This window comes from Talpa europaea (assembly GCF_964194135.1).
Source record: "Talpa europaea genome assembly, chromosome: X".
Taxonomy (NCBI): domain Eukaryota; kingdom Metazoa; phylum Chordata; class Mammalia; order Eulipotyphla; family Talpidae; genus Talpa; species Talpa europaea.
The window spans coordinates 80,679,767-80,751,855 of NC_140081.1; the positions used below are offsets into that span (position 1 = coordinate 80,679,767).

A 72,089-nucleotide genomic window follows, 5' to 3' on the forward strand; every position below is an offset into this window, starting at 1 on the left:
CGCTGGGTTGCGAAGCTGCCCGCAGCCTCTGCAGCGCCAGTTCGATCCCCGGCTGCTCCCCGGCCACCGGAGGAGGGTCCCACATGGCGCACAGACCCCTCCTGCCGCCCGCTGCTCCCCTCAGCAGTGTACTTCGGTCCTTCTGCCTGCTCTGCTCCCCGCTCTGGCTCTGGTGAATTCTCTCACCCTCCCGCGCTTCTGACTGTCCCCAGTGCTTGTATAAATTAATAAATAAATATTAAAAAAAAAACAGGTTGCCAGGCCTCACCTCCAGAGTTTCTGATTCAGTAAATCAGTGCGCACGGATCTGCATCTCTAATAAGTTCCCAACTTGTTAACTAATGTTGATGGTCTGATGGTCTGGCAGGAATGACTGGAATAATGGTTAAGAAGCCACAGGGTTTATAATCAGCAAGACCTGAGTTTGAATCCCAACTCAGGCACTTACTAGCCGTCAACCCCAAGTACCAAACTTAACTACTTTGAGCTTCAGGTTTTGTTTTTTTTTTTTTATCTGTAACACTTGATACAACAATATTCAACAAATATATTTTGAGTTCTGTGTATCTAGATACAAAGAAAATAGTGAACAAGATAGACATAGACCCCGTGGGGGTGACAACCATGAAACAGAATGATAAAAGACTATATAATTACTATTGTGATTGGTACTGCAAAGAAGGAGTTCAGAGTGTTCTAGAAAACAGAGAAATTTAGTCCAGACTAAATGGCCAGGGAAGACATTACTGGAGCAGTAGTAGGGAAGAAGGCTTTTATTCATTAATAATGGTATAGGTAAGACTGGATTATTTGTAGCTACTGGATGGGCAGGGGATGATGTGGCTGATGATGTGAGTGTGGATAATAGGGAGTAGCAGGGGAAGGGGGCAAACAGAGGTGTGGGAATAGAAGGGGTGGATGAGGCCTGTAGTACTGGGTGGGACTACACGGTGTAGCTAATAAGAGAGCATGTGGTGGTAAACAGGACAGTGGGGAATTATGGTGGATGATGAAGATACTTAAGGCCTAGTGGAAGTAGTATATGGGCGGGGATTGACCTGCTGCTCACGGCACGCAAGATCAGGGGGTGTGACTTTTAAGTGATGATAGTGAGTGTGACTGTTACAAAGAATAAGAGACTTTTGACAAATACAGTAGAGACAGTAGTGACATGTACGTTCAGACTGGAAGGATGAGAGAAGTGATGGACACTCCAAGCAAAAGGAATTCATGTGCAACACGTTTAAGAGAGCAGTTGTGTGTCCTATAGAAGCCAGTGCAAAGAGTGAAAGGAAAAATGGTAAAAGGTAAAAGGTGAGGCTAAAGAGGTAGGCCAGAGCCAAACCCTGCAGAGTATTGTAGAGATTGTTAGAGTTCAGCCTTTATCCTAAGAGCAATTAGAAATAAGATCAGCTTAACATGTTCAAAAGCTCACTCTGTAGGTGAAAAACAGTATCATCTGATTGTGTTGATTATAGTTTTAAACTAAAACATAGGCATTGTTTTTTAATATATTAGCTATTTCTTTCTCAGTGAAATACATGTACCATTTTTTTGCCAATTTTAAAAGTAAGTTATTTGTGTATTTTCATATGATGTAGTAGTAGTTCTTGGGTTAACAAATGATATCGGCACAGTGGGAGCTCTGTCTGGAAGTAAATAATGGTAGATCCTAAATTTGCACCAAAAATAACTGAAGAGGGCCTCCCTGGTGGCACAAGCAGTTGAGCACCTCACTGTGAAACTGTCCGCAGCCTCTGCAGTGAGGGTTCAATCCTGGCAGCCGGCGAGAATCCCACATGGCGCGGCGGGCCTCTCCTGTCTCACCCGCTGCTCCCCTCAGCAGTGTATTTTGTCAGTCTGCTTGTTCTGTTCCCCGCTCTGTCTCTGGTGAATCCTCTCACCCTCCTGTGCATCTGGCCTGTACCCCAGTTCTTGTATAAATAAATAAATCTTAAAAAAAAAAGCTCACTCTGGCAATATTGTGGGTAACAGAGTGTAGAAAGCCACCAGTCAGGAGTTTGTAGAAGACAGAAATAACCCAGCCACTACTGACAGAATACAGTTCCCTCCACAATCAGAGCCCTTCTGTCTTTCTGCCCCCCTGCAATTCATTGCCTTGTTTACCAGTAATGAGACTAGATTTCCTACACAGAAGTCTGTTTCCTAATTTGAATCTGGATCTGAATTCCTAATACCAACTACTGAAGTCACTTGATAATTGACCAGCAGCGAATGTGGACTCTGTCAATTGTCAATTACTGGATGATCACTGTTCAGCTGCATCAAGTTCTGCTTGACCAGCAGCCTGGTTCTAGGTTTAGTTTGTCTTTGTCATACTTATACCCACCTCTTACCTGCTCTTTGCTCTCAGGGATCTAGATTTAATTCTGAACTTACCCTAATTGGTGTCCAACCATGACGGACTCAAGCCTATAATAACCAAACCAGTAAACCCTCAAATTGCATCCTTGTCACCAGCCCCAGCCTCACCCTGACCCTTCTGAATCCCCAAGAATCATTTATTCAACCGCCTACCAAGTCCTTGTCCTTTTAGCAATTATTGAAGTTCTATAACATTTAATAATAAATATAGCCTGAGATTCAGATCACAACAAGACTTGCTGTCTGAAAATTTAATGTAGGCTATTTTATATCCTGGAGCTCTTATGATAATACAACTCGGGTCTGGTAAACAAGTCAGAGGTGCTCCTTTACAAACTTGAACTCCCTCGTCCAGTTCCTGGGAACTCAGCACTCACATTTCAATGAATTTGCCTGAGGCCTTCTGGAAGTGACTCTGTTCTATATACTAGACTACAGATGTCACCTGTGCTGTATTCACTCTGAGGCAATAGCCCTGAGAAACAAGAAATCTTTTCTTCCCAGGTTGCTGAAGACTATTTGTTGTGTAGATCAGATATGCATCTCTAAATGTGTAGGTTAAAGATCAACTGATTGGGTTCATGCTCCTCTTATTCAAGTAATCAAACTGCAAGTGAAGATTACAGAAGTTGGGGGGGTGAGGCTACAAATGAGTTCAAAGTTCCTCAGTTTTCTGGGAGTTTTTTTATTTTTTTTTACAGTGCTCTGAGAGCAAGATCAGAGGTAAGGAAGGCTGGCGTTTGAGTGTAATGGTTGCAGACTGAGAGGGTGTGATGATGGATTTAAGATCTTTCATCTATACATCTGTTATTTCTTATTATAAAGACCAGAATACCGGGGGGGGGAGGGGGCAGTGCAGTGGGAAGAAGAATTCTCTCAGAAAGAATCATCACATAAAGAATCTGGAAGTTCTCCTGGTCACTCTAATGGTTGGTGCCAGGGTTCTTGGGGGCAAAAGTTTAAAGGTTAGGGCAAAGAATTCCTGGGAGGGGAAAACCCAAGTTACTGAAAAAATAGAAAAGTGTCTGGCAGGTATCCCAGAGAGCTGAAGTCAGAGGAGAGTCCAGCAGTCCACGGCAGGAGATGAGATCACCAGTGAGAAACCAAACGCATCAGGGGCAGACGACCTAGGAGGAGTTGGTCCCAAAGTCAGATGTGTAGAACTACACAAGCACAAGAAATTTTCTTTCTTTCATCTCACCAAGAGCCCAGTAGAATAGGCTTGAATCTGAATTAGTCACAAAGATGATGTTCATACTCACGATGTTGAGTTTTTCACTGGTTGACCCCAGGAAAAAAATATAATAAATGAAATTTAGTTTTAGGCTCTCTTCTCTTTTGACACACTGCCATCCCAGGCATTGCTTGCTGCATCCAGTCACACAGACCCCAACTATGAAGTCTATCCGTGGGGTGACATGCCCCAAGGGCCCTGGGCCCCTTCCATGATCTATCAAACAGATAGATCAAAGCATAAGAGTATAGATGTTGCCTAACTTTTCCTTTGCATTTGAGTGTAAGTTTTAACTATTTTGTCTTTCAATGATATCACCTAAAGTAATAATTCCAATACTGGGATTTTCTGACTCACTGGTATGTTTGGGAGAATTTTGAGGACTGGTCTGGAAATAACACCAATTTATTTTCTGATGGTGCTGGAGGTCAGAAATATGAAAAGTGTCTCAATGGGCTAAAGTCACAGTGTAGGCAGGGCTGGCTCCTTCTAGAAGCCCTAAGGGAAAAATCCATTCATTTGTCTCGATCAGCCTCTAGTAGCTGCCTCTGTTCCTTTGCCCATCTCCAAAGTGCATTACTCCAATCTCTGCTTTTATCATCACATCACCTTTCCCTCTGCTTCTGTCTCCTCCTGAGTCCCTCATGAAGACCCTTGTAACTACACTGTGCCCACTCAGAGAATCCAGGAGAATCCTCCTATACCAAGGTCCTCAACTTCGTTATTGTGCATATAAGGTAACACATTCAGTTTTCAGAGATTAGGATGAGGACCTATAGGAACACCATTATTCACCCTACACAGGGATCATGTCATATTGCATCATCATTCAGACATTTTATGTCCCTGCATATAGCTTATGGATTAGAGATTTTAAGTAAATGTGAAATAACAGTGTTATCTTTGTTCAATGACCATCCTCTTCCAAACGCTGTATGTGGATATTAGAAGTAATGGGGGAGCGGGGAGAGAAGGGTGTTGAAACACATTGTAGGGTAAAGAAAATGTCAGGCTTTTCTGCCCTCCCGCCATCAGGATAGATGATGGATCCTTGCGGTCCTGAATGCATGCCTGATGGCGGGCACCTGGCGTAGGGTGTGGGCATAGGTAGATGGGATTCACCTGGGCTGAGACTGGGCTTTTAGGGGCGGCGTCATGGGGACGCCAGCAGAAGCCGAAAGAAAAGCCGAGAAAGGAGTAGCAGAAGCCAAGAGAGAAGCAGAGAGAAGGCCGAAGAGCCCAGATAGAGTGAAGACTTGCTGGGGGCTGGGAGGCCTGCCAGCCTCCTGGCTCCCCAGTACTCCTTCCTGCTGTGTACCTAGTAAACCCCAATAAAAGCCTGAAAACCCCCTGAGGGCTCCAGGACTCCTCCTTTACGCGGTCTGCTGGATCAGTAAACCTGCTCCGTGTCCTGTCCTGCCCCTTACACACATGTTATAAAAATTCTGCATTTTTTGAATATTTGGAAATGGTCTCTTCCCTGGATAACTCCACTGCCAATTGTGTTTTCATTTGAAGCCTCATTTCATGACAATTCATTTCAGAGCTTCTGCTACTTTTTCGATATAATTTGCTCTTGAGCCCAAATGGTGCTCTCTGCGTGGTTGGAGATTGAAGGCCAGATTTCTTCAACTCTGGCCTTGATCGAGGAAATAGGAAGTGGACATTTGGAAAATTTATTTGGGAAGGAAGGGAAATTAAAACTGAAGGGAATCCAATTGTTCTTCAGAAATGTCTAAAGAAATTAGAGCAACAGTGACTCAGAATGACATCCTACTTAACTTACGAGCCCCCACTTGCTCGGTGCTCCCGTGGGACAGGAGATAGCCTGAGTAGTTGTGCCCAGAGAATTTGTGTAAGCCTCAGAATCAAGGGCAAAGATGTAGTGGTGAACAAGACAAGACACTCTCCAGGGTCACTGATTCCTACAGTTTGTATCTGTAAGGGCAGGACCTGGCCACAGTGCAGGTTTTCTGATCCCATGCAGACCGGGTAAAGGAGGAGTCAGAGTCCTCAGTAGTTTTGCAGGTTTTTTATTTGGGGTTCACCAGGCATATGGCAGGCAGGGGTGCTGGCTGGGGGGCTGGGAGGTTGGCAGGCCTCCCAGCCCCCAGCAAGTCTTCACTCTATCTGGACTCTCTGGCGTTCGTTCTGCTGCTTCTCGGCTTCTGCTTCGGCTTCTGCTTCGGCTTCTACTGCTGCTACTGCGACTGCTGCTACTGCGACTGCTGCTACTGCGGCTGCTGCTACTGCGGCTGCTGCTACTGCGGCTGCTGCTGCTCGCTGGGGCTGCTGGCATCACCCCGTGACGCCGCCCTTAAAAGCACAGTCTTAGCTCAGCTGAATCCCATCTTCCTATGCCCACACCCTATTCCAGGTGCCCGCCATCAGGCATGCATTCAGGACAAGGATCCATCATCTATCCTGATGGCGGAAGGGCAGAAAAGCCTGATATTTTCTTTACCCTACAGTATCCTAGGAAGGAATGTATGTAATAGTCACCTGTGACTGTATGCTTACTAGACGCTCAGCAGTATATTAAGCACACTACATGTATCTTGTCATTTAACTTTAATAACAGTCATGTAAGATACTTAACATTACCCCATTTTACAGGTATAGAACACAAAGCACAAAGAGGTTAAGTGACTTCCCAGATCCTACAAGGCAAAAGTAAAATTTGAGCCCAGGTTTGTCCAGCCCCAAAGTCCTTGCTGTTATCCACTGCGTTATCCTACTCAACATACAACCCCAGTTGGAAAATTCTGTGTTATAGATGTGGAGGTTTATGGGGCTCAGTGGGTCATCAAACTGGCTCACTAAAATTATTGTCCTCAAAGGTTTAATTTCCACACTAGGAGAAGCCCACCAAAAATGATTTCACCAGATTTTCATGAATTGTAATATATAAGTAATGGGTGAAATCCAGGTGTGAGTATTTTTGAAAAACAAGAATGTGGTCATATGATGCCATGGCACCTGGATTATCCTACAGGAGCAAAGGCCTTCTGGAGAAGTACTGTGCCTGATGGCAGTGTTAATTCCAATAAACATCTAACTTGCAACTGTTTTCTGCCTTCTCTTCATCACATTAAACAAAATGCTATATCCAGTCATTCCCTACACACCTTATGAATAGAACAAGCCCTAGGCCTCATATCCTCCAATCAAATTTTCCAAAACCAGACTGGTTTAGATTATGAAGGACTCCAAGGGCCTTGAATCTGAGATTATAAAAGGAAAAAAAAAAGTACATTGGTACCTTACTCAGAAAAGGTTATAATTTGGAAGCTTGATCACAGGAGTCAGCTGAGGTTGTTTAGGGCCCCAGATTAATGATAAAAAAGCAAGACATCATCAAGACTTGCTCATTGGGAACTACACTTGTGTCTGAAGCTACCACCCACATCGTCCATCACATATTGTCTCCACTCTTGCAAGTTTGAGTCATTCATTCAACAGACATTTATTAAGCACCAACTATGTGCCAACACTATGCTAAACACTGTAGGAGATACAAAGATATACAAGATACAGGACACACTCCTGCTCAAGATATCACATCTGACTTGCCTTTCAGATGCTCCAAGAACAGGAGCCATACAATAGTACAGAAATAAAGATGACAATTGTTTCAGCGATCAAGCTCACTTAACTCTAGGTCATTTTCCTTTTTGTCCCATTATATCCCTGTTCCCTTCACCCTACGACTCCTCTGCCCTTCATCTCATTCTTTGAACCTCAAATTACTCTTCTCCCTTCCTCAGGTTATGACCCATTTTTTGTTCTTCAGTATCTTACTGTTGCTTCTTGAAGGTATATCCCCAACTCCGTCTGATACGTTCACCTATCCACGCGCATCACACTACCCCAGTCTTCACACATATACTACCACCACCAACAACAATAATAAAAAAAAGCAGCCTGTACTTTGAATTATGAGACCATGTGAATCAAAGAACTGGCAACCACTTGGTGGCAGCATACCCAAATTCAAATAGCAGGAACTATTTCTAAGTGAGAAGCAACATCCTGAATTTACAAAACTAAAGTTAGAAAATGCCAGATTTGCGAAGCTAAAGTTAGGAAATTATAACCGTTTCACAGTTATAAAATAATATCAGTAGTACTCAGGAATACTGAAATGAGAGTGTGCTGCAGTCTGCGCATGAGAGACAAGACAGACAGAGACAAAGAGAGAGTTTGAGTTAAGTTGTGTCTTCCTACTCCCTCAGAGTAATCTGAAATTAGACTAATTTAATAATCCAGACTATTGGAGACAATGATAAGCCAAATGGAAATGCATTTCTAGACATTTTTCTTTCTGGTACAATGATCATTAATAATACCTATACCTATTAATTCATACAGGATGCCTATGTGAATACAAGCTGCAAGTGGATGGCTTTGCAGAATGCATTCATGGGGAGTCAAATCCTCCTCTGGGACTTGTACCAAATGTCAAAGGATCTCCCACTGTTGCTGAAGGCAGTGGGCTGGCATAAGATTACCTCCTGAGGCTCTTGAATTCTGCAAAAACACTTAAGAACTGTATTCTAGTTCTTAAGTAGTGAAAACATGATAATTATTAGCAGCCCAGTACAACAACTGTCCCAGATATCTTTGCACATGTGGGGCTCATAAAAACTTTGCAATTGCCTCTAAATCACATGCCCTCCAATTAAGAAATACCTATTTACTTGCATCCTAGATGCTTGAAAAACAAACAGCTTCTCCCTTTGTCATTAGTTTTTCTTTTCCTAGGGAGTAAGTCTATAGTTTCATTCAAAATAAGACACCCAAACCAAAAAAATTCAGTGGCAAAAAATATGGCGTAGTTCGGCTCAGCTGGCCTGCCGATGGCCAAAGTCAATGAAAACCACACACCCCTGTAGCCTCTACTATGTACCCAACCCTGCGCCAGCTGTAAGGCAGACAGAAGAATTATTGTCAGGGTGCCTAGTCTGAAGTGCTTACAATCCAGTTGGGAGATGGGATTAACACAAAGCAATGAGCTAAAAGACAGAATGTGGTTTTGTTTTGGATAGTGCACGGCTAGGGGCTGTAGCATTAAGAGGAAACTAAATGTGAAGTGGTGTTGTTGTCAAGAAATGTAACTCTCTGAGATTTTACTCTATTTACAAACTAGCAAGCTGGTCTGCCACAGTTTCATGGATACTGTAGAAAATAGAAGTCTCCTGGATTACAGATGAAGGACAGTGTATTACTCATAACAATAGCAGGAGCCTGAGTCTCGGAAATTTCGCATTGGCTCCTGTACGGTAAGGAAAAATGTCAGGCTTTTCTGCCCTCCCGCCATCAGGATAGATGATGGATCCTTGTGCTCCTGAATGCATGCCTGATGGCGGGCATCTGGAGTAGGGTGTGGGCATAGATTGGGCTGAGATTGGGCTTTTAAGGTTGGCGTCACAGGGACGCCAGCAGAAGCCAAGAAGCAGCAGAATGAACGGAAGAGCAGAGAAGCAGAGAGATCGCCAGAGAGCCCAGAGAGAGTGCAGATTTGCTGGGGGCTGGGAGGACTGCCAGCCTCCCGGCCCCCCAGCACCCCTGCCTGCCATATGCCTGGTAATCCCAATAAAAAGACCTGCAAAAAGCCACTGAGAACTCTGACTCGTCCTTTACCTGGTCTGCATGGGATCAGAAAACCTGCATGGGATCAGAAAACCTGCTCCGTGTCCATTCCTGCCTCTACAGCTCCAGAGTCCCAGTTCCCACAGGGCAATTGAAGAAGGCCAGATAACAATCGCACCGGAAGTAGGTTGCATTACAGAAGAGGGACCTTGAGCTTAGGGAACTCAAGCTCATAGTGTCTTTTCTAATGGACAATAAAGGTACCTGCCCTTTGCTCCAGAGGGAGACAGTCTGTATTGCAGGGTTTTCCCCTTTACAAATATCCTTGAAAAAAAGGAGTCCACAACTATTGGACTGAGTCATCAGTCCTGCCTCACTTGTAAGACATTCAGATACACAAGAGACTCTAGTCATGGCTTTGGTGGGGGGTGCAGATCACAGCACAAATGCCTCATGTGAATCCCTGTCCATTACTAAGCACATGTCCCAAAGATGAGGGGTTTCCTAAATGGCTAATAAAATCCTGAAAATTGCAGAGCTATAAGGGTCCTTATCCAGCTCAGTTTGAAGACAAGGAGACTGGGTCCCATTGAAGTCAAGTGCTCCTTTTCTCATTGTGATGTGCAACTAGCACACCTCTTATGTCGGATTAGACAGGTGTGGTACATGCCTACTGAACAACATCTTACTTTGCATAGCAGGACGCTGGTCAAGCCCCTCATTAGAAATAAAATTACTACCCTGCATTAGGTTTACACTAATGTATTGACATCCACAGTGCTCGTTAAATGAACCGTAAATCCAATACACTGAAGTCATTTTCCACCAAATCAAGTCAGGCTTCAGTCAAAAGAATTAGCATCGTGATATACCTAATGCCTGACATTTGCAGGGAGTCCCTGACTAGATCATTTCAGACAAAGAGGAAAAATTGTGGAGTCATGAAATTGAATAGTACTAGCTAAATAAGTCTCACTGTAAGCATCCTAGCATAGAGCTGGGTCTCTGGCTCTTGGGCTAATTAGGTTAAGAACAACTCACCTCTGAGCAGAAGAGTTGGTATCGTGCCAATAAAACACTTTGAGGTTTTTTTTTTTCTTAAAAACTTCATATCATAAGGCTATAGCACATTGGTGGAAAATGTACACCTAAAATCATCTAAGCCAATTCATCCAGACCTGAGGATGAACCAAGAATGCCTACGAAGGTTGCAGAAGAAACACTTGTGGACTACTTGAGATGCTTTCCAATTGATGGAGGTCAGCCTGACCGCTAATTCCAAACACTCTTGAGTTCCTTTAAAAATAAAAATTTCAGTCCTTTTTGTGGCAGGCTGACAATGTCAATCGTTTTACTCTTTGATTCTTCTGGCGTATTCTATCAACTCACTGGGGAACCCATCTGAGTTGTAGCCCAAATCACAATATCAACTCTGTATGCTCTACACGCAAGAACCCCTGACAACTGTAGTATGGATAATGCTCCCTGCAGCTTCTGTTCAGGTGTAGATCTCAGGTGACTATCTTCCACATCCTTCATCCAGCTCTCTGGCCCATGCAGTAGGCTGCAAGCTGCCCATCCACTACAAAGTGTCCCCTTGCAGACAGCGCAGCTCAAAACTCAGTGTTTACACCGCAGAGAATCAAGGAAGATCTCTCTGTCTTACTACATTTTCCAGCCACTTAAGTATGCTGAAGCATGCTGTATTTTGGCTCAGGGCCCATTATACAGGAAAGAAGAGAAATTTAGGTGTATGACTCTCCTACCTCTTAGTTTTTCTCACAGTGCAGACCAAGAAGGGAAGAACTTTTCCCCTTACACTTTCTGTTTAAGCCTAGCTATGATATGCAAAAGAGATTTAGGGAATTTAGAAAAATCCTCTCAACAATGTCTAGCTTTCAAGCTGTATTCCTGGTTTAGAATTCTATTTTGAATGTCAAAAGCTGAAGGTTAATGTTTTCTCTCATTTTTTATTCTCAATATTATTTCCTTAGCAGGTGAATGTCGTCTATATTTAATGCCACCCCACCCACTTTGAGTGGTACCCAATGCCCTCTACTTCCATGTTTTAACCCAGTCAAAACCCACTCTGACAGAGGACTTGACAAACTCCTTCGCACTCAGCTGTGTGACACTGAGTGACTGAGGTTTAGGTATTCTTCCCAGGGAATATTATAATTTATCAAGTAACTACTTGAGGAAGTAGAATGACTTCATAATGAACAGGATGAACTTAAGAATCAGACAGACCTAAATTTTGGTCTTGCCACCAACATTTGCCAGTGTGATCTTAAAAAAGTTATCACTATGGGCTTCAGGCTAACTCATCACAAAATGGGAATAATAATACATACCAAACAGCAAATATTGTAAGTATTAACTAAGTTAGTTCTGTTAAAATTCCCAGCTCACAACCGATCACACAGTTGATACTAAATATTAATTTTGTTCTCCTCTTGCGAAGGACTAATTCCTTTTGTTATTAAGCCATAGGTGAGGAAGGTCTGGGGAATGTCAGTTCCTTTGTGTTCCTCTGACATCATATCATAGAAATGCCCAGTACTATTTATCCTTAGCATCTTAAATTTTTCACATAGCTTAGTTCTTTGTGATCATTTTAACAACCCATAAAGGATTTAGGGGGCCCTTGTTAAGACCTGTTTCACTAATTAGAAAATGCAAGTTGAGTCATTGTGTCAGGACCAAGGTGTTTGTGGGCTTTCTTTCTTTTTTTTATATTGGTTGTTGTTTGTTTTTGCCTTCTGATCCAGAACTATCTTTTGGAGGATAAAATCCTATCCCTTGGTAGTCACAGTGACGGATAGAGCAGTTTCTTGAATTTTTCTCCCCCATTCCTTTTCCCCATACCAAGTTTTTCAGTCTCGAAATGCTAGCCATGGGTTTGTTGGAGGTGCAGGAAAACTTTTCTTTACATATAAAACTCACTTCAGTGAAACAAACAAAAGGACAGCTCTTTAAATGGTTGGTAATTTAACTATTTGTTATTTTAAGTGATATATTTCCAAAAGTTAATTTAGCTTAAATGTCACCCCACGTGAAATTCATTCTTTCCCAAAACCTTTGCTTTAGGTGCTTGTCAGCAGGGAAGCAGTACCCTGGTGTTAGTCTCTGCGGCACTGCTGAGCGCTCCCACCTCAGGGCCCACCTGAGGATCAGGCCTTGCTGACTGGTCGCTGCACCCTCAGCACCCAGCCTAGGGTCCAACCCTTAGGATGAGGAGCTACACAACGTGTGTTAAATGAAGTTATTGTTATAAAGGAGATTATGTCTTATTGGGCCTCCCCGGTGGCGTAGCGGTTGAGCGCTGGGTTGCGAAGCTGCCCGCAGCCTCTGCAGCACCGGTTCGATCCCCGGCTGCTCCCCAGCCACCGGAGGAGGTTCCCACATGGCATGCAGACCTCTCCTGCCGCCCGCTGCTCCCCTCAGCAGTGTACTTCGGTCCTTCTGCCTGCTCTGCTCCCTGCTCTGGCTCTGGTGAATTCTCCCACCTTCCCGCACTTCTGACTGTACCCAGTGCTTGTATAAATAAATAAATAATAAAAAAATTTAAAAAAAAAAGGAGATTATGTCTTATTGATTCAATGGCAGTTAGATATGGTCCCGGCCCTCCTGGGGCTCAGTGTCAACTTGGGAGTGTTTTCTATTCCCCTTTATAGGGATCCTTGAGACGAGAGGCTGATTTTAGTTATTTCTGCTTCCCCATCACCTGGCATAAGTCTTGCCATGCTCAGTACTTCTCAGACTTGCTCATCTAACTACCCCTAATGGTAAGAATAGATTCCGACCCCTGAAGGAATATGGGGGCCTAGTCTGAAGCACCTTTCACAAACAGAAGTCTCATATTCTACTTTTGAAGTCTCGTATTCTACTTTAAATGTTCATATAAATGCTATATTCTACAACACAACTTTTATACTGTAAAAAATGTTTTGAATTAACACTGAGTAATTAACACTGAGTAAAAATATGCTCCAGAAAGATACCCATGCAATGCTAGCTCAAATACCCACTTAAGAAGGTAGATTCAGCTTACCAGGCCCAGTGGAGGGCTTGAGATGAGTTTTCATGAAGGACCTGGTCTTTCCTAAGGCTAATTGGCACTGGCACAATTAGGAGTGACAATGAACTATGCTTGCATTTTTTTCTAAAGTGGCTTCCATAAACTAGGCTATATCTCAGCAGCAGGGGAACCTGGCCTTCCTCAGAGATTAAAAGGCAGGAATAGCAATGACAAAGGAAGGGCTGGCCTTCCTAGAGGCATTTCACTTTGCATCAGACTTAGAAGAACTGTTGGCTCAGTCACTGGCCAATCCTAAAGTAGGCCTGAGTGTCACATGACCATACTTGGACCAAGGGCAAGGGGTCTTAGCAGATGAGAAATGAACAAAAGCTGATCTAAAAAGAAAGGGGCATGAGACAGTATTACTTGAAATCATTCTTTTATAGAGAAAACGAACAGTTGGGATGAATTGAAAAAACAGTTTTCTGGAAGCCAGTAGCTCTGATTCCAAGGTCAGCTTTGCTGCTGTTGTTCGACTTTATGGTCCTAGACTGAGCCCTGATCCCAGTCCTTCCTGAGTTCCCAACCAAGGCTATAGTCAAAGCCCTAACCCAAAAGTTACATCACAAAGTGAATGGGCGACCACAAGAGGGATGGCTAAAATTATGTAAAAGATGCAGAATAGATCAGTACTTCTCAGGCCTCCCCTGGTGGCGCAGCGGTTGAGTGCTGGGTTGCGAAGCTGCCTGCAGCCTCTGTAGTGCCGGTTGGATCCCCGGCTGCCGGCAAGGGTCCCACATGGTGCGCAGACCTCTCCTGTCATGCCCACTGGTCCCCTCAGCAGTGTATTTCATCAGTCTGCCTGTTCTGCTCCCCGCTCTGCCTCTGGTGAATCCTCTCACCCTCCCGCGCTTCTGACTGTAACCCAGTGCCTGTATAAATAAATAAATAAATCTTAAAAAAAAAAAGAATAGACCAGTACTTCTCAACTTTAATATGCATTTGAGTCACCCTGTTACAATGAAGATTCTGACTCAATAGGTCTGGGGTGGGGCCCAAGACTCTGCATTTCTAATAAACACCCTGGCAGTACCTCAACCTACTGATCCAAAGATTACATATGAGTAGCACAGGTCTAGATCCAGACCTCTTCTTCCCAATGCTCACCTCCTGGTTTCACTCAATTTTGATTGCTCCTATGTGAGCCCTTGAGATTTCAAAGGAAAGGTGCAATTTGAATTTAAGGCAATCAATTTTTACTCCATGCTATCATTATACTTAAGTGCTTTTTATTGAGCACTACACACTACAAACAATCCTTTCTCCCTAGGCCTAAGAGAAATACATCGGGAGCAAAGAAATCAAGCTATAGGCAATAAAAACAATAACAATTTGGGCATAATATTACCTCCCATGTTACTAATGTTCTCTGGCCCAAGACACTAATACCCATATAACACAAGCCTGGAGAAGAAAAAAAGGAGTAAAATTTACACTATCTGCTATTGGAGATATCTGCAAGTGCTCCATTATGAACATTGACAAAGTTAGCTTAGTTAATACAACCACTAAGGGAGGTAAGTGAAAAGGCTCAAAGCATCCTTCCCAGCACACAGTAACTGTTCAATAAATACTAACTTCTCAATAAATCTTAAAACTGCCAGAGACAGTTTTCAGAAAGGCAAGACTGGTTTTGACAGAAACACAGATATCTAATGGGAGCCAGAAAACCTTAGAAATACAAGAGAAGACTATCTGTCAGGGTCCTCCAGAGAAACAGAACCAATAGTAGTATATACATACTACTTTAAAAAAAATTTATTTTAAGGAATTGGGTCTCGTGATCATGAGAGTTGACAAGTTCAAAATCTGTAGGGCAAGCTGGAAGACTTAAAGTGAACTGATTGTACATGTTAACAAATCTACCACATACAGCAACACTTAGATTACTGTTTGATTAAATAACTAGATAAAATAAAACAAACTGACACATCAAATTAACCATCAGACCATTCTAGCTCATTGTGTCTGTCTTGGAAGACATGTGAATCACCTGAGGTGTTTTTGTTTTTGTTTTTTACTTTTTAAATACTTTTTTTTTCAAATACTCCCAGGAGCCCCTTTTGCAGTCATTGCTGAAGCTCCAGCTGCCAAAATGAAGTTCAATCCCTTTGTGACTTCTGATTGGCACAAAAACCCTAAAAGGCACTCAATGCACCTTCCCACATTTGTAGGCACGTCATGTCCTCACCTCTTTCCATACAACTGAGACGGAAATGCAGTGCCCGATCTATGCCCATCCAGAAGGATGAAGAAGTTTGGATTGTTTGAGGACACTATAAAGGGCAGCAAATTGGCAATGTATCCAGGTTTACAGGAAGAAATACATCATTTACATTGAACAATCACAGCAGGAGAAGGTGAATGGCACACCCTTTCATGTAGGCATTCACCCCAGCAAGGTGGTTATCACTAGTCTAAAACTGGACAAAGACCACACTTAAACAAATAACCTGTCTCTAAAATAATAAATATGCAAACAATACAAAAAGTAATCTCAATATCTCTATAAATGTTAGTAAGAAATGGAAAATTGCCTATTAAATAGAAGTACTGAAAAGTCAAATGCATAAAATAAGTTTGAACTTACCAAGTTGCAAAGCACTACAAAACAAGGCACCCAATATTAAGCATGAAAAGATTTTCCTGCTGTTGTTGGGTGGATTAATCTACCGATGTCACTTAGGCTAAATTGGTTGATAGTATTGTTCAGTCCTCTATAACCTTGTTGATTTTCTGCCTACTTGTTCTATCCATATATTGACATTTCCAAAAACTACTGTTGAATTTATCTATTTTTCACTTTAATTCTGTCATTTTTTGCTGGGTGTATTTTAGAGTTCTGTCGTTAGGTCTACATATGTTTATATGCGTTTTATCTTCCTGATGGATTAACCTTTCTATCATAAAAACTTGACCCTCTGTCTCTAGTAATATTCTTTGTTTTAAATTCTATCTGTGATGTTGGTAAAGTCATTTCAACCATCTTATAATTCCAACTCTTTTGTGATTGATGTTTGAATGGTATTACTCTATCCATTCATTTACTTTCAATTTATTTGAATCTTTGAATCTAAAGGGTATTTTTTTATAGTCAGCATATAGTTGGATCTTGTTTATTTAATCTAGTTTAACAACTGAATTTTGGTTTAAAAGTTTAATTCATTTACATTTATTGTAATTACTACCATATCACTACCAAATAAGTAATTACAATAAATATAAATGAACTAAACAATTCATCCAAAATTATGTCTACCATTTTGCTATTTGTTTTCTGTTATGTATCTTTTTTTACTTTTTTTATTAATATTTTATTTTATATAATTCTTACATCATTTTTCATTTTTGCACAATGTATGCATTATCATTTTGGTTATATTCCCTATACAATTGCACCCCCCCTTATTTTGACCCTAGTCCTTCCTCTCCCCTTCCCTCCCCCCCCGTAGTGTTACGTATCTTTTTTATTGCTGTTACTCCCTTTTACTGCCCTCTTCTGTCTTAAGTGAATATTTTCTAATATACCACTGTGACTCCTATAATGATTTGTAACTATATTTTCAAGATATTAGTGGTTATTTTAGGGTTCGCAATATACATCTTAGTATAACAGAATCTACATAACTGATCTACACTAACTTAATTCCAGTAAAATTTAGAATCTTGTCCCCTCCTTCCTCTCTCATTTGTGCCGTTATTTTTGTATATATTATACCTATATGTAACAAACACGAGCATGTAGTTAATTATTTATTTAAATAATCTTTCTTTTTATTTAAGAAAATAAACAATATCTAAAAGAATAATAAAGGAGAAAAATATACTTGTAGTCTTTTTTTCTAAGATTTTTATTTATTTATTTGTACAAGCACTGGGTACAGTCAGAAGCGTGGGAGGGTGAGAGAATTCACCAGAGCCAGAGTGGAGAGCAGAATAGGCAGAAGGACCTCAGTACACTGCTGAGGGGAGCAGCGTGCAGCAGGTGAGGTCTGCGCGCCTATACTTATAGTCTTTATATTAACCTTCATATATACCATTTCCATCATTCTCTTCATTTTTCCTGTGGATTTGAGTTATTGTCGGGTATCATTCCTTTGCTTCAATATAGATCTATTCCATCTCCTCTCCTTTGTGCTATTATTGTCATCTGCATCTTGATATGTTTCCAACAATACAATTTTTATAATTAGTATTTTATGCAATTATCTTTTAAATAAGATCTATATCTATATATGTATATATATACTTAGTTTGTGTTTTTGTTTGCATTTGAGTTAATTTTGGAATCATTTCCTTTCAGTCTTAAGGACTGTAAGGCAGGTTTCCTTGCAACAAAGTTTTAATTTGTTTTTATGGGAATGTCTTTATTGTACCTTCATTTTGAAGGAAAATTTGCTGGATATAGAGTTCTTCATTGATGACTTACTTTTCTTTGAGTACTCTGAAGATGTCAACTCCCTGCCTCACACTATTTCCTGGTAAGAAGTTAGCTATTAATCTTATTTTGATGTCCTTATTCATGTTAAGTCATTTTTCTGTTGCTTTTTTAAAGATTTTCCTCTTTGTCGTTGGCATTCATCAACTTGAATATGTGTTTGGGTGTAACTTTTCCTGAATTCATCCTGGTGGAGTTCATTGATAATTTTATTTCTTCAACTATTTATCTGCATTCCTTTGGTCAATTTCCAGGGTATTGTCATGGTTGTTTAGGAAACGTTGACCAGATTTTCATTCAAGGAGCAAGAATCATACAGATAGATTAATCCAATATATTCTTCAGAGACCATGGGATACAGACATATTCCATAGTGTCCCATGACATTTGAATGTCTAAAACTGTTTCCCAAAGAGTGATCCCTGGGCCTATAGCATCACATACACCTGTCATGGCTTGATAAAAATGCAGACTCCTTGGTTTCACCTTCAAATATTCTGATCCCATAGTCTGCATACTACAGTTTGAGAACCAAAGACCTAAGGCGTTAAGACTTCAGAAGTTATAGTCTAAAGAGGAAATTTCTAAGACTGAAAATATATTACATCAAAATTAGTCACTACCACTTGATCATGAAAGGGTCTGTCACACTGATCAGGACTGTATATCTGATAGCCTACCTGGTCTGAACCAAAGCTCTGCTGTACCAAAAAGCAACCTCACATGGAATTTTTGAAGAGGTTTTTAAAGAGACAGATTTCATGCCATATTGCAGCTATTGCTTACCTCTCTCAGACCGCCACGGGACAAAGGACAGGCTCGCTCTCATGAGGAAAGGCACACTGCTAAAGAGGGCAGACGGGCACAAAGCATTGCCGGGGGGCGAGTGGGGGGGATGGCGAGGAATATGAGGCTGTTGGATATACAGTATGCACTTGATAATAATTACGGAAAGGAAAAGGCAAGACCTGAAGGAATATATAGAGTCACTACTTACAAATTATATCAACAAATGAATATAATAATTCCTTATGTCTGTAGCCTTTCCCGGTTTTCAAAAATGCTTCCATCTCTTTTTTGTTGTTTGTTTCTTCTTCTCAAGCTTCCTATGAGTTGGGCAGGGCATGATTTGTTAGCAACAATAAAGACATTGGTAAGTAAAGTATAGTACATCTGCTTGTTAGCATATTCTGTACCATTAAAAGTTACAATATTAAAGGTATTACTGTCCATGGGAAATACCCTGTAACCAGATAGTGAGTGGTTTGTATAGTACAATTATAATTATGCTAGAAACAGATATTCCTGTTTTTGAAAAAATGGCTAGTGATTGAGATGACATGAAGGTTTACTTCTTTTACACTATTTTCCTCACTATCTATTTTTAAAAAGACAGGTTTAAGCAGTGCTAATTCCTGTCTACATAACAAGCTTAGCGTGAGGATTAAAGGGGACCGGCGTAGAGGGAAGTGCTCGGTGAACACTCACAGAACGAGCTCATGTAAGGTGTTGTTATTCCACAGTGAGTTCTGTACAGTCCGTGCGGACCCCCACACACCAGAATAGCCCTCCCATGCAGCGCTTCCCACACTTCATATCAGAAAACACACAGAAAGTGAAAATGTTTGTTAGTACACTGCGGAAAATGGACCAGGCTGCTTGCAGGGTCCTGGCCACTCTGGGCATTGCCCTACCTGAGGGTAAGAGGACAAATACCTCTGCAAAGGATTTATAAGAAGCCAAGAAATCTGGAGTCCAGAGAGCCAACACTGTGTGACCTTGGACATTGCACTTCACCTCTTCTTTACAAATGGAGATAGCAATTTTCCTTTCCTGCCTGGCATCACAGTGTAAAGTAAGGATGCAATGGGATGATAGATGAGGGTGCTTTGCCGGAAATAAAGAAGATAAGGACACGTGCTAGCTGCTATGATTCTTTTCACATTTAAGCCCCAGGGAGGAGCTTCGATACTAGGTATGTCTGTTTTCAAAGGACACACATATGCCGCTCATTTAGTCTGCAAATGCTGACTGAGTGCTCCCTGCTTACAAAGCACTGCAGTAACACATCCCATTCTCCTAAATGAAGTCTGATTCATTCTTCGGCCATAGCAACAAGTCCCAGTCCCAGAACCAGCTTTTTTTTTTAATCTTATTTTATATATTTTTTTTACATCATTTTTCATTTTGCACAATGTATGCATTTTCATCTTGGTTATAGTCCCCATACAATTCCCACCCTCCTTGTTTTGATCCTACTCCCTTCTCCCCCCAACCTTGTAGTGTATCTCTGGTTTATAGTTGCTTGTTGATTTTGATTTTTACTTTATCATAATTAGGGATGGTCTCACTCATAGCAGGAATTTAGAAAACATAAATAAGGGACCAGGAAAAAGACTAATTATAATAAAGTAAAAACCAGAACCAGTTTTAAACCCATTTCTTTGGTCAATGGCAGTTTGTATTAGTAATCATGCTCTTGAAAACCAGCCAATCAGTGGTAGCCCCAGGCCTCGAAGGTCAATCAGTAAACAGCAGACACACGCCAGTAACCAAGTTGCCATAGCTAAAGATGTAAAGTCCCTAAGGCTTCTGCTTTTGAAGTTCCCCAATCCCTGAATTCCACATTTTCCAAAACCCTACACAGGACAAACTACACTGTATAAGAGAATCCCTCCCTTGTATAAGCCACAAAATAAATTCACCTTCTTTACTCAGTCACTGAATAGTAGCCTTTAACAGTTCGGAAAGATGTTATATAAATGAACCAACATGGTCTCTCTATTTTAGTCCTGTGTTGTTTTAGTCATTTAGAGCCTACCTGCTTTGCAGACCCTGAAAAACTGCCTCTAACCCCTGCCAGCCATAGAAAAGATAAACCTTGTCGTTATAAAAGATCACAAACCACAGCTGCCCTCCAGAGCTCTCAGTACCCAGAGGCTCCCATTCGTGCTGCCGAGCAATGTCACGCAGACATGTAAGCTTCTTTTCCACTTCCCTTTTCCCCTGGAAGTTCCCTGCCCTCCTGCCTTTCTGGGAGGTGGCCCTTGTATTACAGTCTTTCGAAGGTCTTGAAGGTAAGGAACATCTCCCCCGCCTCCCCCATGCAAACCTGTCAAATTAGCACCCAATTAAATTTTAAATTGTGTGTTACTGCCACCTTGTGGTCATATAAATTTTTTTCCTTAAGGAACCCCAATATGCTCTCAAACTAAACATACAAAAAGAATTAGCATGGCTTGACTTTCTGCTGGCCAGAAGTTCTCGGGTTGATGGGGGAGTTATGACAAATCCATTCTGATTAGTGTCCAGTGCATGGATATAAGTTATTAGGTATCAGATTTGGGAGGAAGGAGGAGGTGACTGTGGGCGGGGTGCGCCAGGAACAGCTTCTAGGAAAAGGTGAAATTGAACTGGGTGGTAAAGATGTTGGGGGTGGGGGGTGGGGGGGAGATATAGAAGTCACTCTTGAATGGAATGATTTTTTTAAAAAATTTTAAGCCTTTCTCAAAAACCTAGTAGAATTAGTTTCCCTGGCACAGGCCAAATAGTGAAAACTCGTTTCTACCCAGTCAATCTGGATCTAAGTAGAATCTCAAAGTTTGGGGGGTTTTTCCAGAGTAAGAACACTGCACGTGAAAATGATTGCAAGCTAGTAATGTCCGCATTATGATACAGAATAGCTTGATGACCCACCTGTCCTTGGGTCTAAATAACCCAGAGAGAACTGACCTTTATAAACACAGAGGAAAGATTACATCCCGCCGTGACTTTTCAAACACAAAAGAAATGCTCATAAATATTCTGAGTTCACTAGCAACAGCGGTGCTCACAGGAAAATAAAACCATCTTTTTTCGCTGTCCCCAGTCTTGCAAAGGCATCCCACTGCCCTGATCAGGTTATCCTTCTTGAAACAAAGTAACTTTTAATAAAATGGGTCTCTGGCAGGGAGAACCTGATATGATCACACACCTGTTATAATAGGATTTAATTCTGCTTCAGATGTGCTAGTTTTAATAAAAAAGGATTGAGCAAATCGAAAATAAATTACATCGAAAGGTCAGGCTTATTGTTTGTACAGTGATGTTAACTCCCCCACCGACACTTTTAGAGACTGTATTTATGAGACCTTTTGATTTGGGAAAGAGAGGTATAAAATACATCTACAATTTCCCCATTATTTGCAGCAGTATTTCATTTTCAAGTGTCAATTCCAAGCACTTAAGTATGGCATTCTTTAACAGGAGTAAATCTAAAAAGTACGAGTTGTTTACACAATGCTGTTATTCAATATATTAATAAAACAAGCTTTTCTATGCAGTGGAAAGTTAGCAAAACCCTTCCACCGTTTACGCAGCATGATAATGCACTTTAGTGCATGTGGATCCTTTATTAGGAAGGTAGCCTCCCGATTTGAATGGATATTTTCCTGTGACACACAAAATCTCCTCTGCCAGAAGGGGAGCCTGCTTAATTGACTAACTTGGTATGAATGGATCAATGACCCACACAAGATCATTTTCCAGATCTTTCTAGTGGGACATATAGTGAACTTGTTTCTTTGCTCAGCTTCAATGTAATTAGAAATGTTATCTGGTCATAGGTTGGTTTCATAATCCATCCACTAAACACAACAGAATATAGGAGACTTTTCCTATTTCCCTAAAATTGGTGACTATGTTCCCAAACTGAAGACAAGCAGTGATGATGACGATGATGATGAGGATGATGATAAACAATGAATACACATACATTTATTATGTACTAGGTGTACTAGTAAGCACTTTATAAATCTTAATCCAGTTAGTCCTCACACTAACCGTATCATGTAGATACTATTAGTAATGCCATTTTTGAGAGGAGGTGACTGAAGGACAGAAAATGTATGTGAGCTCCCCAGTGACACACAGTTTGTAAGTGAAGGGGTCGGGATTTGAACTCAGACACTCTAGATCCATGCTTGAAGTAGTTTGTAGCCTAAAGTCTCCCATATTCTAGAGAGCCACCAACGAACAGGGCAAGATACTCTCCCCAGGACTTACTGGACATACTGTAGTCTACTATCCTCCACTGCTGCCCCCTCCCATCCATGTCCCAGAGGCCTGGAAGAAGGAAGAAGAGCAAGTTATTGGAGTTTTCAGCTGGTAGAAAGGAGGAAAAGGTTTTTCTCTCCTCTCCCCCTGCCACCAAAGCTAAGTGCAGTGTGGGGTGGGTCCCAAGAGAATCGCTTATAGATATTTGGAGAGCCTATAAGAAGAGGTGACTGGCATCTTGCTCCCCAGCACAATGCTTGTACATCTGTAACCCTCTGCACTTACCCTTATATCTTTGAACAAAACAAGGTGAGTATCCTTAAGAGAATGTGATACAGGTTCTCTAAAGGTGGAGGGCGTGTGTGGATATTGAAGCAGGGACCTGCTCTTCATCTGGAGAATTTCTGAAGGTAGTCGATTCATTGGAGCAGCCCATTCCAATAGGACATAAAAGGATTATAGTGTAACATAACTTGCAGGAGGATGAGGTGAGATTCTGAGTCCATACCCTCCCTGCCTTTGAAAGTCACTGAAAAGACTAAGCAGTCTGTGACTGCACGTGATGGAGAATGGAGCAGAAGACCAGCACAAGCCTTAGTGCTAACCAGGCAGCTTCAGAGCCAATGACCATGACAACCCACCTATTCGAGAGGTTGGGCACATGGACTTCTGGACTGCAAGATACCAGGCCCCACTCTGGGAGAAGAACACAGGATGCTGCAATGATGCTAGCTACCACTCCGATGGAAGCCACAAGTGCTGCCTGTGTACGCAGATGGTAGTCCAGCAACAGAAGCTACCAGAAAGAGCTAGCAGCAAGAAGGGAAGAGCAAGGGGAAAGACCCCACCCCTAATAGTCAGCTAGAGAACAGTAATAGGCGAGCAAAACAACAAGCAGGAGAGGAGAAGAAGAATGGCAGAGAACACCATGCCTACTCCTAGTCTCCTCGCTACCCATCTAGACGGTAACAGAATAAGAAGTCTGTGAATCACATATGAGATTGGAATTTTTTTTAACAGATTGATTTTATTTACTGAAAGGGACCAAAAGATTATGAATAAAAAAGAGGAACTCAGGGCCTCCCTGGTGGTGCAAGTGGTTGAGATGCAACCTATGGGGCTACCCGCAGCCACTGCAGCACGAGTTTGATCCCCGGCCGGCCAGGGAGCTACCCACATGGTGCAGCAGACCTCTCCAGTCTCACCCGCTGTTCCCCTCAGCAGTATTTCAGTAGATCTGCCTGTTCTGCTCCCCACTCTGTCTCTGGTGAATCCTCTAACCCCCTGCATTTCTGGCCTGTACCCCAGTTCTTGTATGCATAAATAAATAAATCTTTAAAAAAATAAAAAGAGGAACTCAACAAAGCAAGGTTGGAATCAAGGTGAGACCATTACAAGTTTCCACCCCTACAAACTTCACATTCCTCAGGGAACCAGTTGCATCAGAATTGCATTGGGAAGGGTAGCACGGTGCCTCTTTAGCAAGCTTTAGTAGTATGGAAATTTCTCTTCATGCCCTTCACTTCAAAAACGACAAGCCTACATCCTGACCTTCCATGCTCCCCTTACCTTGTCATCCCTGGACTTCCAAGAAACAGGTGCTGCCCAGACCCCCAGCCTAGGGCAGCACAGAATCACACACAAAGAAACAGGAACAAAATAGTCCTTCTCTGGCTCAGTTCCTACTTGCAGAATTGGAGGAATTCTAGGCCCATCCAAATTCTTCCTTCTGGCTCAAGTTAGCTATGGTGAAGGAGAGAGGAGAAAGAACACTTGGGGTGTTTTGCAGCTCTATCTTAGGTCTTTCCACAGGGTTCTTGGCAATCAGGTCCCAATCACTGCCTCCAAAGTCTATGACAGGGCCCAGAGAATCTCGTACTGTTTGCTGTCACAGCTCTGCACCTCGGTGACACGGCAGCAGGCCTCTGTGCATTGGCATTCTCAGTCTCATACAGACAGATTACAATGTGCTGGTACATTCCAGACACTACACAGGACCCCCGGTCGGTCCCACAGACTATGACATTTGTCCCAAAGGAATATGCCAGCAACTTACATAAGTGTCTATCTACCACAATGATAATCTCCCTTGATATTATCAAGGGTCTATCAAGGATCTATCTACCCTTGATAATCTCCACATCTTAGCACTGTCCTATACCAAGTTGGTGAACGCCAACTCTATTGCCAAGGTGAGCTCCTAATAGTGTTAGTATGTATTGTGTAAGTGCTCCGTGGTCAAGCACTGTGATAGTTGTATTATCACACAGGACCTTCAAAACCACTCAATTAGGCAATTCTTATTAGTATTGCCTGGAAAAATAAAATGATAAGAAACTGATAGTGACTTAAATACATGGGGCTCAGTTTCCTGTCATGTTCATGTCAGAGACCTAGACAGCTATTTTGTGCGTTGCTTCCTTTCTCACTGTCATTTCATGGTTCCGCTTGACTGCTGGGGTCTTGACCATGACGATCCCATTTCTCCCAGCAGAAGAAGAACAAGAATGAGAAGGGCATTTCCTCCTTCCTTTAAGGACACTTCCTAGAAGTTACACATATGTCTTCTGCATATAATTCATTGACCAGAACTTAGTCACACGGTCATACTAACTGCAAGAGTGGCTGAGAAATGTAGTCCTTATTCTTGATTATCATATGGTTGGCTAAAGAACCAGGCTTCTGTTGCTGATGAAGAAAGGAGAATATATTTGTGGAACAATCAGCAATCTCTACCACAACATCTGATTGCAAAGTTTGGAGATGTAGAAAAGTTGAGAGAAAGAGAGATGAAACTTAGCCAGTGCCCACTACCTAAATCAGTGTGCTCAAGGCTCAGTGAGCCCAAGGTAAGGGTACCATTTTGTATTAGGTCAAAAAGGATGGAATATCAACACCTATGACTACAGCACTATGGTGAATGGGAAGGGGTCAGCACCTCTTATTCCCCAATGGCTAGATGCTAAATGTTTACCAACTTGTTCTCAGGGAGAAACCCTTCTTTATAGTATTTGCTAATTTCCATGGTACAAATATTCACCCCTCGACCAATCTCAAACCTCCAACTTGACCTTACTGAACAGAGTTGGGAAAATACATGCAGTAGAACATCCACATATAAATAGAAGAAAATTGGGGGCCTTCCCCGTGGCGCAGCGGTAGAGCGCTGGGTTGCGAAGCTGCCCGTGGCCTCTGCGGCGCCGGTTCAATCCCCGGCTGCTCCCCGGCCACCTGAGGAGGGTCCCACATGGCGCGCAGACCTCTCCTGCCGCCCGCTGCTCCCCTCAGCAGTGTACTTCGGTCCTTCTGCCTGCTCTGCTCCCCGCTCTGGCTCTGGTGAATTCTCTCACCCTCCCGCGCTTCTGACTGTACCCAATGCATGTGTAAACAAAACAAACAAACAAGCAAACAAATAAAGAGGGCCTCCCCGGTGGCGCAGCAGTTGAGCGCTGGGTTGCGAAGCTGCCCGCGGCCTCTGCGGCGCCGGTTCGATCCCCGGCTGCTCCCCGGCCACCGGAGGAGGATCCCACATGGTGCGCAGACCTCTCCTGCCACCCGCTGCTCCCCTCAGCAGTGTACTTCGGTCCTTCCGCCTGCTCTGCTCCCCGCTCTGGCTCTGGTGAATTCTCTCACCCTCCCGCGCTTCTGACTGTACCCAGTGCATGTATAAACAAAACAAACAAACAAATATAATAAATAAATAAATAAAAACATGCCTCTATAAAAAAAAATAAATAAAATAATTTAAAAAAAAAACAAATAAAGAAAAACATGCCTCTATTAAAAAAATAAATAAATAGAAGAAAATTATCTCAAGAGCATATATAAGTTAAATATAGTAAAATAATTAGGAAGTAATGAGTTTAATGGCTATGTGTAAAAATTAGCTTGCAATATTTCCTGAAAGTTAATAACTGATTGATGTGAGCCAGTTATTTGATTTTCCCAACAAACTCCTTGTTTCTTTCTGTAAACCAATACCTAGCCTCCACCTATCCAACCTTCGAGATGTGTGAGTTAACTGGATATTTATAGCTTGTCCTCCACCCTAGGATCTTTGTCCATATATCAGCACTTTTGTAAAACTTCTATTTATCTTTTCAGCCTACACTGCCCATTGGGGTAATGAAATCCTTATGTACTCCCCACTGGGTGACATCCATATTTCCTTATTTACTCTAACATGGTCTCATTAATCTTCCTACTTTAGAAAAGGCCCCCTCCACAGCCTGTCTAGGAGTCAACAGAGACAACCCTTTTCCCCATCCCCCTTCACCTTCTTGATAACAGAAATCTCTATCCTGTTGGCCATACTTTCTCCACTTAGAGGAAGCCTAATATTTTGTTCTTGTGTCGAAAGCCTGGAATTAATGTGATTTTCAGCCCTTCTTTAGTTGATATAACTTTGACCTATGATCAGCTTCACACAGATGATTTTAAGAGGTTTCCAGAAGACTTGGTTTCAAATGTTTTCTCTGCCATACAGCCCAGGCATTAATTTAATGGGTTCAGAAAATTGTGTATGTGTGTGTGTGTGTGAGTGTGTTGTCTAATCTCAACTTTTGGGCTGAAATTTATCCCATAATCTTTTTGGCCAATTCACCATGGGATATAGATTCAACATTTCAAAGTCCATATGAGACACTTCATGGAGTCCATATAAGTCCCTTTCCAGAGACTTCAATTTTTGTCACCTCCACCTCATATTTGAAATTTCAGCAACACTGAAAAGCCTGGACTTGCTTCTACTTTCCCATGTGTTTCTTGCCTTGTGCTGTTGCTTTTCTCATTGCCTGAAATGCCCTCTCCTCCTCTCCCCAACCCACACAATCAAGTTCGTCTGCCAAATGCCTATTCATCTCTCTTCACCTCCCTCATGAAGCCTTCCCTGATATCTTGAGACAGAAATCATTCATTTCTCCACCACACAGTTTCTCTACTATGTACAAATTCCCACTTCGTGTGACACAGAGATACCAGATATAACAAATAAAAATACAGCATACCCAATGAAGTTTGAATTTCAAATAAATAGTGAATAATTTTAATGGAAGTATATCTCGTGTGATTTGGGGACAGATTTAGGCAACTATAAATCAGAGACATTCTGCAGGGGAGGGTGAAGGATCAAAACAGGAGAGGGAAGAGCACAAGGGACCATGGCGATGGTGCATGGGTGACTGGTGGTGGGAATTTGACAGGGACTACACTTGAGAGGAGAAAGCACACATTGTACATAAATAAAGAATGGTGTGAAATATGAATAAATAAAATAAATAAAAAAGAACAATGATGTAAAATAAACAGAAATAAATTATATAAAAAATTAGGGCCTCCTCGGTGGTGCAGCAGGTTGAGCACAGCGCTGTGGGGCTGTTCGCATCTTATGCAGCACGGGTTTGATTCCCAGCCAGCCAGGGAGATTCCCACATGGTGTGGCAGACCTCTCCTGTCGTACCCACTGCTCCCCTCAGTAGTGCCTTCTGCCTGGCTGTTCTGTTCCCCACTCTGTCTTTGGTGAATCTGCTCACCCTCCCACGCCTCTAGCCTGTACCCCAGCTATTGTATAAATAAAAAATAAATCTTTAAAAAATATATTTATTATTCATCTCAAACTCAAACTTAAGTAACTGTCCTCTATTTTCTTGAACAACTCTTAGGACACTCCACAGGAGCATGTCCTGCAGCTCCGTGATGGCTGGGGTTTGGACTAGTTCATTTACATAGTCTCAGCACCAGCAATCCCTACCACACGGTAAAAGCTCACTAAATGTTTTTTAAAGATTTATTAATTTATGCATACAAGAACTGGGGTACAGGCCAGAGGTGTGTGGGGTGGGGAGGGTGAGAGGATTCACCACAGACAGAGGGGGGAACAGAACAGACAGATTGACTGAAATACACTGCTGAGGGGAGTAGCGGGCGAGACAGGAGAGGTCTGCTGCACCATATGGGTAGCTCCCTGGCTGGGGATCAAACTCATGCTGCAGTGGCTGCGGACAGCTTCATAGGTTACGTCTTAACCCCTTGCACCACCAGGGAGACCCTCACTAAATGTTTTTGCTATTACATTTGAGTGCTTCCTGGTACTCATTGAACTATTTTATGTACACCATCTTATTGAATCTCACAAATATCCAGTGAGGTTAAAAATAAAACAAAAAACAATATCTTTATTGTGCTGATGATGCAACTGGGGGCCAGAGGAGAAGTGGCATACCCATGAGCATGCAGTGTGAACCCGGCAGAGCCAGAACTGAAACCAGATCCTCCTGAATCCCTGGGCCTCTCCACTAACCCACACTGCTGCTTTTCTGTATGTGACCACAGATTTTATGCAACTTTGCAATTTTCAGAACTACTTCTAAGCTTTAAATAAATGATCATACTTGCTTTGGTTTCAAATGATATTATGCCTCCATTGGTACAGCAGTGACTTTAATATAGCTTGAGGTGCTTGAAGTTGAGTCTAGTGAATTTTTAATTAGGTATCAATCACATTGAGAGACTGGTAATAAAGCATCATTTTCCAGTAAAGTCAGCAACATGGTAAATGATTTTATTGGTAAACCATGAGCTTTCTTTACATATTTATTATTATTATGTCAATACAGGTTTCCTCTATCTGCGTATGTATAGCAGTTGACAATATCAGCCACATTATTAGTTTGGTTTCCTCTGCTTGGCTAGCTTTTCAGTTGTGGTAAGTGAAGTCTGCATTCCCTGTCTCAGCACTTTTGAGGAAGTGGCAGTTACAGTAAAACTTATATTAACTTATACCCAAATAATGAGTCCTCTGTTAATTGAAAATTTTCTGCACTTAGCTCTTATGAAAAAAAAAAGAGGCAATTACGCAAAGAAGGACTGACAAATATTTTCCCCCCGGAAATGTCTGACACTGCTCTGTTTTGTCCAATTTCCTGTAATACCCAGACCGTAATGGGAGATCAGCACCTTGACCCTTACCAAGGCCCCAGCTCTCTACTCCATGCTGTGTAGTAGATGTTAGTCTTTTTTGACTAACATTTATTAATTGACTACTAAGAGCATCTCAGAAAAGATTCTCAAGTAACTGGTGACAGGGGCTGTCTCCTGAGGAAACTGAGTGACTGACTGAAGGATGGAGTGAGGAGGTGGATTATTCTGCACTACATTCCCTTGTGTACATTTGAAATTTTTTATCATGCATTTGGTATTGCATAGTCAAACAATTAATTAAACATTGATTTAAATGCCCACCATGTTCTTTGCATGATCTAGTATATTCTCACTATGACCCTTCTCACTATGACCCTTCGAGGTAAGAACTGCTATCTCTATTTTTACGGAGAGAGAACTGAGGTTCAGAGAATTTAGATCACTTGCCTCAGCTCATGCTAGTTAAGTGAGCAAACCAGAATCTGAACAATGGTTTGTCTTACTCCAAAGCTATCTAAATTATACTGCTCCCCAAAAGAAGATGAAAACCCCATATTTGTCCTCAATGGCAATCTTGTTGGAGTACTAAGATACAAAACTCATTAATTGCCTTATTTCACTGATTCTAAGAAGCACATTTTAAATTTTCTGAAATTAGGGTGTGTCTTCCAATGATATAATTGATGTTTTATTTGCCTCAGCGAGTCATAATGATGCAGTTTTTGTACCAGTGTATTCTTGAGAATCAATGAAATTTGGTGCCAGTATAAGGCAGACCATCAAAAAGTTCTAGCCCAGGCAGTAAATGAGTTCTGAGGACTGAGCATCCTATTCAGTAAGAGTTAATTGGGGGGCCTCCCTAGGTGACCCACATGGCACAGCAGACCTCTCCTGTCTCACCCGCTGCTCCCCTCAGCAGTGTTTTCAGGCTGTCTGCCTGTTCTGCTCCCCACTCTGTCTCTGGTGAGTCCTCTCACCCCCCCAACACCTCTGGCCTGTACCCCAGTTCTTGTATGCATAAATAAATAAATCTTTTTGTAAAAGTTTATTGGGAAGGCTTAGCACTGATTTATGCTAAGCTTCAGTGATTGGCTAATGTATCATTTATCTGTTGCCACAAAAATTCTGTGTAATAAACCACCCCAAAAATTCAATGACTCAAAACAACCACCATTTATCTCTTATTGCTCTGGAGTCTACAGTTCAGCTGGGACTTTCTGATCATCTTGGCTGGACTTCGTGAATGCCTCCAGTCAGCAAGTCTTTCATGTCTGGGTATCAGCTAGCTATTGGCTGATCTAGCAGAGCCTCAACTTGAGAGAGGGGTGATGTGGATCTGCTCTGTGTGTTTCTAACTCACCTCCAGCAGGCTGGGCTAATCATGTTCTTATGGATGTGGCAAGGGAGCAAGAGCAGAGATACAAGAAAGAGCAAAAGGAAATATGCAAGCATTCTCCAAGCCTTTGCCTGCAACATGCTTAGTTACACCCTTTTGGGAAAGACGTGACATGACTGAATACAGGGCCCATTCCAGATAGAGATGCAGCAGAACAGACTTCCTACAATAGGAGAAGTAAAGTATTTGATTCATCAGTGCAATCAACCTGTGACAGTTAGATTTCAGATATGCAGGTTTAGGAAAGAAGGGCCTTAGTTGCTGGCTAAGAGAGACTCTGCAGGGAGAGAAGAATCAGCCAAATGGACTGTGTGTGTGTGTGTGCATTGTTACATCAGCAAAGACAGAACCAGGCTAGACTATTAGCTTTTTTAAAAAGATTTATTTATTTATGCATACAAGAGCTGGGGTACAGGCCAGAGGTGTGGGGTGGGTGAGAAGATTCATCATAGACAGAACGGGAGCAGAACAGGCAGATTAACCAAAGTACACTGCTGAGGGGAGCAGCAGGAGAGTCAGGACAGGTCTGCTGTGCCATGTGGGTAGCTCCCTGGCTGGGAATCAAACTCCTGCTGCAGTGGCTGCGGACAGCTTCTTAGGTTGCCTCCCAACCCCTTGTGCCATCAGGGAGGCCCTAGACTATTAGTTTCTTTATGGACAATGTTTAAATGACAGCAAGGTCATTGTTTAAAGTAAGAATAGAGACAAACATGCCATAAACTCAGCCTCCCCTGCCTGTGTACCCAAAAACCTCTGAGGTTCATCCATGGAACCCTCAGTCTCTACCAAATACAGTTGGGAAATCGCCACATAGCATTGTCAGCAGGGCCAGGCTCTTCATCCAGTTTCCTAAGGGAAGTATAATAAGTTCATTTTGGAGTGAAGGCGCTCTAGTTCTGGAAAATTCACCCTCCAGCTCAGCCATCTTATGAAGCCAAAGAGTCTTCTTCACTGTCCATGGCACCATTCCACAGATTTAATTCCCTCCAAGGTCAGAAAGATACCCCAGCCTCAGCAGATGAACTTTAGAAATGACACGCAAACTACCTCTACTGGCCCTCCAATTTGCACCCTAATAATGTTTGCAGGGCTCTCTTCTCCATATTAGTGAATAATTAACCACCTTTGAGCTCTGAATCACACTAAGGATATCCACAGCACTGAGAATTTTTCTTTTGAAGACAAAGGAGAAATCAATTTCAGCCGATTCAGTTGTTGCCATTTTATGAAGTTAAGGTGCTCAATGTAAATTAATGTTTTGAATATATGCCTTTGATCAATAGGTGTAATTATTGATTGGAATCACACAAAGCCAAAAGCAAACCAATCACTCCTGACACTGTAGGCTTTATACCATGCAGATAAATCCCAAATACAACTGCGTTGAGCTCAAGGCTTATAGGACCACACCACCCCCCCATGTTAGAAGTCAACTTTTAAAAAGAATGTGCAAACATGTTCACTCTTCACCTCTCTTCCTGTAAAAACTGCCCTAAATTTTAACTAAAAGAATCCATAGACCAGAGTAGGGGTTGTTTTCCTGATTGGCCACTTATCCAGAAAGTGACTAATATAGTTCTTTATGCTGAACAGTCCTATAGATCCTAGGAAGTATAAATGAGCAGAATATTCTGATGCAGAGCCCTCAGGTATAGCTAGCCTGATTTTATTAGGGGAAGATCAATGCAGCCCCTCTCCCCAATCAAAAATGTGACTCCATGAATTTCTCACAGTGTCCAAAATTTTTACTATTTATCATTGTCGGGGTGCCCAAAGGCCTTTCTATGTTTAAGCCCCAGGTCAGTTTCCCATGCTCTCCCAGGACACTCACTGAATACTAACTTGTGTGCTAAGCATTCAGGTAAGCACTTCATATGCTTTATCTCACTAAACTTTTACAAAAATCTATGAATAAAAACAGACATATAGATCAATGGAACAGAATAACAAGACAAAAACAAACCCATGTATAAGTAATAAATTCATTTATTAAAAATGAAGCAAGAATACACAATAGAGAAAGGAAAGTCTCTTCAAAAAATGGTGCTGGCCTGCACCCGTATTTTACAGCAGCAAAATTTACAGTAACTAAGCTTTGGAAACAACCCAAATGCCCAAAAATAAATGACTGGATCAAGAAGATGTGGTACATATACACCATGGAATATTACTCAGCAATCAAAAAAAGAGAAACACATGCAATTTGCAGCAACATGGATGGCGCTGGAAGGGATCATGCTCAGCGAAATAAGCCAGAAAGAAAAAGAAAAATACCGGATGGTCTCACTCATTACAGGAATCTAGAAAACCTAAATATGGACCAGGAAAAAGAATGACTATAAGAAAGTAAAAATCAAAATCAACAAACAACTATGAACCAGAGACACTTTTTTTTGGGGGGGGAGGAGGGATTGGGGTCAAAATCGGGGTTGCAATTGTATGGGGAATATAAAAATAAAAAAATAATAATAAATGGTGCTGGGAAAACTGTACAATCACATGCAAAGGAATGAAAATGGACCACTATCTTATACTAACACAAAATTTAACTCAAAATGGATTAAATACTTGAATGTAAGACATGAAACTCTAAAACTCCTAAAAAATATAAATATAATTGATAAGTTACTTGACATTGGTCTTGGTGATGAGTCCTTAGATCTCTCACCAAAAGCAAAGGCAACAAAAGCAAAAAATAAACAAGTGGGATTATAGCAAACCAATCAGTTTATGTACAGCAAAGGAAACCATAAACAAAATGAACAGGGAAGCTGAAAAATGGTAGATGAATTTGCAAATCATGTATCTGATATATAAAATATATAAAGAACTCATACAACTCAAGAGCAAAAACTAAACAATCCAATTAAAAAATGGGCAGAGGATCTGAATAGACATTTTTTCCAAAGTAGACAGATGGCCAAGAAGTACATGAAATGGGGTTCAACATCACTTACCAGGGAAAAGCAAATCAAAACCACAATGAGGTAACATCTCACATCTGTTAGAATGGTTATTATCAAATGACAAGGAGTAGCAAGTACTTGTGAGGATGTAGAAAGGAGGGAATGCTTGTGCACTGTTGTTGGGAAGGTAAATTGGTGTTGCCACTGTGGAAAACAGTATAAGAATAAGGAAATCTCGTCATTTGTGACAACATGGAGGGACCTTGCGGTCATTATGCAAAGTGAAATAAAAGACAGAGAAAGAAATAATGCATCATCTTATTTACACATTAAAATATAAAAAACTGAACTCCTAGATAAGGAGAAGAGATTGGTGATTGCCAGGGATGGGGGGTTGGGAGATGGGGGTAAAATGTACAAACTTACAGTTTAAAATACATAAGTTATGGGAATGTAATATGCAGCCTCGTGACTATAGTTGATAATATTGTATTATATGTTTGAATTGTTAAGACAACAACTCTTAAAAGTTCTCATCACAAGAAAAAAACATTCGATACTAAGTATGGTGATTGGTGTTAATTAGACTTATTGTGGTGATCATTTCACAATATATACAATAATCAAATAATTATGTTGAATACCTGAAACTAATAGAATGTTATATCATTTATATCTCAAATTAAAAAAATTATGAAATAGGGAATATCAATAGTACCCTGGTGCTGAATCTAAGATGCCATAGACTTTTTCACTATCCATTTTAAAAATCCTATATATTTCAGACATACTAAATAAAACATACATATCAACCACAGAAGGCTATTAAAGTGTTACAATCAGGAAATAGGTAATATCCCCATTTATGTAGGAGGAAACTGAAGCCCAGAGAAATTAAATACCAGTGGAACATCACAAAGCTAGTAAGCGGTGAGTGGGCTTCAAAGCCAGATCACTGACTCCAGCGCCTAATCTGAGCTATAGAAAGACCATCTCTTTACTTCCTTTTCCACTGGCCTCAGATGCCTCTCTGCTGCCCTCCCCAGATGCCACCTTGCATTCTGTTTCATGGAGTTCTTTTTTTTTTAAAGATTTATTTATTTATGCATGCAAGAACTGGGGTATAGGCCAGAGGTGTGGGGAATAAGAGGATTCACCAGAGACAGAGTGGGGAGCAGGACAGGCAGACTGACTGAAATACACTGCTGAGGGGAGCAGCAGGCGAGTCAGGAGAGGTCTGCTGTGCCAAGTGGGTAGCTCCCTGGCTGGGGAAGGAACTCATGCTCCAGCCTCTGTGCTACACCATGTGGGTCACCCCCCTGGCGGGGATTGAACTCGTGCTGCAGTGGCTGCGGATAGCTTCATAGGTTGCCTCTTAACTCCGTAAGCCACTGTTTCATGGAGTTCTGCTCAGTCCTAGAGCCCAGGTGTAGGGGGACACAAACTACCCTACTTCTTCCTACCAGAAGACATGGAACAATCACAAATTAATGGTCATGCCAGGAAGTAGAGCCAGTATAGCCTGATAGACAAAGGTGCAGGGGCACTGATTTCAAGACATAAGATATTTAAGACAGGCTGCAGTCTCTCTATCCATCACCGAAACCATTGAAGTACAGAGGGAGCATGCAGAGGAAATATGAAGTAGGTGTGATAGTACTGAAGAGAAATTTCAAGCCCTGCACATAAGCAGTGAAACTCTGCTCTTAGAGTTGAGAGCAGAACAAAAGATGCTTCAAGCCCTCAGATGGAGGAAACAGGAAGAGCTGAAGGATAACAAGATCAAACAAGGTAATGGCCTTGCATGCTTCCCTCCCCCCTCACCCCCTCCACAGGCCTTTGTGGTAGCAACAACAGCAACAGAAGCCTCTCCCTCTGGTGGGAGAGGTGAGCATGAGAGATTGAATCAGAGACAGCAATCCTTTAAGTTTGAGATTGTCAAACAAAATACAGTTAAATTTGAATTTCAGATTAGCAATGAACCCTTTTTACAATAACTGTGTCCCATATATTGCACGGAACATGCCAAAAAATGATCTGTTGCTTGTCCAAATTGAAATTGAAAAGAAATTAAAATTTAAAAATTCTAACATTTTAAGATTTTGACAAGGAATATATAGGACATACTTACATGGAAAAAGTTCATTGCTAGTCCAAAATTCAAATTAAACTGAGAATTCTTTTATTTACCAAATCTGACAAATGTATTCAGGAGTCTAGCAGTCCCCAAAGGAAATAAAGAACACTACATACAGAAGAATAGACACCCACATACTCCAGCAAGTACTATGTTTTACTCTCCTTTAAAATAATCACAGAACCTCTTTCCGCCATCTTCCTGTGCCGCCATAAAGGTGCGCATGAATGTCCTGGCTGATGCTCTCAAGAGCATCAGCAATGCCGAAAAGAGAGGCCAACACCAGGTTCGTATTAGACCGTGCTCCAAAGTTATCGTCCGGTTTCTAACTGTGATGATGAAGCATGGTTACATTGGTGAATTTGAAATCATTGATGATCACAGAGCTGGGAAAATTGTTGTGAACCTCACAGGCAGGTTAAACAAGTGTGGAGTGATCAGCCCCAGATTTGATGTGCAACTCAAAGATCTAGAAAAATGGCAGAATAATCTGCTTCCATCCCGTCAGTTTGGTTTCATTGTACTGACAACCTCAGCTGGCATCATGGACCATGAAGAAGCAAGACGAAAACACACAGGAGGGAAAATCCTGGGATTCTTTTTCTAGGGGTGTAAAACACATGTGGAAATAAAATGCCTCAATGGAAAAAATAAAATAGTCACAGTAAACAGTAGCAACTTCCATTTTGTCCCTCAAGCACATTATACAGAGGCAAGAAGTATCAAATATTTAAGGAAAATTCACACCATGGAAGGGAAACAACAAACTCAATAAATTAAAGAATATAATTTAGACAAAACTAAATTACTAGAAAACTCATAACAAGACTTGCATGGATTTTGGTTTACACACTCAGGGAGAAATGGAACCCTATCACATTCATAAAACAAGAATAAATATTCTGAATAAGAACTGAAGATTATTCTTTTTAAAAAAAGATTTATTTATTTATGCATACAAGAACTGGGGTGTAAGCCAGAGGTGTGGTGGGGGCGGGGTGAGTGGATTCACCAGAGACAGAGTGGGGAACAGAACAGGCAGATCGACTGAAATACACTGCTAAGGGGTGCAGCGGGCGAGTCAGGAGAGGTCTGCTGCACCATGTGGGTAGCTCTCTGGCCGGGGATCGAACTCGTGCTGCAGTGGCTGCGAATAGCTTCAAAGGTTGTGTCTTAAACCCTTGCACCACCAAGGAGGCCGAAGAAATGAAGATTATTCTTAAAGCAAATTAGAGAACTTGAAAGTTGTGACTTTTAAAATAAACAGTTCAACAGATGGGCTAAATAACAGGTTAAGTTCAGGGAGAAAGCAAATAAGTCAGCTGCAAGATACTCTGAGAGATAAGGAGAGAATATTTCAATATAAAATACCCCGAATTTTCCTAGAATTGAAGAATGATAATGAGTCTGATTAAAAAGTCCCATCAAGTGCTTTTGGGATAAATCACACACACACCATTAGACACATGGTAGTACAATTTCAACAACCGAGCTAAAAGCAATTAGCAGAGAAGTCAGATCACTGGAAAGAAATGACAATCCATTTGATATCAGATGTCCATGGGATGCAAGAAAATAAGGAGCACTTCATAGTGTTAAGGGGAAATAATTCTGAGCCCTGAATGCTGGCAATCAAGAACTGGGGTAAAATAAAGACATTTTTAGCTATGCAACAAACTTCTACCAACCACAAATTCATGCTGAAACAATTATTAGTGATTATAGGAAGAAGAAAATTGAATCCAAAAGGTAGTATTGAGACTCAAATACAATGCTATCAATATGAGAAGTGAGGATGAAGAGCAGAGATCGGAGAAAAATCCTGCTATGGTTATTATCTTTTCAAGAAGATGAATTAGATGCTAAATCAAGTGTTAGAAAAATATAATGTTATGTGTATATTAAAAATATCAGGGTGATCAATAAAACATGGAAGTGAAATATAAATTTCCAACTATATTGGGGGGAGAAAAATTAAAAATCTCAATCCATTCAACAAAAAGCAGAAAGGAAATAATTAACAAAGCGAAAGCATGGTTTTTAACAAGAAATAATAAAGCAGGAATAACTATATAGATCAGTAATCACAGTAAATGTAAATTAAACTTCTCTACTAAAAGACAGTGAAAACTAGATGTTTTGTACAAGAGATATTTAGAGCAAACTGAATCATGTAGACTTAAAGAGCTAGAGAAAAGAGACCAGACTAATGATAATAAAGAGAAATTTTGTTACAGCAATATTAAAAACAGACAAAATATAAATTCAAGGTAAAAATAATTCCAAGAAAGATAGAAACTTCATTTTGATAAAAAAAAAAAATACACCACCAAGAAGATATAACAGTTATGAACCTTTCTGTACTTATTAATACAAGATCAAAATAAATATAAACTGACAATTGTACAATAATAAGCCATACTCGATATAAAGTACAATCACAACAATTTACCACATCTCTCTAGGAAATTGGGAGATCAAACAGACAAAAATTAAGAATAAAGAAAATTTAAATGACAGAATTAATATAAAGAATTTTGTATTCAACAAATAGAAACTGTATTTTCTTTTTAAACACATATAAATATTCACCCCCAAAATGACCATTCAATCAAGAAGATGTGGTGTATATACACAATGGAATACAACTCAGCAATTAAAAAAGATAAATTCATGCCATTTGCAGCAACATGAGTGGAGCGGGAAGGGATCATGTTAAGTGAGATAAGTCAAAAGGAAAAAGATAAATATTGAATGGTTTCACTTATATGTGGCATATAGAGGAACTGAACAAAGGGTCAGGAAAAAGGCAAAACTTGCAAGCTGACCATAGATCTGAAGAATACAGAAGGGGCAGGGAGAGTTTAGGGTCAAAACATGGAAGGGAAGAGCACAAGGGACTATGGTGATGGGTCACAGGTGATATGGTGGTGGAAGATGTACAGGGACTACAAATCAAATACTGTCCAAAAATTAACAACGAGATAAGAAAATAAATTAATCTTTGAAAATGCTGGATAGGAAAAAAATGATCATTCATTGGACCTTAAGGAAATTTTAAAATCCAAGAACAATGTCCTATATACTGCGTTCACTGTTCTTACTATAATAAAATTAGTAATCACCTACAAAAAAGATAGTTTCTTAAAATCTTTACACCTGCATATTTTTAAGGAACACAATTCTAAATAACTCACGCTAAAGTACACGTAAAATTGGGAATTATAAACGATATAGAACAGAACTAATCTTAAAACTTTAAGGATGGGTGCTCCACTTCATTAATCATCATGGAAACATAAATCATAACAGCAATGTAATACCACTACATATTCACTGTAATAACTATAATGAAAAAAAGGAGAAAAATACCAGTGCAGTGAGGATGCAGAGCAAATATAAATCTCATACACAGCTGGGAGAAGTGTAAACACTTTGGGAAATTGACATGAGCTTCCAGAACTAAACACACGCATACCCTATGATCTGCTAAGTCCACACCTATGTATATACTGAACAGAAATGTGGCATATGTCTATTTGAATATATATCCAGGAAAGTTCAAAACAGCCTAAGTTTTTATTGCTAAAACCTGAAAACTATTCAAATGTCCATTAATATTAGAATAGATAAGTAAATTAATTGCGGTATAGTCATGCAATAAACACTATGTTGCAAGAATAATGAACTGCCCACAACAATAAAGATGAATACAGAGATATGTTAAGTGAAAGAATCCAGATATCATCCCACTCACACAAAAATCAAAAATGGGCAACACTAATCTACCTGGTATTAAATTATGACTGTGGTTCCTCCTGTAAGGGGGTGGGTGATGACTAGAAAGAGGCCTAACGGGTGCTTGTAACATACTGTTTCTTGACAGAACATTCTAGTTGTGGTTACACAGATGTGAACAGGTGAAGACTAGATTTGAACTTTCAGAGATGAACTTGATGCAGTATATACACGTTGATTCTCAATGATGAACACCTGAAACTTGTGTAATGTCAGCACTTCGATACTTGCGTAACACTTCAATAAAAATAAGACCATGTGAAGAGACAGAGATGCACACGGGGAGAAGTTCACATGAATATTGAAGTTTTGTCCCACAAGCCCAGGGACAAACAGGGGATACAAGAAATCCCTGGAAGAGACTCTTTTGCTAGCACCTTCAGAGGGAGCGTGGCGCTGCCAACACCTGGTTTTCAGACTTCTGGCCTCCAGAACCGAGACAATAAATTCCTGTGGCTCCGAGTCACCCAGTTTATGGTACTTTGTTACAACAGCACTAGGAAACAAATAGGTCATCTACTCAAGAAAATAGGACAGGGAAGTTTGAAGGGCAAAGGAGGGTTGGTGGAATGTCCTAGTTTATTGTTCTGTGTACCAAGTTACTCAGGGTATAGGGCCCTTTTGGGAAGGTCAGCTTTGGTAGAGGACGTAAGTTGGGAGATACAGTCAGGGGTGTTGTGAAGCTCTTATGCTCCTGGAGGACTGAGGGTATCTCTCAATGTCAGCCCACTTACTGCCATTTTCCTAGTGTTTCCAAGGATTCTCTTTTGGGAGCTATCTGATGGTTCCCCAGTACCATGTGACCCACAATTTCTCCTGTTTGGTATTATTTTTTGATCCTCTAAAGAGACCCTCTCTGGGACACAAAAAGGTGCTTGAGGGGGACCATCAGAGGAAGGCAGGCTCTCCCATTTCTAAGTAACCCAGTCGCATCGTGAAGTACCGTCTAGTGTTCAGTTCACAGGGTATTTAACTGGAGGCTGATATCTGTCTTTTAAAGAGCAGCAGGCCCTTTAGGTAGGAGTTTTGGCATTTGAAATAAACAGGAATATTCAACCCACCTTTCCCAGACAGACGAGGCAGGGCTCACATCTGTCTGCCGTGGTGTGCCTTCTTTGCTGCAGACCACAAGCTTGGGGATCCAAGATCCTTCAGGCAGCAGCTGTTGTCTACAAGTTGGGCTGAGGCCATGGAGGCCTGACCGCAAAGTTACCCTGTGACCTGCTGACCTGCCTGGTGGTTGAAAAGGCAAGCTTCTTGAGGGGCGGAGCAACATGGCGGCGAGGAGACGCTGCGAGTAAGATCTCCCATTAAAAAAAGTTAATAGGGAGGAAAAGCGGCAGGTCCCAGTGAGAACTGGGACACGGAAGATAAACGGGTGACTCCAGCAAACTACCCGAAGAAGAAAGTGGCCATAAAAGAGGACTAGAAGGGAGGGAAGCGCAGAACCCTGCTCCCCTCCCCCGCCCACAGAGGCGGCACTCTCCGACCAGCAGAGAGGAGGAAAACAACAAACCAAAACGGCCACCAAGAACAAACGACGCAGCAAGCGGGACTGTGAGTGGAAAGGAACTATTGCAGCCACCACACCCCTTGAACGGGAGCTGAGGCGAACCCTGCAGGATTCGCCGCAGCGGTGAGCGAACGGCTCCGGGCGCCATTAGAGAAGAACAAAGACCCCGGGAGATGCGCACACAGCCCACAGCCCGGGCTGCCGATGACTCCTGGAGGAACCAGAGGGGAGAAGAGAAGCCCACCCAAGATGCCGGCCAGTCCCAACAACACAGTGTCCCAACGCATATGGCAAATTAGAAAACAGACAGTAGGGAGGAAAAGAACCACACGCAACCTAGCAACTCTCCAGAGAAAAAGCACACCACAAAAAGAAAACCAGCCCCCAGATTGCAACGACAGTAACTTGGAAGAACTTCTGAGCCTTCCAGAAAGAGAATTTAAAATTGCCGTGATTAAAAAACTGACAGAAGTCATAAAGGAAAACAATGATAAGGGAAAAATAATCAACGATCAGAAGAATGAAATTGAGTCCCTAAAGAGGGAAGTAAAAGAAATGCAGGAGATCAAAGAATTAGTGGAAGAACTAAAGAATTCTGGGAAAGGCAATGAAAGCAGAATTGATGAAATGGAAGAACGAATAAGTGCTCTTGAAGACACAGAAATAAAAAGAACCAAAACAGAAAAGGAAAGAGAAGTACGAAGGAAAAAGAATAAAGAAAGACTTCGGGAACTATCTGACTCCATGAGGAAAGGAAATATAAGAGTTATAGGAATACCAGAAGGAGAGGAGAGAGAAGTAGGAACAGAGAAAATATTCAAAGAGATAATTGAAGAGAACTTCCCAAATGTGAAGAAGGAGCTGAAAATTGATATACAAGAAGCAAGAAGAACACCAAACTTCCACGACGAAAGAAAAAATACAGCAAGACACATAATAGTAAAGCTCCCAAGAATCCAGGACAAGGAAAAAATAATGAAGCTGGCAAGAGGGAAGAAACAGATAACATTCAAAGGAAAGCCAATCAGGCTGACATCAGACTTCTCCGAAGAAACACTACGGGCAAGGAGAGAGTGGAGGGACATAGTCAACAGACTCCAAGAAAACAGATGCCAACCAAGAATACTCTATCCTGCAAAGCTCTCCTTCCTCTTTGAAGAAAGAATATGGACCTTCCCAGACAAACAGAAACTCCGGAATTTCATTGCAACTAAACCCCCACTCCAAAAAATACTACAAGGAGTCCTAAAGCCAGAACCTCAGAGCGACGAATAACAATGAAAGAAGGCCAAAAAAAAAAAAGTTATTAAAAGAATAAATAAATAAAATCAAAGGAAAGACAAACACAATGGCAAATACAGATGTTAACATATCAATATTAACTCTAAATGTAAATGGACTAAACTCTTCAATAAAAAGACACAGAGTTGCAGCCTGGATTAAGAAACAAAACCCAACCTTTTGCTGTCTCCAGGAAACACATTTAGCTACAAAAGATAAAAATAGGCTCAAAGTTAAAGGATGGAAAACAATCCTACAAGCAAATGGACCAAAAAAGAAAGCAGGAACAGCTATACTTATATCAGATAAAACAGATTTCAAACTCAAAAAGATAAAAAGAGACCCCAATGGTCACTACATTATGATCAAGGGGACAATACTTCAAGAAGAAATAACACTCATTAACATATACTCACCAAACGAAGGAGCACCAAAATATATCAGACAACTGTTGTCCTCTCTGAAAACAGACATCAGAGAAAACACATACGTAGTGGGAGACTTCAACACACCACTATCAACAATGGATAGATCAACAAGACAAAAAATAAGTAAAGAAACCAAAGCTCTAAATAAGGACCTAGAGCAATTGGGCTTAACAGACATCTATAGAACACTAAACCCCAAAAAAACGGAGTACACATTTTTCTCAAGCGCACACGGATCATTCTCCAGGATCGATCACATACTGGGGCACAAGACAAACATCAACAGATACACCAAGATTGAAATCATATCAACCATCTTTTCTGACCATGAAGGCATCAAACTAGAAATAAACCATAAAAAGAAGGCAAGGAACTTTCCTACCTCATGGAGATTAAAAACCACACTACTGGAAGACCACTGGACTAATGAGGAGATCAAAGAAGAAATTAAAAATTTTTTTGAATTGAACGACAAGGAGGACACCAATATCCTAAATGTATGGGATGCAGCAAAAGCAGTAATAAGAGGAAAATATATAGCAATAGAAGCTCACATCAAGAAACAAGAAAGAACTCAAAGAAACAACCTAATCTCGAAGCTCAAAGATCTAGAAAAAGAACAACAAAAAAACCCCAAAACCAGTAGAAGAAAAGAAATAATAAAAACCAAAGCAGAAATAAATGAAATTGAAACTAAAAAAACAATCCAAAAGATCAATGAAACCAAGAGCTGGTTCTTTGAAAAAAATCAATAAAATAGACAAACCCCTAGCCAGGCTCACAAAGGAAAAAAGGGAGAAAGCACAAATAAACAGGATCATCAATGAAAGAGGAGAAATCACAACGGACACAGCAGAAATCAAAAGAATAATCAGTAACTACTATGAACAGTTATATGGAAACAAGTTTAATAATCTAGAGGAGATGGACAAATTCCTACAACTCTACAATCACCCAAAGCTAGATAAAGAAGAAATAGAACACCTAAACAGACCAATTACAATTAGCGAAATTGAAATGGTAATCAAAAACCTCCCCAAAAACAAAAGCCCAGGACCTGATGGATTTACAAATGAATTCTACCAAACATTCAGAGACGAATTAGTGCCTATCCTTCACAAACTCTTCCAAAAAATTGAGAAGGAAGGGACAATACCAAACACGTTCTATGAAGCCAACATTACACTAATACCAAAACCGAACAAGGACAACACAAAAAAGGAAAACTACAGGCCAATCTCCCTAATGAACACTGATGCAAAAATCCTCAATAAAATTTTAGCCATCAGAATCCAACAATGTATCCATAAGAAAATTCACCACGACCAAGTAGGATTCATTCCAGGGGCACAAGGATGGTTTAACATCCGAAAATCAATCAACGTTATCCAACACATCAACAAAAAGAAATATAAAAACCATATGATAATATCAATAGATGCTGAGAAAGCTTTCGACAAAGTGCAACACCCATTCATGATAAAAGCCCTTGAAATTCTTGGGATACAAGGAACATACCTCAACATCATAAAGGCCATCTATGACAAGCCAACAGCCAGTATCATTCTCAATGGTGAAAAGCTGAAAGCAATTCCATTAAGATCTGGAACAAGACAAGGATGTCCACTCTCACCACTGCTTTTCAATATAATACTGGAAGTCCTAGCCAGGGCAATAAGACAAGAGAAAGACATCCAAGGAATCCAAATAGGAAAAGAAGAAGTCAAACTATCACTATTTGCAGACGATATGATATTATACATAGAGAACCCCAAAAACTCCACAGAAAAGCTAATTCAACTCATCAATCAGTTCAGTAAAGTGGCAGGATACAAAATCAACATGCAAAAGTCAGTAGCCTTCCTATACACAAACAATAAATCTGAAGAAGAAGAAATCAAAAAAAACATCCCTTTTGTTATTGAAACAAAAAAAATCAAATATTTGGGAATAAATCTAACAAAAGAGGTAAAGGACCTATACAAAGAAAACTATAAAACACTGTTAAAAGAAATAGAAGAAGACACAAAGAAATGGAGAGACATCCCCTGCTCGTGGATTGGAAGAATAAACATTATTAAAATGGCCATCCTTCCAAAAGCAATATACAGATTCAATGCTATTCCAATCAAAATTGCAATGTCATTCTTCAAAGAAATAGAACAATTATTGATGAAATTCATATGGAATCACAAAAAAACCCCGAATAGCCAAAGCTCTCCTGAAAAAAAAAGAAGGGAATGGAGGCATCACACTCCCAGACTTCAAACTATACTACAAAGCCATAATCATCAAAACTGCATGGTATTGGAACAAGAACAGACATACAGACCAATGGAATCGAATAGAAAATCCAGAAATAAACCCACAGATTTATGGTCAACTAATCTTTGACAAAGGAGCAAAGAATATGCATTGGAGCAAAGAAAGTTTGTTCAATAAATGGTGCTGGGAAAACTGGGTCGCTACATGCAAAAGAATGAAGCTTGACCACTACCTCACACCATACACAAAAGTCAACTCAAAATGGATTAAAGAACTAGACATAAGACCTGAAACCATAAAATATATAGAAGGAAATATAGGCGAAACACTACGTGATCTGCACATCAAAGACATCTTTACAGACACATCACCCACAGCAGTGATAGTGAAGGCAAAGATAAACAGCTGGGACTACATCAAATTAAAGAGCTTCTGCACAGCAAAAGAGACAATAACAAAAACAAAGAGAAACCCCACCAACTGGGAGAACATTTTTGCACCCAACACTAATGATAAAGGACTGATCACAAAAATCTGCAAAGAGCTGATGAGACTCAACAACAACAAAGAAAATAATCCAGTCAAAAAATGGGCAGAAGAGCTAAAAAGAAACTTCTCTGAAGAGGAAATGCAAATGGCCAACAGGCATATGAAAAAATGTTCAACATCACTTGCCATCAGGGAAATGCAAATCAAAACTACCATGAGATACCATCTTACACCAGTGAGAATGGCACATATTAAAAAAACTAGCAACAACAAATGCTGGCGAGGGTGTGGAGAAAAAGGAACTCTTCTGCACTGTTGGTGGGAGTGCAAACTGGTCCAACCACTGTGGAGAGCTGTGTGGAGATTTCTGGACCTACTAAACATAGAGCTTCCATATGATCCAGCAATTCCACTCCTAGGTATTTACCCAAAGGACACAGAAACATCAATTCCAAAGAACACCTGCACCCCTATGTATATAGCAGCACTGTTTACAATAGCTAAGCTTTGGAAACAACCCAAATGCCCAAAAATAGATGACTGGATCAAGAAGATGTGGTACATATATACCATGGAATATTACTCAGCATTCAAAAAAGATAAACACATGCAATTTGCAGCAACATGGATGGCGCTGGAAGGGATCATGCTCAGCGAAATAAGCCAAAAAGAAAAAGAAAAATACCGGATGGTCTCACTCATAGCAGGAATCTAGAAAACTTAAATAAGGGACCAGGAAAATGAATAACTATAAGAAAGTGAAAATCAAAATCAACAAAAAACTATGAACCAGAGACACTTTTAGGGGGGCGGGGGCGGGGGCGGGAGGGGAGGGATTGGGGTCAGAATGGGGGGGGCTGCAATTGTATGGGGAATATAACAATAAAATTTATAAAAAAAAAAAAAGAAAAGGCAAGCTTCTTGCTCAGGGTTTGAAATTGGCTCTTCCTTTTCATTAAAAATGAAATTCACAGAATTTGAAGTTCTTGAGGGTGAAATGTTCACTTGCTGAATTGGCCTCTAGTGTTCTCACTTCTCATCTATGTCTTCCTTGTTCCAGCCTCCTGCCAGTGTGCCCATAATGCAAAAGAAATGGCTCCTTCTCCGCAAAATACCTTGAGGGTTTGTGAATGACAAATAGCTTAAAAGGGAAGGAGCCTGTGCCTTCGTTGGCTATATAAATTTAAAATGTTTCATCTTATTTTTAATTATCTTTTGTTTTTTAATTTCCCCAGTGAATCTTTGCAGAAGTTAGGTAACCATAATTACAAGTCAAAAGAAAGGCCTTCCCCACAGGATAATTGGCAAGATTTCCAGGCATAATCATCTTGACCAAATATCTAATCACCATATGCAATCATACCCTAGGCATTTGCAAATATTCTCCTAAGATCTAAAAGTATGTCCCTTTAAGAAGAATTAAATAAAAAAAAAAATGAAGACAAAGGAATTACAGCAAAGTTTAGCACTGCCACTATATTTTGTCAACCTTTTCGAAAGGTAGCATAAGCTTTGATGTATGATGGGACGCATTCACTTGTTCAGCAGATATCTTTGAAGACCCTACTATAAGCGTAAGGGCCATGCTACTGTGTTACAGTAGAACACAAGATGAACTGGACCCTGCCCTCATTGAGCTTAGAGGCTAACTAGGGTGATACACAAAGCAGACATCACAATAATGTGTGCTGTCTTCTGCCGGAAGCTAAACTCACTAGCAGCCAGGAGAGCGCAATGGAGGGAAATTCTGTGTGAACCTGGGAGTGTCAGTGGAGTTAGCAAGGCTCCCCAGGGCTGGTGAAATTTTCAGCTGTGACCAGGATGAGTTTGTCTTTCAGTATGCAGGCAGATGGGAGTTCCAGTCAGGAGGAACCCACACCACAGATTAAAGTCATGCAGCTGTGTGTAAGGCACAGGCAGGGAACTGAACCAAGATTTTTTTTTTTTTTTCAGAATCAGAACTCAGAACAAGTGGACAAGTTATGGTATTTAACCTTCACAAGTTTAAGACTCCTCAAATAATGCAACCACACTGTCCACTTTCAAGCATTTTTACATACACCCCATCATCGCTATCTTGGTTCCAAGTGTCGTCCTCGTTCCCAGTGATGCCAAATCCATTGCTGTTTTTTTTTTCCTCATTAAGTTTTATTTTCCACTAGATCACACAACTGTGTGATTTGGGGAATACAACTTTACACCCTCACTCACCCTCCACCAAAGCTCTGATATCACAAATCTGTTGCCCTCCCACTTTCCCTCTGAAAAGCAGTATATGATTCACAGAGTCTAGGAATTATTCTGTTGTTCTCTGTGGTTTTTTTACACCCCATAAGTGAATGAGACATCTGGTAGCTGTTTTCACTTTCTGACTTATTTCCCTTAACACCATCACCTCAAATCCATCCACTTTACTATGGTGATGAACTGAGGGTATCTTGGTGGTGGGTGTGATGGGGTAACAACACCTTGGGGGGAAATCTTGTACTTCTGATACAGAAACAATGATGTAAACCAGTGTTGTAGCAAAAATAAATTAGTTAATTAATATCCATCCATTTTATCCAAAAGAAATTATTTCATCTTTTTTAACAACTGAGTAATAGTCCATTGAGTATACATTCCATAATTTTTTTATCCAGTTATCAACAATTGGACATTTAGCTTGGTTCCATATCTTGGCTATTGTGAATAATGCTGCTATGAAATTGGAGTGCATTGATTTTTTTTTTACATTAGTTTTTACTAATTGTGGTATTAGTAGTATTGCTGGATCACATCATATTTTTTTTTTTAGGAATCTCATACCACCTTCCATAGAGGCTTTCCCAAATTACATTCGTACCAACAATAGATGTACAGTTGGAGTAGCCATGTAACAGAGAGGTCTGGTAAAGAAAAAAAAAAAGGGAAGATTAGGTAAGTGGACAGATAGCAGATTTCAGATTTTCTGAAATGTGTTAAGACAATGGGAAGCCACTGAAAGTTGTTGAGCAGAGAAGTGACATAATCATATTTGTGCTTTAAAAAGTGCATTCCAGGGCCTCCTCTGGCGGCGCAGTGGTTGAGTGCTGGGCTGCAAAGCTGCCCGTAGCCTCTGCAGCGCCAGCTTGATCCCCGGCCACTGGCGAGGTTCCCACATGGCACAACAGAACTCTCCTGCCGCGTCCGCTGCTCCCCTCAGCAGTGTATTTCATCAGTCTGCCTGTTCTGTTCCCCGCTGTGGCTCTGGTGAATTCTCTCACCCTCCTGCGCTTCTGACTGTACCCAGTGCTTGTATAAATAAATGAATAAATCTTTTTAAAAATTCTTTTTTTTAAAAAAGTGCATTCCAGCTGCAAAGCAAACTGGCTGGAGAAGGGAGAAAGAATAGGCAGGGAGATCGACTAGATGATTGCAGTAGTCCATGGACTACCATTCCCTTCCAAGCCAGAGAAATGATGGTAGCCTGGAAGGCAATGTTAGTCTACGGTGCAGCTATGGAAATCGAGAAGATTGGACAGATTCAAGAGCTACTGAGGAGATAAGATGACTAGGACTTGGTGAATGAATATAGGAAAGAAAAAAAATAAGATAGTGAGGATGATTCTTCAATTTGGGGCATAGGACACTGGGTGGTTGGTGATAGAATTCACTGAAATAAAGAGTCCAAAGGAAGGTCCAAACCTGAAGTGCTGTAGGAAAGAGAAAGAGATGTTTAGTTTCAGAATTGCCTCAAAGAGGAGGGGCTTGAGCTGGAAATTTACTTAAAGATCATCATTTAGATTATACTTGAAGCCAACAGGACAATAAGTAAAAGGGCTGAGGTGCAAGTCCTAATAATCCAACATTTAAAGTCCATGTGTAGAAGAGTCAGTACCTAAATGATATTGCGAGGGAGAGGCCAGGAAGAAAACATTCATAAGAGTTGTATCACAGAAGACATGGAAAAAGCATGTGCTGAGCATGAGGGAGTAGCCAACAATGCATTATGCTGCTGAGAATCCAGGCAAGATGGGGACTAAGAAGCATCCAAGGGATTTAGTGAAATGGAATAATTTTGTTGCTGGATTTTAGTTGTCTCGCTCCTAAAATACAAGGGTTTCGTTGATCTTGATCTCAAATTCACCAACATACTTTTGCTTTGTCTGATCTACATATAGGGCTTCTTTATATAAGATTCCATTTGAAGAAAAAAAAATTCCATGGATTAAAAAACCAATTTTAATGAAAACTATAGGAACTAGATACAGGACAAGGAATTCCAATCCCAGCTTTTTATATTAGCAACTTTCTTCCAGTTCTAATATTTTGTGATACAAAACACACCCCAATTTAAATGTATCCTACTTTGCCAATATTATCTCCAGGTGGTTCCTGGTATTGACCTAGCATGGACCTTCAATCATATCAGTCAGCCTCTTTACACTGTCAACTTCTGATTAGTTTCTTTGCATCCCTTTTACTACTCTGTCCATAAAAATTGTTCCAAGTCAAACTTAGGAGCGCACCCTATCTCAAAGGACTTCCCTCACCCCAGTTTACACTGATGGTATGTTCCTCTGCACTGTGCTAGCAATTACCACACACTTCCTCTAACTTAATAGTTCTGAGACATGCTACTCTTATCACCCCAGTGAGACAGTAGACTCCATAGAGCACCAACTATGCATTTGCTTGCCTATCCCTCTGTCCTTGCCTAACACAGGCTATGTGCTCAGCAAATGCTAACAAAAGACTTTTTTCCTGTGGAGAGTGGTATGCAGCCTGCCTTTTTAGCTGTTAAAGCAGCAAGACCCAAGCCCTACACTCTGTTATGTGTGGTATGCTTATTTGCAAAGAATTCTAATTCTATGGCATTTGCCATATTAATGGGGTGGGGCAGGGATATGTCAATATTTTAGTTGCAATAAAATAAAAAATAAGCAAATGCCACAGTAAATAAAGCAACGTCACAGACCATGCTCAGGAACCTGGGACCTTTGTTTCAAACCTCAGCATGGGCTTGGCCTTGAGAATAAACATTTCACACTGAGAGGTACTCATTTTTTAAAGAAGGTTATGTTTGAGGTCATAGCTAGTAGACCGTATTGCTTTAATGGGGACAATATAAAAAGCATACATTTTCTAAACAAGGGTTGTGGGAGTGACTTTGCCTTGGCTTGTGATGCATTTACCCTGAAAGGAAACCAGGTAAACATGGTTGAGAGTTTCATTAAGCTATAAAAATTGATGGAGCCAATTATCTCCCTCTGAATCTCAGCCAATATCAGGCAGAGAAGAAAAGAAATAACTTGGAAATGGAAATGGGGCATTAACACAGGAATGAGTGGCATCCAGGCAATTTCTGATTTTCATAATGGCCCAGAAAGAAGAGGGGGTCCTTCCAGGAGGACAAAGTTCAACTGAAGTTGGTCTATTTTTATTAAGCATCTTCTGTGGCTACAAGTCTTTGTGTTGGGCCTTGTTGTGGATTGAATTACAACACAGGGTTCCTACTAAACCAAAACAAAGTCTAGAAATGACTGTATAATTGAGTCTGCTAGAGGGGGAGTGTGGGAGAGGACCAAAGTAGGGAGGTGGCCCAATGGGCTATGATAAAGGGACATGGGTGCCCTGGGGTTGGTGTGGCATGGTGATGCACATATGAGGAGGTGTGAGCCTATTCCTCTTAATCACATAAACCAAAGTCACCTCAATAAATAAATAAACAAAAAATAGAATCAAGATTTTAAAAAATACAGTGTTCCTGACCCTTGCTCTGGATAAAACTAAACAATAGTTGGTAGAGCCAGGACAAGATATGTGAAATAACAAACAAATACTTTCAAAACGGTATGAGCTGAAAAAAAATGTAAATTAACTTCAAGCACCTAGGAAATAGGGGATCAGGGAATTGCATGGTGTGTGTGCGTTCACAGGTACATGTGTCTTTTGGGGAGGTGGTGGTGCAATAATCTGGAAAGCGTCCGAGCTCTATTGTTGGAAGAAATGGGGCATTCTCTGTAACCTCATGACCAATGAGTACAGAGGCAAGAATGAAGAAGGCATTGTTATAGGACAGGGAAAGGGGCAGCCCAAACCCCACAAACCTGCCTATTCTAAATGGGTTCTGCCATCCGCCGCATCAACAGAAAACATAGGAGACTTTAATGGGAAGGAACTTTAATAAAACTAGGAAACAATACAGGTAAGGCAAAGAGTCTAGTTTCTAGTTTCTAGTCTAGTTTCTAAATGAAGCATCCAGAGTTACCCATCCCCTCGTGGGTAAAAGTCCATCCAAATGGGATTGGCCCAGAACAAGGCCCCAAAGCCTGCTACAAGTCTAAAGCATCTTCCAGTGGGGACCCACAGAAAAGGGTCACAAACAACTGGACAAGCCCGGAAGGAAAAGAGCAAAATCAACATCAAGATAAAAGCTGCCATGGTCACCTCCCCACGGGTCTCACCCACATCTGTGTCACCCAGTCCACGACCAAAAGACAAGCGCAGTTTCTTCATGTGTCTCTAGGCTCCATGCGCCTCCTCCAGGTCTCCTGGCTCCATCCTGCTTCCTTCCTCCCTCAGTCTCTTCTTCCGCTTCTTCTCTTCCTGCTCAGCTCCACCCTCCCTTGGGTGGGGCAGGGAACCTCCCCCTTTCCTGGGGACCACCCTGTTACAGCATGAGGTAAAAAGGATTTTTAAAAATCAGGCTGTTAGGACTAGTGGGCCTTTTTGAGCAAGAATGGGATTATGGAGCTGGGCAATAGGTATGCAAAGGTTGTTGGAGGGAGAAAAATTGGTTAGAACAGTTGAGATCTGTTGAAAGAGAGCTTGGAAACTCATAGCTACCATCATATTAAAGGAAAAGATTGAAAACCTTTTCTCTCAAGTCAAGAACAAAACAAGAATGCTCACTTTCACCAGTTCAATTCCATATTGTAGTGGTAGTTCTAGCCCAGGCAATCAGATAACATAAAGAAATAAAAGGTATCTAGATGGAAAGAAGAAAACTATCTCTTTTCTAATTGGATGACATGATCTGTCACTAAAAAATCCAGTAAAAATCTGGACTTTGGATTTTATTTTTAACTAGTAAATTCAGCAAGGTTGTAGAATATAAGATTCAATATACAAAAATCAATTGTATTTCTATATACTTGTAATGAACAATCAAAAAATGTAATTAAGGAAACTATTACATTTATAATAGCACCAAAAAGAATAAAATACTTAGGAACAAATTTTAAAAGAGCTGGAAAAACATATACAGTTGATGATTAAACAACACAGGTTTGAACTGCGTGGGTCCACTTACATGTGGATTTTATCTTTCAGCGGGTTCCACATTCATGGATTCAATCAACACAGATATTGGTTGGTTGAATCCACAAACAGCAAATGTGTGGATATGGAGGACTGGCTATAAGGGACTTGAGCATCAGCAGATTTGGGTATGGAGGGTGTGTGTGTGTGTCTTGAACCCAATTCCCTTTAGATACCAAGTGACAAATGTAGTTAAGTTTTTGGGGAGTCAAAAGTCATACGTGGACTTTCAGCTGATTGGGGCACCCTTAACCCCTGGGATGTTCAAGAGTCAACTGTACTATGAAAACTGCAAAGCATTGGTTTCAGATACTAACTTGCTAAATAAATGAAAAAATATCCTATGCTTTTGGGTTGGAAGATTTCATATTGTTAAAATGGCAATATTCCCCAAATTAATCTATAGATTCAACATAATCCCTATCAGAATCTCAGCTGACTTCTTTATAAAAATTGATAAGCTGATTCTAACATACATATGGAATCCTGATTTTCCCAGAACAGCCAAAACAACATCAAAAATAAGAACAAGGGGTCTCCCCTGGTGGCGCAGCAGTTGAGCGCTGGGCTGTGAGGCTGCCGGCAGCCTCTGCAGTGCCAGTTCGATCCCTGGCCACCGGCGAGGGCCCCACAAAAAAAATAAATAAGGGCCTTCCCGGTGGCACAGCAGTTGAGCAACGGGTTGCGAAGCTCCCCGCAGCTTCTGCAGCACTGGTTTGATCCCCGGCTGCTCCCCGGCCACCAGAGGAGGGTCCCACATGGCGCGCAGACCTCTCCTGCTGTCCCCTGCTCCCCTCAACAGTGTACATCGGTCCTTCTGCCTGCTCTGCTCTCCGCTCTGGCTCTGGTGAATTCTCTCACCCTCCCACGCTTCTGACTGTACCCAGTGCTTGCGTAAATAAATAAATAAATAAATAAATAAATAAAAATCTAGGGGAAATAAATAAATAAATAAGAACAAAACAGGCCTCAAACTTTCCAACTTTAATACTTATTAAAAGCAACAGTGATCAGGGCCATATGGTGAGAGCACAGGATAGACAGATAGATCACGCAGAATAGAATCTGGATACCAGAAATAAAATTATGTGTCTAAGATCAAGGAATTTTAGACTAGAGTGCCAAGACCATTCAATTGGGGAACATATTCATTTCCATAAATGGCGCTGGGGCAGCTGGATAGCCACAGGCAAAAAATGAATTTGGACCCATTTCTCACAATTCTACACAAAAATTAATACAAAAGGATCAAAACTTGAATATAAAAGCTAAAACTATAAAACTCTTAGAACTATAAAACAGAGGTGACTCTTTATGACCTCGGATTTTGCAAAGGATTGTTAGATATTACAACAAAGGCATGAGCAGCAACAATAAAAAATACATAATTTGAATTCATCAAATTTAAAACATGTATACTTCAAAGAATACCATGAAAAAAATGACAAGAGAAACCAACAGAATGAAAGAAAATATTTGCAAACCATATGTCTGACAAGGGACTTGTACCCAGACTATCTTAACTCTCACAACTCAACAATTAAAAAAAGACAAATAATTTAAAATAGGGTCTAAGGATCTGAATAGACATTTTTCCAAAGAAGATATACAAGTGCCCAATAAGCACATGAAAAGATACTCAACATCAGTAATCATTAGATAAATGCAAATTAAAATCACAATGAGATGCCATTTCACAGTCACTAGGATTGATATAATAAGAAAAATGATTAAAAATATATGTAGGAAAGTACCACATCTTCTTGAACCAGTCATCTCTTTTTGGGCCTCTGGGTTGTTTCCAAAGCTTAGCTATTGTAAACAGTGCTGCTATAAACATAGGGGTGCAGGTGCCCTTTGGAATTACTGTTTCTGTGTACATATACACCATGGAATATTGATCAGCATTCAAAAAAGATAAACACATGCAGTTTGCAGCAACATGGTTGGAGCTGGAAGGGATCATGCTCAGCGAAATAAACCAGAAAGAAAAAGAAAAATACCGGATGGTCTCACTCATAGCAGGAATCTAGAAAACCTAAATAAGAGACCAGGAAAAAGACTAATCAATGCAAAGTAATAATCAAAATCAACAAGCAACTATAAACCAGAGACACACTACAGGGGTGGGGGGATTAGGGAGCGGCAGGGAGAGGAAGAACTAGAGTCAAAATAAGGAGGGAGGTGCAATTGTGTGGGGAATATAACCAAAATGAAAATGCATACATTGTACAAAGATGAAAAATGATGTAAGAATTATATAAAATAAAATATTAAAAAATATACATGTAGGAAAGGATGTGGAGAAAAAGGAATCCCCATACATTTCTGGAGAGAATACAAATTGGTGCAGCTGTAATGAAAACCCCTACAATTCCTCAAATGTTTAAATGTAGTTACCATAGGACGCAGCAATTCCCCCATTCGTTAACATACCCAAGATAAACCAAAACATATACATACATTTGCAAAGAAATGTTCATAGTGGCATTATTCATATAGCCCAAAATTAGAAACAATTTAATTGTCCATCAACTCATGAAAGGGTAGATAATATATAGCATATACATACAATGGAATACTACTCAATCATAGAAAGAGAATGAACTACAGGTACACGCCCTACAACATGGATCAACTTTGAAAATATTTTTCCAAAATCAAAATCAACAGGCAACTATAAACCAGAGACACGCTATAGTGGGGGATAAGGGAGTAGGATCAAAACAAGTGTGGTGGGAATTTTACCGGGACTATAACCAAGATGAAAATGCATACATTGTACAAAAATGAAAAAATAATGTAAAAATATATAAAAGAAAAAAAGAAAATATTTTTCCAAATATTTTCTCAAATGAAAGAACAGTCACATTGGACCACGTGCTACTACAATTCCATTTATATGAAATTTCCAGAGCAAACATATTTATAAGGACAAAAAAAGTGGATGAGTGATTGCTTAGGGCTAAGGCAACGGAAGGGGGAACTAAGAAATGACTTAATGGATATGAGGTTTCTTTTAGGGAGAATCTAAGTTCTAAAATTACATTGTGGTGGTCATTGCACAACTCTGACTATGCTGAAAAACTCAGACTATACATTTCTAAATGAGACACAATATAGTTGTGGATTAAATTCCATTTGTCCTTCCTACCTTGTAAATGTAGAACTTTGTTTCCACCATTGTGCTAATATAAAACCCATGGGATGCCAACACTAAGCCTCATTTATCCAAAGAAAGAAAAATAGCATTGTCCCAGTTTTTGTTCTGCCTTGTATTCAAAGATGCTTTATGTAGTTTATAAACCATTGGTTTTGATGTACATTAAGGAAATCTTAAGCTGATCTCCCCTTTGTTATTAAAAAATATAACACAATGTTGCAGAACATAACAAGCACTCAAAATGGCTTCCCCTCCCCATTTCTACATTTTAAAGATTTGGAACATATTACTCTTCCCTTTATGTTCCCTTCCTGCTTTTTCTAAACATCCTTTTATCTTTCTTGCAGTCCTTTCTCTTTGTAAGAAAAATCACTTGACCCTTCTAACACTGGTAAACTCCACTGTAGCTCAAGAAATGGAGTATGCATCAATTGCTGAATTGTACACATGCCATAAAGATGTCTTTTATTTAATATATAGCCCCATGTGAAGTTTAAATTAACTTCCAAGATCACCACAAACCAGCAGAATGATTTTTCACAGGCTGAATATTCAGGAAGCAGTTTTATATTTAGCTTCACCATAATGAACTATTCTATCCTAAGTGCCAATCATTGGCTTTTTGGCAACTCATTATGGTTTCTATTTAATAGTTTCCCCTTTCACTTAAGATTTTCCAACTTACTATTGTTAATATGTATCGAAACTTTTTATCCTATAGGTTTTTATAAAATGGCATTTTCAATTTCATGCTACAGTAGTCAGTTCTACATTCATTCATTCATTCAGTCACTCATTCATTCAATACCAGCTGAGTACTATGCAAAGTTTTATGTGGGCTTAATTTTTACAAATTAAACCACATCAGTGCAATACATGACAGACTATTTTGAAGAAATATAAGTGGACCCTGTTGTAAATAAACAATTGGTAAAGAGATACACTTTGAACCTGATGCATGTTGCATTGAGTTTATTTGAAGTGGGGATGCTATTAGTTGAACATAGATGGAGAGAATTAGTGCTCCGTCTTGGACTAACACAAAACAGAAAGTCGGAATTGAGACTCCTATTTAAAAGTAGGATTCTCAAAATCTACTCATTTTGTGTAAAGAAGAATAGGACTCTTTCACACATGATTTCAGGGTAACAATAACGACACTCTGGGCTATACTCAGGAGGATATGGATTGAAAATAAAGTTTTCCATAAGAAGGCATACTCTTAAGTCTGACACATTTCTATTTAGGAGTGTCTCTATCTACATTATTACATAGAATAAGACAATAAATTAACACAAAACTTGGTCCAGAAATGGTCAGATTCCTGCAGAATCAAAACCTATTGTGTAGTGATACTTCTATATCCTAGGGGGTGTGGAACCCCCGCATAGAAAAGACAGCTCGAAGTTTGCAATAAAAACATAGAGACCACATGAGGAAATTAACCACTGTGAGGAAGAGCCAGCTGTCACAATAAACAAACAGCAGGATCATCATTTCAAAAACTGCACACAAGAAAAAACAGTTGAAGATTATAAAATTGGTATGTTTAATATTATAAAAAGTTAAGAGTAAATTTCTAAGGAAAAAGATGAATTTGAAGAAGCAAAAAGAACTTATAGAAATAAAACACATAGTCATTGAAATTAAAAAAACTGAATAGAAAAGTAAAAGTACAGACTAGACACAGCTGAATAGAGACCTGGAAACAATAGAAAATAACTGAGAAATCCACCAAAGAAGAAAATTCATCAAAACTCATTAGCTTCAGAAAAAGTATTTGATAAATTCAACACTGATCCCCATGATTATATAAAAAGAAAAAATAGTTAACTTAGAACAAAAAGAAACTTTCTAAACTTGACAAAAGGCAACTATCAAAAACTTTCAATAAACACTCTTAAATGGTGAAATATTAGAATTAAATTCTTTAGAATCAGAAGATCCTTATCATTCTTTATATTCCAAGACTGGACGTACTTTTCAGGACAGTAAAATTAGAGAAATGAGAGAGGATAATTTAAAGAAAGAAAATTGCCATTATTTGCAAATGATATGATAAACTACAGGGAAAACCTAGAGAATTTGCACTATTTGGCAATGTTTATGGATATTAAATAAACATACAAAATTCAATGTATCAGCAATCATCAGTTAGAAAGTATACCATATTTTTCTAAATATCACTCAAAATGGAAACAAAAACCATATTTATGAATAAAATTAACCAAATATGTATGGAAACACAATGGAGAAAATTATTGTTTGATTCTATTCCAAACAAATTTCTAAACAGGTTTTATTTCACACACTTGACAAGTTGATTCTAAACTTAATAAGGAAGAGTAATAGGCCAAGGGTGGCTAAGAACCTTTTGAGAAGAAGGAGGGGTGATTGTTCCTACCAGATATCAATATAATATAAAACTATATTAATTTTGAAACAATGTGATATTAGCACAAAAATAATGAAATAGATCAGAGATTGGCAAACTTTTTCTATATAAAGGTTTAGGCTTTTCATGCTGAGGCAAAACTGAGGATATTGTGTAAGTACTTAGATAATAAGAGATGACCTCCTACCCCATTTGCCTGAGGTGGACTATTCCAGGTGGGGAGAAAGGTTTGGGTCCTCTGTTGGAGAAATTCTGCAAATGAAGAGCGACCAGCTAGAGGGTATGGAGGGTTGATCAACCGTCCTGATTTGCCTGTGACTTGCCTTGTGTTAGCCCTGAAAGTCCCGTCCCTGGTAAATCCTCTCCATCTACAGAAATCTGGGATAGTTGGTCTCTATCTGAAGAAGAAAGGCCTGGTGGTCTTGGATGATGGGAAGGAGGCAGCCTGCACAGTTTCAGCAACACCTGGACCCCAGCACACCCTTCTTTTTTTCCAGAAAGTTTGGCCATTTTAACTTGAGTAGGGCAAGAGGTGAAGGTGACTCACTAAGTTCCCAACTTTCAGATTGAGACACTACTGCTCCATGCTAGCACTTGCCAACAGCAGAGCCTCCAAGTAGGCAAAGACCAGAGCAGGCCCTGGGTATCAGAGAGATGTGGCCACTAGAGGGTGAGACAGGCAGCGGAGGCAGGTTGGCAATATGAGGGTATTTTGTCTTCATCACTTACATTACTAGCCAACTTGAGCAGTAACTGCAGTCCTGATTTCGCCTGAGGGACATAGTACACTGAAGCCTGAAATAGGTCAGTGGTTCAGATTAGAGTGACTAGAAACAGATTCACCTACATATGGGAACTGGATATATAACCAAGTTCCCATAAATTATAATATGATCAGTACCTAGTTAGTAGGGAAGTACTGGTCAATAAATGGTGCTGGGTAAATTTGTCATCCCCAAATATTGGGGAAAATAAAACTAGATCCCTCACAACATACACAAACATAAACTCTAAGATGTACTAAAGGCGTAAATGTGAAAAGGAAAAAAAAAATAAATTAGAATTAGAAATAGGAGAACATCTTCATAACTAAAGATAGAAAAGAACTTATTAAACAGGACACAAAGGAAGCGTGGGACAAAGAAGGGAGGGAGATAAAATACATCCAGACAAGAGATAAGCAAAATAAAAATCTTACAAATAGGTATTCTTTGGCAACATGGATGGTGTTCTACACATTAGGTCCATGTAAATAGAAGCTATGGAAATTGATATTACAGGGACTTTGCGCCTTAGGCAATGTGATCAGGGGGAAAAACTACACACCTCAGTCTCCTCTGAAGATATGTATGTATGGATAGGGGGAGACAGGCAGTAACATATAAATGGCACTTGTGGCTCCTGGAAGAGTGTTTTGACCTCTCTCTCCTTTTTCCACTTCTTGCCTGGAATATAGACATGATGGCTAGAACTCCAGCGGCCACCTTGTAACAATGAAGATGAAAGTCACCTACTAAACATGGCAAAGCAGGAAGACAGAATAAACTGGGTTCCTAGTGAGTTCATGGCATCCTGACAAATACCTTGACGCCTACTTTCAGTCTTCTTTCAGGTGAGAGACTACACTCTTAGCAGTGTCTTGGTCACTAGAGTCAGGTCTCTTTAACTGGCAGACAAACACAAATTCTAATCCATTCCTAGAACATGAAGTAAGTGTTATAAACCTTGACGATGTTATATACTATTTTATAAAACAAAAATTGGAAGGGGAGAACAAAATATATACACAATGTCTTCATCTTTCATAGCAGTAAGTCAATATTATTAAAATTAAAATGAGAAAAAATAGAATATACTAGCCCCAACACCTTAATGTTTTTCATCAGTTTTTCCCCTAGAAGCATCTATTAGAAACTGATGTTTTATGATGAATACATATTTCTCCCAAGTGTAGTCTCTCCTGTGTGACCTCATTTTCTTTTTATTACAGTAAATTTTACTAAAAATAAACTGAATAATTTTCATTAATATATATAATTTGATCTAAGTTTCATCAAATATTGGCTTTACTTGTCTATCACATATCTATATGTGTGCAATAAGATATCTAGTCTGCTAACTTCGTATCAATGGCGGCTGTATGCTGCTGGTGGCAACTGAGGTGGTTTAAGCTTTCCACTTTTTAATTTGCCTGAATTTTTAAATAATGAGCATGCAGCATTTTTAGAATAAAAAATAAAGTCATTTGGATATGAAGCAATTAGACTCAAAGGTCTCCAAAGATCTCCACACTCTAAAAGCCTATGATTTAATGTTCTATGAAACAAACACAGATTCATAATTTAGTGATAAAAGGTTCACATTCTCTTGTTAAAATAAAATCTCACTGAATGTTCTAGCCTCTTTTGATCAATGGTCTTTGTCTAGCCTCAGGGCCGGTTGGAAAAGCACTAGATGACCTCAAATAATTAACTTTGAAGGACAGTGTATCCTCATCAATCAAAAGTATTTTTTAATATAAATGGAAATTTTATGACAGGATGCATACTATCTATCAAGAGCAATGGAGAAACATCAATTTACACATAAAGTACTTTTAATATTTAATTGTAGTGATGGTAAACTCTCTACTTAGAGAAGTTGTAAATATGACTTACATTGGTCTCCCTTTCTCTAAAATGAGTTCAAATACATTATCTGGTAGGAAAAAAATACCATTTACACAGCAAGATACTGTGCCTCCCACCACTGCAGACCCATAGCAGTGGGCATATACCTCTGTCATAACAGCTCCCAGGGCCACTGTGTGTAGTCATGCAGGTTGTGCACTGCGCAAAGATACCCAGATGATGGAACACGTGGAAGGTCAAGTCTGCCCAAACCAGGCTGTACTTGCCTAATTAAATTTGCACAAAAGCATCTGATAAGTTCATACCCACTTTTACAGTTATTTGGATTGAAATCAGAGTTTACTCAACTAATGTTCCTCCTAGACTGTGAATTAATCAAAGGGAAGGGCTGTGCATTATTCATCATTTTACTTCCAGCATGTCTCAGTGTCTGGCAGAGAGCAGACTCTCTTGTTTAATGAACCCTGAGTAAATATAACATATAAACAATCCCCTTCACCTTTAAACATCACAGTGAAAACAAGTGTCAGGCATTTTTATCCCCCCTAATGTAAATTGAAAAACATTTTTTAAGTTGTACAGAAAAACCAGGAGGAATTAAAACTAATACTTCATGAGTGGTAACTGTTTGTCAGGAACTTCACATGTATTATTTCATTTTATGCTCCCAATAACCCTACCCATTAAGTCTTATTAGGAATGATAGTCAAAATATTTAATAACCAATCAGAGTGGACACTGACGCAGGTACAAACAACTGCTATGTCCATGCTGCTATCAGCTGAATGTCAGCCCTGAGCATATCACCCCCTCATTACAAATGGGCAATGAGCGATCACAGAGGTTCATGTGTTGAGTTCACATGGGAGAAGCTAGAACTAAATCCCAGATGACTTTGATTCCCCAAACCAGTGCTCCATCCACCATACCAACATTCCTGGCCTTCATCTCTTTAAGTCTTATTAGGAATGATAGTCAAAATATTTAACAACCAATCAGAGTGGACACTGACCCAATCAGAGTGGACACTGCACAGGTACAAACAACTGCTATGTCCATGCTGCTATCAGCTGAATGTCAGCCCTGAGCATATCACCCTCTCATTACAGATGGGCAATGAGCGATCACAGAGGTTCATGTGTTGAGCTCACACTGGAGAAACTAGAACTAAATCCCAGATGACTTTGATTCCCCAAACCAGTGCTCCATCCACCATACCAACATACCTGGCCTTTATCTCTAAAGCCCAGCAGGAGTGTGGGAAGTTGGGTGTAAGTTTCCTGACATCTAGTCCAATGGCTATTCAATAGACTACTTCATTCCCCAAAGTGGAATAACCATTGTTTACGACTCTAAAGTAATGACCCACATTCCACAAGTCATACAAAAGTAGACTTGTTGCTTTAGAGTCATACTTCCTATCTTAATAAATCTGAGTGGGACATTTTTATTACTTTATACATTAAAGGGGTTAGTAAAAGGAGACAATTCTTGAATAATTCTCCTGGCTCCCTTTGCATTTTTTAAAGTCTGTATTCTTTACGTCTGAACTACATAATGCAGTTCCTTTTCAGCAAATACATTACAACTGCTGAAAAATATACCAAATGTAATTGTGTTCTGTGGAAGTTCTGGGCAATACTTTGCATCCTACACATTTTACTATCGGTTGATGAATTCTAGCTTATTTCAAGACCTCATATGTTCTATGAACATATGTTCATTTCAGGATCCTGTTGTTTATTCAATCCCTGGATCAGCCATTGCATAGCACTATACCCAGACACTATACATCATGCCAAATCTCTACTGGGAATGAAAACATTCAACAATGTTTGTTTTGAGGTTGTTTTCCTTTACAGCCCTGTAGGAGATTCTAATGAATTTGTTTCTGCTATGAAATCAGTTCTTCTCTCTAAAGGAAAGGGGATTTTCCCCCTCACTCATAGGTCAGTTTTACTGGAATAACATACAGAAAATCAAAATTTCTTTTTCTGGCAAGAAAAGAGTGAACTTGAGGAAAGATTATCATTTTAAAAATCCATTTTTAAAGACATGATTTCTTCTTTTATCACAGAAATAAACTGAGTGTTAAAAAATGCAAAATGTATAGAAACACATGCTGAAATCACTTTAGAAAATATCACCCAAACTATGGAATACATTATTTACAACTAAACAAATGGAAGTACAAATAGAAAATATTGTACGTGTTTTCAGGAACATAGGTTTTGGATCCTCTTTCATGCAAGTCACAGAAGTGACTGAAACAGAACTCTGAGTCCTCTGCTAGGCCACAAATGGATTCTTTAGTGCTGGGTAGTAAGATGATCATGGGGTTTCCAGGGAGGGATCATGTCTGTTGGGGAAAGGGGAGCCACTTAGGGCCTTCCAGAAAGTAACAATTTAAGGGCCTCCCTGGTGGCGCAAGGGGTTAAGCACAGCACTAGGAAGCAAGTTCGATCCCCAGTTGGCCAGAGAGAAACCCACATGGCCCAGCAGACCTCTCCTGTCTCCCCCGCAGCTCCCCTCAGCAGTGTATTTTAGTCAGTCTGCCTGTTCTGTTCCCCACTATGTCTCTAGTGAATCCTCTCACCCCTGCATCTCTGGCCTGTACCCCAGCTCTCATATGCATAAATAAAAATAAATCTTTAAAAAAAAAGAAACAATTTACCAATCACTAAGTATCTCTAAGTAAAACATTTTCAGGTATATTGTATTTTAATTTTATGTTAAATAGCACCTGTACGGTAAGTAAATGATAGCAGGCTTTTCTGCCCTCCCGTGTTAGGATAGACGAGGGAACCCTGTGGTCCCAAATGCAAGCCTGATGGCGGGCACCTGGAGTAGGGTGTGGGCATGTGTAGATGGGATTCACCTGGGCTAAGACTAGGCTTATAAGGGCAGCATCATGGGGATACCAGAAGAACCACAAGAGAAGCAGAGATGTCGAGCAGAGAGAAGAACCACGAGAAACAGAACCATGAGAAGAGTAGAGAGAGAACACGAGAGAAGGCTCGAGAGCCCAGATAGAGTGAAGGCTTGCTGGGGGCTGGGAGGCCTGCCAGCCTTCCGGTCCCCCAGCACCCCTGCCTGCCTTGAAACTGGTAAATCCCAATAAAAGCCTGAAAAGCCACCGAGGACTCTCTCTCCTCCTTTACCCGTCTGCTTGAGTCACAGAAAACCTGCACTGTGTTATCCTGCCATTACAACACCCTATTATTGAAAATAACCAATATGGCAGGTTATACCTGAAAATCAACCCTGCCAGTCAATACACTGTCCTCAAAATGTCCATCACTGTCTGCCAAGCCCCAGACCCTTTGACTACTCAGCCCTTGCTGCCCCACAGTCAACCTACGTGCCACATGGCTCAGCCTTTCACTGACCACAGCCAACAAGACTCAGTGTAGACCCACAAGACACAAGCTGAAAATCCATAGGCCAGCCAGCAACCCTGGACTTGGCTTGACACAAAAAGATACCGTTGCCAGCCAATCAGATTCCTAGTCTTAAGACTTTTGAGTTAGGAAACACAAAAAGACTGATGCAGGTAGCAGTGAGTCCTTACCTGGCAGGAAATGAGACTGGAAGGAGCTCCGGTTGGACACAGTGGCAGCAGTTAAACACAGAAGTGAGTACAGACATCACAGTCGGCCCGCCTGCATGCTCGACTGCTTGCGCCGCCGACTTTCTGATCGCTTTCCCTCAACCTCCAGCCACAGGCCTCCCCGACCCAGGTGCAGCCACGTCTGTCAAACCACTTACCTACAGCGGGCCGTGCTGCAGATGATCTGTACCCATGTGATTCTCCCTCTCAAAAAATCTGGAGGCTGCAAGGGTTAGAAATGACAGCTAAAGCTTTTACCAAAACCTCCCTGAGGAAGAGAAGGCTCAGTGAAGTATCACGGCAAGGCAAAGGATCAACAAAAGCCAAGTGTATTGCCGCAGCCTGGGGTTCCAAGAAACAAAATCAGGATGCTATCCATTAAGGCCATAGACAAGTAGAGAAGCAGAATGCTGGTGGGAGTGACAGCAATGGGGACACTGAGAGACATCATGAAACCTGGCTTCCTGCTGGCAGGTGTCCTTACAATGTCTTACATGTAAGAAATTACTTAGGTAGTCAGAGTGAGTTACCAGAATGCCCAAGGAGGGGGCTGTTTAAATTAGGTTTGAGTGTAAGAGCAGGTGAAGGTGAGTAACGAGATGAGAGACACAGAGTCAATGAGGGAGACAAAGACAATGAAAGGAAGAAATACACACAGATCAATGGGGACGGAAAGAAAGCCCTGAAGGATGCAAAGCGTGAAGGGCTTTCTGTCAGAGAAGGGGTCAGGCCCAAAACCTCTTCTCCCAAGGGTTTAACTTGAGGTCCAATTAAATGATGAAAGAATGAATGACTAATACATTTTTAAATGAAAAAAGTTAGTAACATTTGTCAGGGTGGAAAGAGGGCCTAACCAAGGCCCAGTGGCAGAAAAGGCAACACTTCTGAAATCAAATCACTATGAGAGTAAAAAGAGATGGCAGCGGTAGGCCAGGCCCTGCCTCATACTTGACAGCCTCATGCTAGTCCGAGCAGAAGGACAGGATCAGTTAGGCGGCAAACTCAGCAACCCTTCCCACCCCAGCACTTCTGGTGTCCTGAAGAAGTTAGTTAATGCTTCAACAGGACACCAGTGAATTCCAGACCAGTTTTTGCCAGAGCACCTTTGCAGGCAGATGTCCTGGTGGGGTTCCCGCTGAGGGGCCAGGAGGCGGTGGCGGCAGTGCTCGCCACCGGCACATCCGCGCAGTCAAAGCCGGGGATGGCGGTGCAGTCCAAGCCAGCAATGGCAGCAGTGGCGGTCAAGGGCCACTGTTCTGGAGCAAACAGCTTAGGATGCCAAAGCCAGGAGTCCCTTCCATCTTTAAAGAACTTGTTTGCGTTCTGACCCAGGGTCAGGATTGGAGGACATGAAGTCCCCAATTACCATCCACTGGTTCCTGGAAACCACAACTTTAACCAAAAGGTGTGTATGGAAAGCAGGTTCTCAGATAATGTCACATCATCCATCATCAGTGGGGCCGTTTGATGCTCATCAGCATGACACAACTACACAACATCTAATGGAACAATGTTATTCAAGGGCCTGCTAGATGTAGTAGGAATGGCGCTGGACCCAAGTAATTAGGCCTGAATTTGGGGTAGTCCCAAAAAACCCAGGCCATTTTTGCTCAATATGCCTACTGTGACCCTGCCATTTTGACCCCAGGGATGGATATTTACATTTTGTATTTCGCTTTTTCCACCATAATCCACCACATATTTTTCTGCATATTCCTCTGAGAAGATGGACCATTCGGGTTACAAGAATTCAACTTTACTAGTTTACTTTAATACCTCTATTTCGACTTAGAAGAAATATCTTTGGATGTATAAATAGGGATTTGACACCTTGGAAGCAGATGAGTCGATGAATGGAATGACACTTGTGTGGATCTTCCTATTTATAGGGTTGGCACATGTTGTGTTAGGTTCTCTTAGACTATTCCTTCTTTACCAGTTTATTAGCAATGATCATCTGGAGCATGGTGCCCGAGAAAGGGCAGGAAAAAGGCAGCTTCTGAAATCCGAGGCCTGGTACAAAAACCTGGGTCGCGTTATTCTATTGGACATTAACAATTCACCAAATACTAGCTTCAGACCAGGTTTGAGAACATGAGACTGTGAGACCAAAAAAGGCCACTTCATGATTTTTGTCTTAAGCACAAAATCAAGATCACTGTGCTCCCACCTGGGCACAATCCCAACAAACTTCCAAACGCTGCCCCCTCTCAGCTAAAATGAATAACTGCTACTTACAGCTTTTTCCTTTCTCTAGTCAAACCTCCATGTAAATTGTATTGACACAGCCGGCCTTAGAATTAGTGAATCTGATATCTGACAGAAGTCAATATAGAACGAGCCCCCGCTTTCCCCCAACTACCTAACCAAAGAACGGATCCTATAATAGCTTCTCTCTGATTTCACCTCCCTGTGAGATCCTGTGCTTCTCCATGATTTGCAACTTCCTCCTTGCAACAGATAATAAAACCAATTTGTGCCACTAAAGCTGTATTCCTGGTGAGCTGTTGCTGAAGGGCACTAGTACACCCCTAAAATGCATTTTAATTTCATTCCTCTTTTTTGTTGTTTGTGTTCATACTTGTATGTATGTATTATGCATTAAAGTTTGAAGGATGTACTTTTTCATAATAATAATTAAGATGTGGGGATATAAGGTAGTTTTATATGTTGAGTGTACAATAGCTACAAAGAGTTTAAGGATAACAGGTAAAGAACTATAATTTGTAAGGAGAAACTGCCAACTTCTACTTAGGTTGTATTGATAAGTAATGTTAATTACTAAACTACTTGAGTCTGTTTTAATGGAAATTTGGTGATGTTTTAACAAAGCGGATGTCAATTTGGGGGCTCAGGGATGCATAATCTTTTTCCCACTTAAAATAATGGTAATCTGCAATTCTGACTTAGGAGGATTTGCACTACAAAAAATTACCAGGAAGAAATCACAGGGAAAAAGAATGCATTGGAAATTACTGGGTGCACAATAATAGCAGATCCATCTTAATGCATGAGAAAATTCTGGAATACCTCAGTGGAGTTGCTCATAATGTCCTTTTGGAAGCACCAAGAAATTATCAATTTTTAAGTCCTATAAATATAACTGGCAGAACTAATCAACATGAAATAAAACGGTCAGTGTCTAAAACTGCACATGGCAAAATGTATTACAAACAAACAACGGAAAACCCCATGTCATTTGTAACATTGGAAACTGTGAAAACTAACCTGAGAAATTTTAGACTTGGTGGAAATAACCACTCCAGAAAAAATGACAAGCGGTGAAACTGCACAAGATAAAATTTGTTATAATTTTATCTATAATTTCACAGAAAATGTTTTTGAAAACATTAGGTCTAAAATTTGACCTTAATAAAAGTAATGTCTACAAATAAAAATTTATAATGCAAAGTAAATTTTACTATGAAAAATATTGATAAAGCAAATTTTGACTGTAGAGCTAAAATGAAACTAATCAATCCAGATGGTCAAGGACTTTAGTAGGCTTAAAGGAATTTGTTTCAATAAAAATTTGCTCAATAAAAAAATCATCAGCATTAATGTACTAGGATACAGTTCCATATACTGATGGCAACAAAAGTAAAATGATCAGCTTAAAGAGATGGAGAGCTATTTCTCTCTTGAAATACAGACATGTCTGGGCCTCCCTAGTGATGCAAGTGGTTAAGATACAGCCTATGAAGCTGTCCGCAGACACTGCAGCAGGAGTTCAATCCCCGGCCAGGGAGCAACCCACATGGCGCAGCAGACCTCTCCTGACTCGCCCGCTGCTCCCCTCAGCAGTGTATTTCAGTCAATCTGTCTGTTCTGTTCCCCACTCTGTCTCTGGTGAATCCTCTCAGCCCCCACACCTCTGGCCTGTACCCCAGTTCTTGTATGTGTAAATAAATCTTTGAAAAAAAAAGAAAGACATGTCCAAGTAGGGGCAGCTCAGGACTGGGAAGGCAGTTCCACGGTCATGAGGACCCAGGTTCCTTCTACCCAGCTGCTATACCATAAGGGAAATGCACCCCATAATGCAGGATAGTTTTTTTGAAATCCAGCCATCAAGTCCACATTCCAACCAAAAAGGAAGTAGAAAGGATGAAGAAAACTATTCTTAAGGTCAATTTAGAGAAGTTGCCATGTCATTTCTGTTTGCATCTAATTGGCAAAAACTTAGTGCATAGCCATACCTAGCAACAAAAGTAGCTGGATAATGTAGTCTTTTAGCCAAGCGACAATGCGTGCAGCTGAAAATAGGTGTTACTAAGCAAGAAGTAAAAGATATATATTAGGGACTTAAATGAGCAGTTCCTGCTAGATAATTGTGATATACATGCTTGTACTCACAAACAGTCCAATGTTCTTATAGCCAAAATAGATGGGGGGATTCAAACTGCAGCTGGATCAAAAGGTCCAGTAGTTCAAAACAGTAGTCAAAATGGCAGGTACAAAATATCTTTATACCCTTTACCAACATATCAGGCAGGAAGGCTGTAAATGACAAGATACTGAGCCAAGTACACGAGGATTCAAATGTTGTAATTTGAGACACTATTGGAAGACGGTTATTCACACACTAACTGTAAATCAGGATACCTCGACAGAAAGAGCTGTGGTGGATTTCCTTTCCCTCTCCCCCAGACTGAGTTCCCCTAAATCTTTTTTAAACCTGCATCCAAGAATAAAGTGATAATAGTGGTGAGATAAAATTCAGGGGTGTCATATGCATTCTCTAAAATTTTCTGAGTCTCCTCTACATTATGCGTTCTGGCATATAAAATTCCAATCTACAAATTTGTGGAGAAAAGATAACAAAAAATTATCCTTAATGATGTGTGAGGCCTAGCCAGGAGGCAAAGCATGCCTGTAATGGCTTTCTTGCTCAGGAAGCTTCAGTGAGCACTGGCCAGGCATCTAATCACAGTGGTAGATTCCAGAGACTTCAGAGTATGCGCATAATCACTGCACAGAGGTAAAGTTCACTAATAGTAAACAATTGAGGCCTTTACTACATGGGGGAAGTAGTTTCTTGTAGTGAGGTGCAGAGGAAAATTTAATTAAAAAAAAAGGCAAGTCCAAAAGTCAAAAAGACATTAAGTTATGCCTGTACCAAGAATGCCTTGGGTTTGAGAATCAAGTTGGCCTGGAAATGACGGGAGGTCCTTGTTCAGCAAGTAGAGTGACTAAAAGATATTTTAAGTGAACTAAAAACTCTCGTTTAGATGCTTTTGGCTTCAGGAATGATAGATAGGAGAATTAAAAAATGAAGAGAGACAAGAAAAGAAAAAAAAATTGACATCTTAGAAATCAGAAAAGACTGACGTGAAAGGAAAGGACATACCTACAAAGACATAGTCAGGTCTAATTGCAATCAGTTTTCATGAAGGTAAGAGAGGTCATCTGCCCAAGTGTAAAAAAATATGGGACAACAGTGGGAAGAAGATCATGGCAATCTGGGCCTCCCCAGTGGCGCAGCGGTTGAGCGTTGGATTGCAAAGCTGCCCGCGGCCTCTGCGGCGCTGGTTCGATCCCTGGCTGCTCCCCAGCCACCGGAGGAGGGTCCCACATGGCGCGCAGACCTCTCCTGCCGCCCGCTGCTACCCTCAGCAGTGTATTTCGGTCCCTCTGCCTGCTCTGCTCCCCGCTCTGGCTCCAGTGAATTCTCTCACCCTCCCGCGCTTCTGACTGTACCCAGTGCATGTATAAACAAAACAAACAAATAAATAAATAAAAACATGCCTCTATTAAAAAAAAAATCTTTAGGGCCTCCCCGGTGGCGCAGCGGTTGAGCGCTGGGTTGCGAAGCTGCCCGCGGCCTCTGCGGCGCCGGTTCGATCCCCGGCTGCTCCCCGGCCCCGGAGGAGGATCCCACATGGTGCGCAGACCTCTCCTGCCACCCGCTGCTCCCCTCAGCAGTGTACTTCAGTCCTTCTGCCTGCTCTGCTCCCCACTCTGGCTCTGGTGAATTCTCTCACCCTCCCGCGCTTCTGACTGTACCCAGTGCATGTATAAACAAAACAAACAAACAACTATAATAAATAAATAAATAAAAGCATGCCTCTATAAAAAAAAAAAAAATCTTTAAAAAAAAAAAAAGATCATGGCAATCTTAGTAGAAAATGGGCAAATTCTATATTGGTAGTGCTGATATAACTAGTACAAAAACTAAACAGCATTTGGAGACTTAAGAGTTGTTTTAGGAGGGCCTCCCCGGTGGCCCAGCGGTTGAGCGCTGGGTTGCGAAGCTGCCCGCAGCCTCTACAGCGCTGGTTCAATCCCCGGCCACCGGGCGAGGGTCCCACATGGCGCGCAGACCTCTCCTGCCACCCGCTGCTCCCCCCAGCAGTGTACATCGTCAGTCTGCCTGTTCTACTCTCCACTCCAGCTCTGGTGAATTCTCTCACCCTCCCGCGCTTCTGACTGTACCCAGTGCTTGTATAAATAAGTAAATAAATCTTAAAAAAAAAAAAAAAACAGAGTTGTTTTAGGAGAGGGCTGAATAAGGTATAAGTTCCAACGATGGTGGTCACATACCAAATATTTTAGCAAAGGTGGAACCTTGTGCAAAGATCTTTTCTAAGATAGAGCAAACAGACTTTGGTCTCTACCACTGAAGGAGAAATGTTAATTTAAAACTGTATTCATGATGAAAGGCAGACAGTCAGAGATGAATAATATTTGGACTCAGTCTCCCATAGATATATGGAGATCCACAAAAATAGACCACATAATTTGACGGATGGAATTTCTAATGTTTGTAATACATGAAGAAGATCCAAAATTAACCAACATGTCTTGAGGGGAACACAAACGGCAAGGTTGAAAGTCAATGGAAAGATAGAGCTTGGATCTGATTACAATAGCCTAGATGAAAGTCTCCCCAGCAGGAAAGCAATGTATCAGGTGGGGGCAAATAATCAAATGAAAAAAGTATGGCATCACCAACTTTTTGTAATATGACACGATAGCAAGATAGTGAACACCTGTTCCAGACATCTAAACAAACCACTGGTACAGGGAGGGGGCACCAATGAGCATGGAGAACACTTAAAAAGACAGTAGCCTGAGCACCAGTTCTGGTCTTACAAAAACTTGGGAATCTTTTA

The 72,089-nt window shown here is 40.6% G+C and overlaps 1 protein-coding gene across 1 annotated transcript; it reads left to right on the forward strand.

Annotated features, from left to right (window-relative positions):
- Window positions 1-36,311: 36,311 nt before the first annotated feature.
- Window positions 36,312-36,728, forward strand: LOC311187198 (small ribosomal subunit protein uS8-like; the record flags this gene model as incomplete). The annotated part of the gene is made up of 1 exon (XM_084258492.1): window positions 36,312-36,728. The coding sequence occupies exon 1, from the start codon at window positions 36,345-36,347 to the stop codon at window positions 36,726-36,728; it is 384 nt and encodes a 127-aa protein (XP_084114618.1). The 5' UTR covers window positions 36,312-36,344.
- Window positions 36,729-72,089: the final 35,361 nt, after the last annotated feature.